At 37.3% G+C, this 70,489-nt stretch overlaps 1 protein-coding gene across 1 annotated transcript; it reads left to right on the forward strand.

Moving 5' to 3' along the window:
* The first annotated feature begins 1,173 nt into the window (after positions 1-1,173).
* Positions 1,174-55,991, forward strand: DHRS7C (dehydrogenase/reductase 7C). The gene is made up of 7 exons (XM_072645099.1): positions 1,174-1,286; positions 1,569-1,728; positions 24,198-24,310; positions 27,350-27,560; positions 32,682-32,774; positions 55,014-55,169; positions 55,725-55,991. The coding sequence occupies exons 2-7, from the start codon at positions 1,575-1,577 to the stop codon at positions 55,931-55,933; spliced, it is 936 nt and encodes a 311-aa protein (XP_072501200.1). The 5' UTR covers positions 1,174-1,286; positions 1,569-1,574; the 3' UTR covers positions 55,934-55,991.
* The last annotated feature ends 14,498 nt before the right edge of the window (positions 55,992-70,489 follow it).

Raw genomic sequence — 70,489 nt, forward strand, 5'->3', positions numbered from 1 at the left:
TGCATATACACACGTATACATCAATGAACTCCATTGGCTCCCTATTACTTACAGGATCAAATGTGAAATCTTTTATTTAGTTTATTCCTATCTTTCAAGTCTTCTTATACCTTGCACCTAATCCAGTGACACTGGTCTCCAATATTCCTCATATTAGATACTTCAATTTCCTAACTGCATTTTTAGATACTGTTACCCCATACCTGGGTAAACTCTCATCCCTGTCAAGTCTAAGGTAAAGTCTTACCTCCTCCAAGGAACCTTTTCCAATCATCTTTAATACTAAAGCCTTCCCTCTGTTAATTATTTCCAGTTTATACTGCATACATCTTGCTTGTATGCAGCTGTTTGCATGGTGTCTCCCCCATTAAATGATAAGCTTCTTGAGAGCAAGTACTGTCTTTGTCCTTTATTTCTATCCCCCTTGCTTAGCACAGTGCCTGGCTTTTATTTGTTGTTTGTTAGATGTTGTTCAGTCATTCAGTCATGAATGACTCTTCATGACCCTTCTATGTTCCACTACCTCTTGAAGTCTGTCCAAGTTCATGTTCATTGTTTCCATGACACTATCTACTCATCTCATCCTCTATTGTCCACTTTTCCTTTTGCCTTCAATCTTTCCCAGCATCAGTCTTTTCCAATGAGTCCCCTCTTCTCTTTATGTGGCCAAAATATAAACCTCAGCTTCAGTATTTGTAGGTGTTTAATAAGTACTAATTGTCTGACTAAATCTATATCCCTGTTACTTTCATCCAATAATCCTTTTACTCTTCTCAAATCCTTTTATTCTTCTCATAACATGTTAACCCTTCAATTATGTGAGGACAGATATCTTTTCATGCTTTCCCTGTCTTCTCCATATAAAATACCTCCATTTCCTTCAACCAGGTCTTGTTTTGTCACTTTCCCTTGAATATACAGTGGTTTATGCATTCTATAGGAAGCAGGATAAAGCACGTTCAGGCACCAAATCCAAAATCCTGATCCTAATTCTTAAATTCAACCTGCACAGGAAACTTGTAATAGCCAGACAGGCAAAGGGAGCTTTAAAAGGACTGGCAAGCTTTCTGAAACCAGATACAGCAGGCATGTGTCCCTGCCTATCAGGGTAGACACTGCAATTACCCTGAAAAGCCTTTTAGTGAAACTGAGAACTATAAATAGCCATAAGAGCCCAGCAAGTGGCTTTAGCCCATAGATTTCCTTCTAAAAATGCAGACCCATTTTAATTAAATTTGGAGAGGGCAGTTCTCCCCTGGACTTCGCTTTGGCTCCTGGAAAACACTGTGAGTAATTTCATTTTTGTCAAGTATTTGGAGATTATCACTCATAGTACTAAAGCTGGGAACATTGGGGTAAGTTCTGCCCCATGCAGAACATAATTACCCTTACTGGGGAATCCTGGGGAGACAAAGAAGGTGTCCAGAAGGACTTGCCTCTAAAACCTCTGGGCAGGCAAGGTCACTACTGAGATGCATTGCTGAATTTGGTCCTACACCATCTTTATAATGTAAATGATGTCTCTTTTTGAAACTAATTGTACTTTCTTCCTATCACCACCCCTGAAGAGCAAGATGGGGATCATGGCTGTGCTCATGCTACCTCTGCTCCTTCTGGCTATCAGTGGGATCCTCTTCATCTACCAAGAAGTTTCCAAGCTGTGGTCAAAGTCGGCTGTCCAGAACAAGGTGGTTGTGATTACTGATGCCATCTCAGGTCTAGGCAAGGGTAAGTGCACTCTTCTCACTCATTCTCCTTTCTGCCCTCTGGGGTTGGGAGGAGGGGAAGGTGAGAGACATGAAAAATGCTCTTAAGGCAGAAGCCAGGTGTGCCTGTTTGTAGCACTCCATAGAGGATTCGGTGCAGCCCTGTGAAAAAAGTGTGGTTGCAGAATAATGTGAAACATACTGTAATAAGCAGATCAGAACATTCACATGCACAGTAGGCCCCTTCAACAGAGTCCCTTCACTGAGGCCACACACTCACTACCATGATGCTGGCATCTCTCAAAACATGTCTAAAATACCTCTTTGGGAACGTGCCTAAACCATTACTACTCCAGAACTTCACCAGGGCACTGGGGGACGGCTTCCACTAAAAGAGATCACACTTTAATGTATAGCTTTTGGAAGTTGCTATGGCTGAAAAAAAATGAATCAATTGATGAGCAGTCTTCTAGCCTAACTAAGCTGATTCTCTGAAGGACCTACTGGTACAGGGTCCATCTCTTCGGCTCTGGTTGGAAGCTTTTCCAGTTTTGTACTGCTTAGTCTGCTAATTAGCCTGTAAGAACCCAGGGCTACCTCCAAGCAAGGGAGAGGTGTGTGTGTGTGTGTGTGTGTGTGTGTGTGTGTGTGTGTGTGTGTAACTCATCAAGTTTACAGATATCACCAAGCTGGGAGGAGGAACAGCTAATACACCAAACGACAGTTAGGATCCAAAAGGACCTGGAAAGGATACAGCATTGGACTATAAGACTAAATCCAATAGGGATAAATGTGAACACTTAAATTTTGGTACAAAAGCTCGACTTCACAAGATATGATGGGAGAGGAATAATTACACAGAAATTGTTCTGGAAAAGATTTTGGTATTAGAGTGGACATTAAGTTCCATATGAGTTAGAAGTATAATGTGGCATCCAAAAAAACTAATGATATGTTAAGCTGTATTAAGAGATTCATAACAAGGCACATTAATTTATCATATTCTGCCTTCACAAATCAATTAATCAGCTAACAAGCATTTATCAATGTACCTATACTAGGTACATTGCTCCAATGGCTATGTACCACATGCTGAGCATACAAAAAAAAACAACAACAAAGCAAAACCAGTTCCTGTTTTAAGGACCTTACATTGTAAAAGGGAATATAACTTATGGAAATCAGCACATATATAATAAATACAGATTTTAATTTATGTTTAATACATTTTAATTTATTTAACTTACCTTCCATCTGTGGAAGATAACCTAAGAAGATTGCACTAGCAATGGGGAATCTAGGAAAGGCCTCCCAAAGGAGACAATACTTGAATATAATCTTAAATAGAGCCAGAGATGCTATGAGTCAGAGGTTAGGAGGAAGAGCACTCTAGGAATGGGAGTACCAGTACAAGGTGATGGAGACCAGAAAGGGAATGTCATGTATGAGGTATAGTAAGTATGTCAATATGGTTGAATCACAGAGGAATAGAATGTAAGTTTGGAAAAGAAGGAAGGGGCCAGGTTGTAAAGAGGACTTTATATTTAATCCTGGAAGTAACAGAGAGCCATTGGAGTTTATTGAGCTTTGGAGAGGCTTCACTTTAGGATCATCACTTGGGGATTCCTAATTGGAGTGGGACTAACTTGGGGTTGGAAAATCAATTAAAAGCTTATTGCAGTAATCCAGGTGAGAAGTGATAAGGGCTTTAACTATGGTGGTGGTTGTGTGAGTGGAAAGAAGGATATACGAAAGATATAGAGAAAGAAATGACACGATTTGATAACTATTTGTCTTTGAGTGGTGAGAAAGAGAGAGACTGTGGTGAGTGTGATAGGGGATCAGTTGGAGGAGTAAGTAGAATTACCGTAATGTGGTAAGGGTCCAATTGAAATTAGCGATTATGCAGTAACTGGGTCAGCATGGTTTTGTCATTTCCTACAGTTCCATTCGATAACACATGAACAGGAGCAAAGGATTATGGGAGTAAAGCAGGGTTGGACAAGAGAGCAAGGGGTTCAAGAGTAGAAGATGGTATAGAGTTGATTTGGTTCACCAAGGGGCTGAAAAAGGAAAAAGAGGAAAGTGTAACCATTTTAAGAAGTAAAGAAAGCTGAAAAATGGAAGGACTGGAGCTCGTAGTGAAGACCTCATGTGGAATTATGTGTTCACTTCTGGGTACAATGGTTAAAAAAAGAAAGGAAGGAAGGGAGGGAGGGAAGGAAGAAAAGAAGGAAGGAAGAAAAGAAGGAAAGAAGGAAGGAAGAAAGGAAGGAAAGAAGGAAGGAAGGAAGAAAAGAAGGAAAGAAGGAAGGAAGAAAGGAAGGAAGGAAGGAAGGAAGGAAGGAAGGAAGGAAGGAAGGAAGGAAGGAAGGGAGGGAGGGAGGAAGGGAGGGAGGAAGAAAGGAATTGCATTGATAATCTGAAGAATGTCCAAATGAAATCAACCAGAATGGTGAAGGACTATAAGTCTATGTCATATGGGGATTGGTGGAGTGCATAGGCATGTTTACTCTGGAGAAAAGAGCTCAGGAAGGACATGATAGCTGTCATGTGGAGGAGAGATTAGATCCTACAGGGCAGAAAGAGGAGAGAGCAAAGTTACAAAGAGGTTTGATGTCAGGAAAAACTTATTAATAATTAGAGCAGGACAAAAATGTAACTGGTTGTCTTAAGAGGTGGTGAGTCCCCCCTTCTTGGGTTCACCTGTAAGTAGAAGCTGGACATCCACTGATTGGGTATATTATAGTGCAGCTTTGTTTATGGATTGGACTAAATGACTTCTGAAGTCCATTCTGAGTCTCAAATTCTGTTATTCTGTGTGCCTGTGTTGGGAAGAACTACGTGGGAGAATGGGGATGGAGGGAGTTGGGAATCCTCCCAGCACTCATTTACTAAGGATGGCAAGATCCCAAGCTATCCCTAGAGGAATGCAGCTGACCATGTTTTGCTGTATATCTCTTACTCCAACCAGCTGTCTTGTAAATATGTACCACTAGTCAAAAAGCAAGCAAGAGTAAAGGATCAGGTGATTATAAATTTAGAGGTGAAAGAGTCCTTAGTGGTCATGGAATACAACCTTATTATTTTACAAATGAGGAGACTGAGGATCAGAGAGATTAAGTGACTTGCCCAAGATCACACAGCTAGTAAGTGTAAAATGAGAAATCTGAACCTAGGTCAAGTCCAACATCATCCACTCTGCCATATTGCCTTTCTCTCACTATATATACATCCCTATTCCTGGAAAGACTACTTGAAGCATTCTCCTTACTGGCAGTGGGTCAATAGCTATAAACTTTGAATATAACACATGGTTATGTTCTTCTGGGGGAAGGGGGTAAGAGCAGTGTGGTATGGTGGAAAGAGCACTGGATTGGGGAGTTCACTGACTTGGTTTCAGGTTTTGACTCTGGGCTTCAAGTGGTTTTATTAGATTATTCTAAAGTTCCTTCCAGTTCTGATTCTAAGATTCCCTACAAGGAAGAACAAATAGGGACCAGCTAGCACTTACTGTCTCTCTGCCTGAACCTGCTCCCTAAAAATTCTACCCTTGACCTTTTTAGAGTTCACAGATCAGTGGTTACATATACATCCCAGGTAGTAACAGTCAGGCTGATTTTATGAATAGAGTCCTGTGTTTGAAGTCAAAAGATCCATGTTCAAGTCCTGATTTTGCCTTTTACTAGCTATGAGACTCTTGAAAAGTACCTTAAATGTACCTGAAATAAAAGTACCTTAAATTAAATTAAAGTACCTTAAATACCTTAAAAGCTTCAGTAAAATGAGGGTAATAATATGTTACCTTCTTGCAGGACTATTGTGAATATCAAAACAGATTAAAATTTTAAAAAGCATTATCTAAATGCTAAGAATAATTCATAAGAGCCAGATTCTTTCCCTGTGTTAGTTTGATAGGGATATAGTACCTCAAGATACTGCCTGCCGCTATTAGCAGATTGGGTCTCCCAAACAAGGTTATCTCAGGTCATCCCTATGATATGACTATACATTCATTCAAAACTATTGGTTATGAGCACCTACTGATGTGTTTGCCTCCATTAGTTAATAAAAAGTTTAGTTCAAATGAGTTCAGAGCAGACATTTCTTGAAATAGCATAGTTTAAAATATGTGTGTGTATATATATATATATATATGTATCTCTTGCTCTTGACTTAATAAATGCACATATCACCAATGTGAAGCATGGATACATGTAGTGCAAACATAGAGGTGCACAGTGTGGTCATGGGACCATATAAGGAGTAACAACTTGTGCTTCCAAAAATGCAAGGCAGTCATATCTTCTACAATGTTCCCTAGATGTTCTACATTGCTCCCTAGAGTCCTGCTCTGTGTTGGTCTCTTCCAGGAGAGTAGTTTACATATATTCTGCATCAAACACCGCTTTCCTGGATGCATTATCTCTACTGAACAGTAGAGATATCTCTGCCAGATTCATTGTCTTTTCTAAGAGCTGTTCTGCCCTACAGATCATCTCCAGCAGGTATGTGGTCCCAACTCATTGTAGGCAGGTACATGATTCTGGAACTTCTCCCTGCTTCTAGCTTCTGGTTATCGCTAAAGTCCTTGGCTATAATTCTATCTGTTTTCTCCTGAAAAGAGAAGTCTCTGCTATGCCCTTTTGGATTCATGCTCTAATACTTTTAATGTTTTAATAGCTGTTTTAGAAAGGTAGCAGCACTTAGCCATTGGCAAACATTGGCAAAAGTATTCCCTAATGTAGAAGAAAATCTCCCTTATTTTCCCTTCTAAAGGAATGGACTGATTTATTTCTTTTGAGGCTTAGCTAAAAGGCTTTGTCCCAATCACAAAGCTCTAGATATAGAGTTGGGTCCTGCCTACTAGTTAGTACATCCAGACTTAATCTTTTCCTTGAATTTAACTTCCTGGTCCTGGGCATGAGTATCTCTGATGGAGGCCTATCTTAGAGTCAACCTTCCCTACATCTAGTCATCCATTTAGGGGTTACTCTCCCATCCAAGTTGCCTAAGGGTCTGGTCTTCACTTTTTCAGTTTCAAAACCCATGCTTGTTTCCCATGCAGAAGGACAGAGGGTGGGGAGGAGAGAGGCACAGAGACAAAGCTAAATTCAGGTGGCAAGTTCATTATCTTCCTAGAAATGTCTAGCCACTAGATAATGTCTAGCTACATCCTGGCCTTTATTTTTTATATATGATGATATAAGATATCGCAAGATAGAACTTAATGTGTGCCTTCCCTTTTCCTTTTTCCCAGCAATTTTCCTTGCCTTTTTCAGAGATCTTTCTGTCTTAGTTATCCTAGTGATTTCATAAGGATGCAGCTGTTGGTGTAATTACTTGATTCAGGTTTCCCTCAGTCAGCAGAACTCTGGCTGGCATGATTCCTGAGGGTGTTTTCACACCAGCCATGCTACTAGGAAGATACAGGGAGAGCGGATGAGCAGATCATTTGCTAGCTGCTGATCTTTGCTGTTTTGGCCTTTTCCATTTAACTGCAGCTCAGCCCCATTATTTCCATTCAACAGGCATTTACTACACAGCCAGCATGTGCAGAACCCTGTACGGGGGACCTGGGAGAGAAAAAAGCAATTTAGTTGGCAGTATCTCATATGGTTTCTATGTGCAGGCTCTTCAGAATTAAGAAGGATTTTTCTGCTAACATCTCTGAGATAAAGAATATAGGCATGATTATTACCATTTTACAGATGAAAAATGGAGGCTTATAAAGATTTAGTGACATGCCACAAGTCACAAATCACAGAATATAAGAGATAAAAAAATTATCAAGACAGAGACACTGAGCTGGAACCCAGAGTGTGTGACTTTGGGCAAGTTGCTTCTCCTTGCTGCACCTCAGTTTCCTGTTCTGTAAAATAAAAGGATAAAACTAGAGGATCTCCAAGATACTTTCTACCTCTAAATTTAATCCCATGATCCAATGCAGTGTTTCACAAAAGGTGTTCTGTGCATGTGCATCACATTATGAGTTCAATACTTAACAATTTTTTCGCTATTAAAATGTTAAACACAAAAGCAACAACAACAACAAAAACTGGTGCTCATGCTTGTAGCCAATGTTGGTGATACGTTTCACCATGTGGGAGTTAGAGGCTCCAGAGGCTTTGCTTATGGGAAGCTGAGTCAGATCATCCTGGTCACCAGAGCAGGAACCAGAATGTCCCAGACACAAAAAGGAGTCAATTAGTGACCAGTGGGCAGAGAAGACTCTGGAATTGCTTGGTTGAGACAGGTATCTTCCAACAACTTCATAGGTGAATGAGAAAGCCAGGAAACTGGTCCACTTTTAGTCCTTTCTTTCAATTTCTCTCCTGTTTTCATTATCTCAGCCAGGCCCCAGAACTTGGACCTGGATCTTAACACTGATATCCATAATCCCCTTCCATAGCCTGCAGATAGATTCAGGAGAAGACTTTTGTATAAGGTCAAATGGTAATCCCATGTAAGAGAGATGAAATCTTTTTTCCCTTGTGTCTTTGTTGCGCTAAATAAAATAACTCCTCTATGGTTAGATTGATTATGTAAAATACATAAACAAGATTTAAAGCGAAAGAAGAAATTTCTCAAATAGAGGTGGAGACTCTAGAGATAAATATTTTCCTGTTTTAATAATTCCAATCGATATTTTATGTTAACTTCAAGCTAGAATTCAGAAGGTGAAAGATTTCTTTCTTGCCCATTCATATGAAGACACAAAGCCAGAAAGGGTAGAAGATCCGCACACACACACTGGAGAAGACCTTTTGTGCACTTGTCAGAAAAACTTGGGGGAGACTACTACTGGACTGGTAGTTTGAATATACTGGCACCTTGTTGGAAAATTATGTACTATACTCCTTCTCTTGTTTATTAATAAAGCTATGTCTTATGGGTAATATCCAAGCTGATGGGCTGCTACTTCTACTGCACACACAACATACATGGAATCCCTTTCAAGTACACAATGCAATAATAACTCCAGGTATAGCTCACATTACAGATGCAATGAGTTTTTTTCTTATGAAATAGGACTTATTTTCTCTGTTTGATACACAAATTCCCTGACCTCTATTACATCATTGGTATTCTATTCCCCCATATCCCTCTCACTCCTAGGATTAATATTTATAGTTACTTTTGCAAGTTCAAGGCCAGAAGTGTCCCACAACCAAATTAGCTTGGAATATATAAGTGTACATGAATCAGCACCAACCTTAGAGTGAGACCTGGATTTAAGTTCATAAAATGATACAATTTTAGAGTTAGAAAGGACCTTAGAGTTCACCGAATTCTCATTTTATGGATGAGGAAATTGAGGCTAAAAACAGTTAGCCTTAGAAAGAAAGTAATAATAGCTAGCATTTATGTATAGTGCTTTAAAGTTTGCAGCACACTTCCCAAATATCTCATTTGACTCTCGCAACCCCAGAAGGTAGTCACCATTATTATCTCCATTTTGCAGTTAAGGAAACTGAGGCAAAGAGAGGTGTAGTGATTTGCCTGGGGTCACACATCTTGTAAAGTGTGTAGAGCTAGATTTGAATTCAGCTCTTCCTGATTTCAGATCTAGCAGTCTATTTACTGTACTAGCTAGCATATGTAGCATGCTTAAGGTCTCCTATTGCATCCTGGGTCATCTCCAGTCATCCTGATGAATATCTGGTCACTGGATCCAGATGGCTCAGGAGGAGAAAGTGAGGCTAGTGTCCTTGCACAGCCCTCCCTCATTCCAAACAAATTCAGGTGCAAGTCATGTCATCATTTCTCTGATGTCACAGTCCTCTTCAGCAATGAAGGACAAATACAATACTACCTAACTAGCACAGATAGAATTCAAATTGAGATTTCCTAACTGCAAATCCAGCAATGTTCTTTCTCTCTATTAGCACCGTAATGAAAGAAACCATACAGCAACAAATATACAAGGTTGAATACTCCGGCAAACTCCTAGCAGAATTTGGAGATAGTGTTAGCTGGGGCATCTAATAGGCAAGGCCATTAGTGGTTGCCAGTGGATTATTTCACTGGCCACAATCTTGGGAACTTTAAGCAGATTTTCTTCACAGCACAGCTCCAGTGAAACCTCCTAAGTAAATCTTTACTGATAAACATTCTCTCCCTCTTGAAATTCCTTTGTTTTTCAATTCCTTACTCATATATATGTTGTATTCCCCAGCTCCACAGAGGGAAGGAATTGTTCTGTTCTTTGCCTTCATATTCCCAGTTGCCTTGACTGATTATTTTTAAAGATTTTTAATTTATGGAATAAAACAAGCATTTTCATTACATAGTATAATAAAAAAAGATGATTGCACATGAAACTGCAAATCTATTACAATTTCCTATTCCTTTTAAATATGTAATAAAGTTTTCATGTAAATTTCTTTTTTTCTTTTTTCTTGCCTCCTCTCCTATAAATGGCTACCATTAGATACAAATATATGTATATATGTAAAATCATTCTATACATACTTTACTTATCAGTTCTTTCTCTGGATGCAGACAGTGTCTTCCTTCATATGCCCTTTGTAGTTAATTTGGGTGTTTATAATAGTCAAAATTATTTATTTGCTCAAGGTTGTTCTTAAAACAATATTGCTGTTACTTATGCAACATTCTCTTGGTTTTGTTCATTTCACTCTTCATTATTTCATGCAAATCTATACATGTTTTTCTAAAATCACTTCTTGTAGCACATTAGTATTTCATCACAATCATGTTTTATTAAATTGATCTGCAAAGTAAGAGTAAAAGCTACTGGAAAAATCTCTGGGACTTAGGAAAGACATAATCACATGATTTTTGTCGATATATGAATGTTTTTAATTGATGCATTGAACTAATGTTTAAGGTGCAGCTTCATGCTATGAGGATTAGTGGGATATGGCAGCTGTCTTTTGTGATAGGAAAATTAGGAAAGACTGTCATGAAATAGGCAATTCCTTTGATGGAGGGAAGCCATCAGATGATAATAAATTATCATTTCAAGGCAGATCTGGGAGCAGGGGTACCCCCATCACAAGCATAATGCAGTTAAAGTTATACTGGGGCTCTGACAGAGAAGATGTTTATGTCCATATCAGTATCATATCATAACCACTAACAAGTGGTTAGGGGGTAAAGAGTAAGTACAAATGGAAGTGTGTCATAAGAACTTACGTATCACTTAAAGGATCACTCACAGGGTATCCTGTTCCTGGGAATTCAACATCCTTGGCTGAAACATCTGTAGAAGTAAACAAATACCTAGAGAACAGGAAGAAGTAGCAGGTTTGATATCAAAAGGAGTATACATAGTCAATGGGGAGGCAAAAACCTCTCCAAATATATAGAGGTGAAAGTCATTTGAAGATTGTAGTTTCCAAATATATTAAAGCACTGTATTGGTTATGACCTACAGATATCAAATGAGTGTTGCCCAAACCAGATTAAAATGTGATGGGAAATAATAAATAAATAAAATACAGCAAAACACATCAAATATTACATTTTAAAACTGTCAACATGCAACCACAGGGATCTTTCTGTATCAATTAGTGGCCCTCATTTTTATTTGAGTTTGATACCATTGATCTAATTCACCAATGCCAGTAGGATCAAGATCAGGAGAACATCCCTGAGACTAGTCAAGAAAAAAGCTACAGAGAGTACTGTTGTTGAAACTGTGAGCAAATCTAACCATTCTGCAGAACAATTAGGAATTATGCTATAAAACTGTGCATAACTTTCAGCCCAACAATATTGCTTCTAGGGCTATTCCCCAAGGATGTCAAAGGAAAAGGAGAAGGACTTATACATACAGAAATACTTATAATATCTATTTTGTGGAGGCAAATAACTGGAAACTGAGGGGGTGCCCATCAATGGGGGCATGTTTGAATAAGTTATTGTATAAGAATGTGGTAGAACACTATCATGCTATAAGAACTGATAATGAGGATAGTTTCAGAAAAATCTAGAAAGACTCATATGAACTGTTGCAAACTAAAGTGAGCAAAACCAGGGGAACAAACTATACTGTAACAACATTGCAGAGAGAATCATTGTGAAAAGCTTACTACCTCAATACAATGATCCACCACAATTCCAAAGAACTCATGACATAAAATGTTCTACCTCCAGACAGAGAACTGATAGACTCAAAATGCAGATCGAAGCATATTATTCCCTTTATTTTTCTCAACTTTTTAAAAAAGGAATGTAGCTAATGTGGAAATATATTTTGTATGACTTCATATGTGTGAGTATCATATTTTTTGCCTTCTCAGTGAGTGGGGGAAGAATGGGAGGGAGGGAGAGAATTTGGAACTGAAAAGAAAAATAATTTTTTTAAAAAGAAAAGGAAAAAATGTAGAAAGAGATCTCTATTCTTCATCAGGGGTTCCTAAACATTTTAGTGTTACATTTTTGTATTTTTAATGAATGGACTCAAAGTTCATTAAAACTCTTCATTTAGAAAATTCTTCAGTGTGTTAGAAAATTTTGTTTCCAAAGTAATTTTAGTCTACAGATACAAATTTGTACAAAGCCACACATTTCCAGCAACAAAAAATGTAGTTTTTTAAAAATATTATAATGAAAAAAATCACATTACTATCTCAAGGCACAGTGCATGCTTAGAGCAAAATTATTGTTAACAATAATGAGTTTAGATAAGTCATTCAAAAATTCTTGATAATTTTGAGTTTTTTTGACCAGGTCCTTCTCAGATCTGATGAGATCATCCTTGACTTCACCTTGTAGTGTTCCAGGTAAAGAGCTTATGCTAGGAATAGGAGAAGTGTTGACCCTGGCATTTTCTTGTTGTTCACTTGTGCTCACATTATTAAATACTATCATCTATCAGTATTTTCTTTGCAGGAACATTTTAAGCCCCTTTTTCATTGTGTGAAGGTTAGTTAAAACTAGATAATATAATATCTCCCATTAGAATGTGAGTTTCTTGAGAGAAGGGACCACCATTCTTTTCTATTTCTACAACCAGCACACAGCAGAGTACTTTGTACAAAACAAGTGCTTAATAAGTGCTTCATTCATTTACATGTCCACTTAACTAGGAATATGTAAACTGAAATATATTGTAATATAATTGTGTTTGTCCTTCATTGCCAAGGAAGACCACGCCATCAGAGAAATGATGACATGACTTGCACTTGACTTTGTTTTGAGGGAGGGAGGGCAGTGTAGGTCACCAACCTCACTTCTCCTCCACAGTCATCTGAATCCAGTGACACATATTCATCAGGATGACTGGAAATGACCCAGGATTCACTGGAAGACCTTGGGCCCTTTAGGCTAAAATCTTTGCAGGTACTCACTTAGGGTGAAGTAACGTCCATTCATTGAAGAGACCTATTTAAGAAGTAGCCAGGGCATAATACAATCAAGAAAGCAAATACAACTTTAGACTACATTAAAAGTGAGACGTAGCTTCCAAAACTAAGACGATAATTCTGCTGTATGATGTACTGTGTATCTGGAGTACTGTGTTCTAGTTCTGGGCATCACTTGTCAGGGAGGACTTTGAAAAGCTGTAAAGTCCCTGGAGGAGGATAGGATAAGCAGGATGGTGAAAATCATGAGTTCATGGCTATGTGAAGATTGGTTAAAGGAAATGGGGCATTTGGCCTGGAGAAGAGAGGATCCAGTTGGCATATGACAGCTGTCTTCAGCTATCTTGCAGGGTTGTCACATGGAAAGGGGAGTTAGATTTATTCTGCTTGGCCCCAGAAGGCAAAACCTGAAGCAATGGATAGAAGTTGCAATATGATATGCTTAAAGCAAATGAATGAGTGAAGACATGACTATTACTCTCTACATGGCAGAACTTCCATTCTTCCCTCTGGCTATCTCATATATCAGACATGATATGTGACTATCTGCTGTATAGATTGAATATTGAGTGGCAGCATCAATCTGCATACTAAATATTAGTAAAGCTTAATTTTTATTTTTAGTAAAAAAGAGAAATATAATTTCTTCCTGTACAAAAATTGATCTTCTTGTACACAATACTTTAGAAACTATTGCTCTAAAATGTCTTTATTGGACTGGATAGAATCATCACTTCCTGCACAGGGAGGGGTTCTGGTCACCAGGCTTACTGATGTTGGCAGAGTCCCACCAAGGAAGGAAATCTTGTCATCACAGGAAAAGGAGTGCCATGGTACTACTTTCCTCACTGAATTATTATGAGAAATATATTATATACATGTTTATAGAAAAACACTTTAAGCATATAAATTGTGTTTGTTGGGAAGAAAATGCCAGGTATGAAATATGGAATTGTATAATATAGATTGTTAGGAAAAATATTCAACGTCAAGGAAGGTGGACTACAAATAGTATGAGTTTAAAAATTTTTAAAAAGGTCCCTTGCCTATATGACCTCAATTATCCTCAGGTTTGCAGATGACCCCCCCAAAAAAAACCTAGGAGGATATCATGACATTGGATATCATGATCCATTAAAAAAAAATCTTGGCAGGCTAAAATGTTGTGTTGAATTCGATGAGATCAAATTCAATAGGGATATATATATAATCTAATCCTCTGATTAAAAAAAAAGGATCCTTACAAGTAAACTTGTGCTAGACAGCTCTAAGATGACAGTTTATCTATAAAATATCTCAATGGCTTAATCAACTGCAAAGCTAATTAACCCCTCTTTAGGCAACCGAGTGGCTCTCTACTTCTGGAGCTTACCATATTTATTCCTGACTAAGTATAGATGCTCATTCAACTTTAGCCCTAGTACACCTCAGAGTTCTTGATATATCAAGTAATACACCAGCTCCTGTAATCCCAATAGTAGGGACTAACAGTGTGTAACACCACATCCAGCTGTGACAATTCTCTATGATCACTGTTTCCTTTCCCAGACATTCACAAATAATGCCATTGACTTTTTCTAGAAATTAACTTTAAACTCATTTGCTTAGAACTTGGTTTGTCTATTTTTTAGAGAATTGGGAATTTTTACATTATCTATTATATTTAAAAATATTAAACATAAAACATCATATTATATAAACTTATGAAACTATCACCACTTTCTTGTAATTTTCCAAAAAAAAAATCTTACATCCTGAAACAATGAGGAAAGGTGAAGTATGATCTCATCCCAAAATCCTTTCTCAATTTATAGACTCTAGACTGTTTTGGGCCAGCATCTGTGTAAATCCATAATTCTGAGCCCTCACTCAATGATTCTAACTGACCATACCAGATGACACATGAAGTTAGAGCAAAGGACATTTAAATAAAACAAAAGGAAAGGTAAATAATGAGGTAGCTAGGTAGCATAATGGATAGAGTGCTGGACCTGGAGTCAGAAAGACTCATCTTTATGAGTTCAGATTTGGCCTCAGACACTTACTAGCTATGTGACCCTGGGCAGGTCACTTAACCCTGTTTACCTCAGTTCCTCATCTGCAAAATAAGCTGGAGAAGGAAATGCAAAGCTCTCCAGCATCTTTGTCAAGAAAATGCCAACAAAGAGTTGGACAACAGAAATGAGTGAACTACAACCATGTAAACAGCAAGACATTAAATCATGTCACGAATATCTCCCAATTCAATCAATAATAATCAATGAACATTTAATAAACATCTACTATATTCCAGGCACTGAACTAAGTGCTAAAGATACCAAAAAAAAGAAGTAAAAGATAGTCCCTCCCCTTGAGGAGCTCACAGTCTGAAGGAATTAGATTGATACCAATTAATTAATCCTGATCTCTCACTGTTATGGTGGAAGAGGGACACATCCATTAAACTCATGACATGTGTCAGAGACCATTGTCTGAATAGTTTCTCTGCTTTGACCCTTTACCTTCTGTCTCCAGTGCAGCTAAAGATTTGCTTCTCACGAACTGGAGCTTCAGGACATTTGAGGCAGGTTCACACCTCTTGAAGTCTCTCTCCATGTCACTTCAATCTCTCTTGTCTCAGCCATCTTCATCTGCACAAGCCTGGCTCTCTCAGATGAAATCTGTAGCCTAAATATGAACTAGGCATTCTCTCTCTTTCTCTGTCTCTCTCTGTCTCTCTGTCTCTCTCTGTGTCTCTGTCTCTGTCTCTCTCTTTTTCCCTTTCTCTCTGTCTGTCTCTCCTCCTGCTTATTTTCATCTACAACTACTGACTGTTACAACTTACATCTTGCCCACTCATGTAAAATTTTCCCACTCTTCTAAACTTCCCGTTCTGGAAGCACTTCTGCCCAGAGCTCTCATTGAGTAAAATCACCATATTTAAGTTACTCACAAACTTCTGAAGTCATAGTCCAGATAATCTACCCCTATAAAGAAAAAGGTTCTCTCTCAGTCCCAAGTATTATAGGAACATGAAATCCATCTCCAAACATATCCCGCTATACTAGCTATGAATACACATATTTAATCTTCAAAGGGTGTTTTGAATATAAGAAATTGAAATATCACTAATGAGTTTTGATGCATGGCTGAAATTACAGTGGAATTTGAACAGTATAATATATTTGGGGAAAAAACAGAATTGGAGCCAATGGACTTGGGCCTGAGCACTGGATCTACTGTGCACCACTTATGGGATTCCAGGCAAGTCACCTAGGCCCATCACAGCTCCAGTCTTCAAATTAGAAACAATAATATTCATGCTACTCATCTCACAGAATTGTTCAAGAAAAGTGCTCTTCAGATCACAAAGTGACATTTACATGTATTTATATTATAATTCCCTTAATTTATTTCATTGGTCTTTGGAATAATAATAATATCCAGCATTTGTATAGTGCTTTAAGACTTGCAAAACCTGGTGTATTTTTACTCTCTTTTTATCCTCCTAACAACACTGGAAGGTAGGTGCTATTTTTACTCCCATTTAGCAGATGAGGAAACTGAAGTCAAGAGGCTAAAAGAGGCTTGTGTAGGGTTACCTAGTTAGTAAATGTCTGAGGTAGGATTTAAACTCAGGTCTTCTTGACTCTAGGTCCAGAAAGAGCACGTGAGAACATTAGAATTGGGATGGCAGAAGGAAAGAGAAAGGAAAAAAGTCAGAGAAGGAAAGAAATGGAGAAGGAGAAGAGTAATGCTCCACAAAGAAGGAGTTGATCCACATTGCCAAAATCTAGAGGACTGAGAACAGGATACTGCATTTGTGTATAAAGAGGCCTCCCTGTTTTGTTACCACAGCACATCCATTCATTGGATTGAGGCTTCTTCAGTTTCTAGTGAAGTTTTTCCAAGTGAGGGTTGCTTTCCTCTTCTTCTTTGTTGTTGTTGTTTTTGTTTTTTGGGTTTTTTTGGATACTTGGTACTTCGTGGCCATTCTGACAGGATAAAAGGGAGCCGGATTTAGTCATGATGACTCACACAATCATCCTTCTGGAATGCCTTAAAGAATATATATTTTACTAAGAGCAGGCAAGGTACCATGTAAGGTGCTAGGAGAGATTCAAAGTTTAGATAAGGCATGGACATTGTAATGGAGCTTGCTATCTAGTAAGCATCACATACTTCCTAATTTAGTCCAGGCACAATCTTAGTTGTAATGTTGGCTGAATGCCAACACATCTACCCCTCTACATGCACAAATGATCCCATTCCATATTATCTCCTCTAGCAGATTGCCCCCTCTATCATTCCCATTCTCCCCCTAATCTTCAGTTTCTCCATACCTTCTGACTGCATACCTAATGCCTACAAACATACTCATATCTCTCTCATCCTCAGAAACCCTCATTTGATCCATCCATCCCTGTTCCTTCTCATCATATATTTCTCTTCTTTTTTGTGGACAGGCTCCTCAAGTTGGCTGTCTATAATCAATTTCTTCATTCTCTTTGCTCTCATACTCTTCTTAACTCCAAGGTTTCTGATCTCCTCATTTAATTGAAACAGCACTCTCCAAAGTTACTAGTACCAACCACCTTCTTAACTTCTCTGAGAGAAATTAGCATTTTTCTCTTATATTAATAATCAATTATTGAATTGACTAGGGTTTCCCCCCATTCTGTTTCCTCATTCCCTGTAGGCTATTCAGTCAGCCTTTGAAGAATAAGGAGATGAAATCTTGGACAGACACATCCCACTGAAAAAACTCAGATTTATTCAAAAGGTAAAGAAATTTTAGTTTAGGTGAACTGATGGATTCTGGACCATTGCATTTTACTCAGTCAGGTCTAGGTAGAAATGAATTCCCCCTCCCCCTTTGTCTAGATTTACCCTAGATAGAGTGATATGAATATAAACAAATCTCTTTGACCAAGACTGGGTAATCAGAGTCATGTCCCCCAACTCTCATTAGAATAAGCCTACCTATCTTTATAATATTCATTCTCTCATTACTTGTTAACCCATCAGAATTGATTGTCACCCTCAGGAACACCTGCTCTTCAAAGGGCATATAAGTGTTGAGTGCATTTCATGTCTTCGACATGGCATTCGAGTACCACTGACCCACCTTATTAAATATCCACTAGCATGACCAAGAAACTATGTCTCTTGAACTTTTTATACATCATATCTCCAAAGGCTTTGACATTGTTTATCACCTCTTTGATACTCTCTTATCTACAGGTTTTCATGACAATGTTCTCTCCTGGTTCTCCTCTTACCTGTCTGCTCCTTTGCTACATTTAAATCCCCCAAGGATGTGTCCTGGACTCTTTTTTCTTACTTCATACAATTTTCCTAGTTATCTTGGATTTAATTATCATCTCTTTGCATATGCTTTACCAGGAGCTCACTGGACACTAGGGTCATGAACTATGGGATACCAGAACAAGATGAAAAAAATTCAGGGTAAAGGAAGGAAGATACCACAATGCAGAAGTAGAGATTTGGGGCACTTTCATCCTGAGGTCATGTGCACATTTGCTGAGTCAAATACCTATTAACAACAAGATTTGGTTTCTCAGAGTTCCCCTTATAAAGACTCCAAAAAAATTGACTATTACTTAGCATAACTGCAGGTACCTAGGTTCACAATGCAAGAATGACTTTGATCAGTAAATGCAGAGCTAAGCTTACCTTTTCTAACCTTAATTCCTTAGTTTTAGGGAGTTGATAGCTACAAGAAAGCCCCAGCATAGCCTCAGTTCCTGTGAGTACAAACAAGGCAATTCCCCTTTCCCATCATGATTTCAACCATTCTATCACTGGTGTTTATTCTTATGTTATATATATATAATATATGAAATGTTGTATGTCATAATAGAAATTAGGAGTCTACAGAATCCACAGTAATGCAGTGGACTCATCAAGCTAGTACTTTGGAGGTAGGTACCAGGCAATGGACTCCCCTGCAACTCCTGAACAAAGTAGTGTGAAGTCGGTGGGAGTGGGAGAAAAGTGAGAGACAGAGATAAAAGAAACAGAGACAACACCTTTTGCTACAGGGCTGGGAGTTCACCAAATGCACTGTCCTGGGTTCTTCCATCTCCTTTCTCAATACTTGAATATTCCTTTAGAGTGGAATTTTGAACTTTTGGATTTAAGTAGAATAACATATAACAGAAAAATTTAGGTAGTGCAGTGGATAGAGGGCCAGGCCTGGAATCAGGAAGACATCTTCATGAGTTCAAATCTGACTTCAGATACTTCCTAGCTGTGTGATCCTAGGCAAGTCACTTAACCTTGTTTGCTTCAATTTCATCGTCTGTAAAATGAGCTGGAGAAGGAAATAACAAGCCACTCCAGTATCTTTGCCAAGAAAACCCCAAATGGAGACATGGAAAGTTAGACAAAATTGAAAATGACTGAACAAAAAAAGGATTTATTTTAGGAAAAGCAGGGAGAAAGAGTGTACTAAGCTAAAACAGTAGGCATAATTGAAAACAAACAGTATAGGTTACATCAACGTAAAAAATCATGAACAATATAAATCTGAAACAACAGGGTCAATATAGCCACTGAAAAGGTATAATAAATGCCCAAACATTTTCATATTGGAATCCAAACTATGAGGATAAAGACTGAACAGTTCTCAATTTGTCATATCCATTCTTGCATTAGTTGCATTTATTTCTTCATGCTTTTCAAAAATATTTCAGTTTCACATGATTGAAATTGGACTTTCCAAATCCAGAAAAGATTTGGAGTACTTTTATCCCTCATTTGGTGAAAAATGGAGCCCCAGTAAATGGCTGTAAAAGGTGAATGATTAGGTTCTCTTCTACAATTTTCATGAAACACATGCATTTGGTGTTTAAAATTGTACATGGTACAAAATATTGGTCTAAACCTAATTTCTGCCAGATTGCTTTCCAGCTTTTCCAACAGTTCTTGCCAAATAGATAATTTTTCCCTAAGTAATTTATATTTTGAGGTTTACCTGATACTGGCTTATTAAATTTAATTACAATTATTTTATTTCTAGCCTGCTCTGTTCTATTGATTGATTTTTTATTCAAAAAAATGCATTAGAATAGTTTTGATGATCACTATCTTGTAATATAATCCAAAATTTGGAAATGCTATTCCCTCTTTATTCCTACTTTTATTTCATTGTCTTTCTTTAGATTCTAGATCTGATGGTGCTCTGAATGAATTTTGTTATTCTTTTGTCTGGCATTGCAAAGCTTTTGCTTGGTAGTTTGATATAATACTAAATCTGATAAGTTTTAGTAATTCCGTCATTTTTTTTATTGGCATGGCTCATTCACAAGCACTGAATTTTCCTCCAGTAATTTAAAATTTTACTGTCCTCATTTTTACAAGTGTTTGTGCCTACCATGTAGTACTTTCTTTCAAAGTATAATACTTCAGATTTTGAAGTTTAATACTTTTTCCTTATAGTTTTTTAAAATAAAAGTGTTCAGAAAAATTAAGATAGATATACATATCTGGATGGCTCTGGAGGAAAAGTGAGGCTGGTGACCTGTACAGCCCTCCCTCACTCAGAAACACAGTCAACTGCAAGTCATGTCATTATTTCTTCAATGGCATGGTCTTCTTCGGCAACAAAGGATGGACACACACATCCCTTCATAAAAGTTAATTGATATTAGATGGAACTTGAGTTACTGGTGACTAGCATGGGGGAAAACAAGCTGGTAGGGGCTTAAGTCAATAGCATTAGAGAAGAAAACTGAAATTTCTGAGGGTACTCCTAGAACTCAGAAGAGAAGATGAACAAAACTATTTGGTACCAGCTAAGAAGTGGAATGGTGGATCAGTGGAACAGATTAGGTACACAAAGACATAGTAGTCAATGACTATAGTAATCTACTGTTTGATAAATCCAAAAACTCTAGCTTCTGGGATAAGAACTCACTACTTGACAAAAATATCTGGGGGAACTGGAAACTAAGCATAGATCAACATCTTACTCCACTTCCCAAGATAAGGTTAAAATGGGTACATGATTTAGACATAAAGAATGATACTATAAGTAAATTAGGAGAGCAAGGAATTGTTTACTTGTCAGATCTACAGAGAAGGGAAAAATTTATGACCAAACAAAAAGAAAAGAACATTATGAAATGCAGTATGAATAATCCTGATTATACTAAATTTAAAAGTTTTAGCACAAGACCAATACAACCACAATATTAGAAGAGAAACAAAAACGTGGGAAATAATTTTTACAGTTAGTGTCTCTGATAAAAGCCTCATTTCTCTTTTTTAAATGCATTTATTTTTAGATTGCAACATTCAGTTCCACAAGCTATTGAGCGTTAAATTTTCTTCCTTTCCTCCCCCCTCCCCAACATAGCAAGAAATCTAATAAAGCTTGTACATATACATTTATATTAAACATGTTTTCACATCAGTCATGTTGTAAAGAAGAATTATAACCAATAAAATGAACCATAAGAAAGAAGAAACAAAACAAAGCAAAAAAGAGAGGGCAAATAGTATGCTTTGAACTAATTTTTTTTCTGGATTTGGATAGCATTTTCTAACACAAGTCTTTTGGAGTTATCTTCGAATCTTACATTGCAGGGAAGAGCCAAGTCTATCAAAGTTAGTCATCACACAATGTGGCTGTAACTGTGTACGATATTTCTTCTGGTTCTGCTCTCCTCACTCAGAACCAGTTCATATAAATCTTTCCAGGTTTTTCTGAGATCCATCTGTTCATCACTTCTTATAGCACAATAGTATTCCATTACATTCATATATCACAACTTGTTCAACCATTCCCCAATTGATGAGCATCCCCTCAATTTCCAATTCTTGGCCACCACAAAAAGAGCTGCTATAAATATTTTTGTACATGTGGGTCTTTTTCCCATTTGTATGATCTTTTGATATACAGTCCTAGAAGTGATATTGCTGGGTTGAAGGGCATGCACAGTATACAGAGCAGCAACACTGTGCAATTACCAACCCTGAGAGGCTTAGCTCTTCTCAACAGGACAATGATCCAAGACTCAAAATGACTCAAAAGACTCAAGATGTAATATACTATCCACATTCAGAGAAAGAACTATGGGGTCTGAATGCAGATTGAAGCACACTATTTTCTCTATTTTTTCTCATGATTTTTCCCTTTTGTTCTGATTCTTCTTTCACAACATGGCCAATGTAGAAATATGTTCAATATGATTGTACACATATAACCTATGTTGAATTGTATGCCATCTTGGGGAAGATGGGAAAAAATTTGGAACTCAAAATTTTATAAAAGTGAATGTTGAAAACAATTTTCGATAAAATTTTCACACCCTCCCCAAAAAACAAAGGGAAGATGTAGTGGCCTGATTTTGGATTAGTGAGATCAAGCATACTTGTTACATTTTTTTTTTAATCCTGGATTTAATGAACACACAAAAGGTCATTTCTAAATGTAGTGGTAAGTTAAATTGGAAGATCTTTCCCATTTATTAATAGGCCCATGTGACCTGCTTAAATCACATGGAAGCCTAAGTCACATGTGGTGAGAGGTGAACTTGCTGAACAGGTGGAATAGGAAGGGTGGACCAGAACTGAGAGGAAGTGAGTGAGAGCAGTTAGGGCAGAGAGAGAGAAGGACACAGGTAAGCAGGCATTAGGGGGAAGTTTGGGAATGGCTTTGTCCCCTACAATGCTAATATATATTGATTTCTTGGCTACTATGATGGATCTGGCTTTCTGATTTTGAGATTTGGCATTCTGGTATCTAAATAAATGTTTTTCTTCTGCTTTCTTTATGGAGGGTCTATTATACTTTGCAACTGGAACTATACCAGCACATTCATAGTCACTACTAGTGCTGTGACTATTGCCTTAGTGATATACACTATGGTAAGCATAACCAAAAAGATTATTTGTGAAACATTGAATCTTTATGATATAAGGTTTACTTTTTTAAAACATACAATAAATTCAACATGTTACTTTTAGAGTTCTTCCTTCACCTAATACTTCCCCCTCATACATATAGAAATAAAGAAAAACAATTCTTATAGTAAATAATTATAGTCAGACAAAAAAAGCCATAAATATTCCATGTCCAAAAAATGCATGTTTCCATTTTGTACCTGTCTTCCAAAAGATTCATATTGTTCTTTCTGTCCTCATTCAATACACAACAAAGATATAGCATATCTAATTTTTCAAAAGTTCATTTTAAATCCTTAATTTCTTTCTTGTTTATCTTTTTGTTATATTTCTCTAGGTATGAGAGGTGGTATATTGAGTTCTTCAACTATAATAAATGCCTATTTCTTCCTGTAAATCAGTTAACTTTTTTTAAGCATTTAGATGCTATGCCATTCAGTGCATATATTAAATATGCATATTGATTCATTGTCTGTGGTGGTTTTACACAGAGCCTTCGTAGTTTCTCTAATTTATCTTTTAATCCAGTCTTTTAATTTTTGTCTTGTCTGAGATCATAATTGCTACCCTTGTAGCTGTTATTTTTTTTGTTTACTTGAAACTCCTAAGACTTTACTCCAGCTCTTTATTTTAACTTTTGTGAAACTTTATATATAAATGGCTTTTTTAAACAACATATTTTTTAATTCTGCTTTCTAATCAGTTACATTCTTCCATTTCACAAGTGAATTTATCCTATTGGTGTTTATAGTTATGACTGACATGAATTTTCCATCTTTTCATTTAATTTTTCCCTACACTGCTCTCTTTACAAGAAATTATTATTGAGAGGGGAGATGTCAACATTAATGTTCTATCTTCAGTTAAATCTACTTTCTTTCCATATTCACTTCTCTTCCACTCAGCCAGTGACCAGTCTCAGATTCTTACCATTTTGTTTTTTTCTTTTATTCTTTCCTTTCAAACTCCATCCATCAAAGATGGATTTTTTTTTTTGCTTGTGACTAATCCTTTCCTGAATTTACCATTCCTTTTCCTTCTACTCTTTTCTCTCTTCACCCCTGCCTGATTCTCTGTTGAAGGAAGATAATATTGTGTTGGATATGATTATAGAGTAGATGTGATTTTTGAGGTTTCCTCAAACTCTAAAAGTCTATGATTCTATTGTTCTTTGACCTAAGAGACTGAAAGAATAGGACTATAACAATACATTTACCTTGTCCTCTTCAATGCTTTGTAACAGAATGTTCTCGACTGTTCCATACTGGTGGTGCAAGGTTGGTACTGTGTGGCAAGAATTGGGAGAAGCTAGAAACCTTGTATGATGCACTTCTGAGTGTAGCAGATCCAAGCAAGGTAAGATTTTTATTTATTTATTCATTGTTGCTTGTCCTTCATTCTCAAAGGCTAATGACATCAGAAGGGTGATGTCTTGACTTGCAAAGGAATTGGATTTAAGTGAGGCAGAGTTGTGCAAAGTCATCAGCCCCTTCAGAGTCATCAAAGCTCAGTGGGCAAGACATAGGTCAGGACAACTGGCAACGGTCCAGGATTCAGTGAGAAACCCTGGCCTTTTTAAGCCAAAGTCTTTCTCAGGTCTCAGTCTGTCCAAGGCAACACCCATTCATTCATTCAACTACCATTTTTCCATGCCTACTCCATGCAAGAGACTGTCCTAGGTGCTAGGAATATAAAGACAAAAATGGGATAAGCTTTGCCTTCTGGTAGCATACATTCTACTGGAGAGAAACACATAAGTCAAGTAAATGCAAAATATCTACAAAGTAAATACCATCTAAGATGGGGTGTTATTAACAATGAGCAGGGTCAGGAAATGGGTTGTGTGAAAGATAGTATTTGAGCTGAAACTTTAGGGAACTTGAGAATTCAGAAAGGAAAATTAAAAGGTAATGCATGCCTATTCAAGGGGACATTTTCTGTAAAGGAATGAGATAGAACATTAAATATCCCACATGAGGAGAAGCAAGTAAAACAGCTTGGGTAAAATATCAAATATATGAAAGGAAACAATATCAGATCAATCTCAGAAAATGCATTGAAGTCAGACTCTGAAAGGCTTTAAAGGCCCGATAAAGAAGTTTATATTTTATCCTGAAAGCAAAAGGAACACACTGGAGCTTCTTGAGCAGTGAAGTAATGTGGTCAGATCTACGCTTTAGAGATTTTAATTTGGCAACTATATGGAGGATGGATTGAAGACGGTGAGACCAGAATCTGGGAAATCAATCAGAAAGCTATTGCAATAGTACAAGTGCTGGGGGCCTGAACTAAGGTGACAGACAATGAGTAAATTCAAATTATAAATCTTAAAGACAAAATTTTGGGAAAAGTTCCCTTTCCCCATATTAACTACAAGATAAATACATTATTATGTAGTGGAATCTACCCTTTTCATAACAGTTACTATAATTTGAAGGCTTTTTGAAATATGTACATTCCTATACCAACAGAGTAAGGGAAGAATAAAGAGCAGAGTTCCTGGTTGTGACTGATATTGACACTCCTAGCTCTGTTTTTAAGAAGGAAGAGTCTAATAATTCCAACAAGATTCAAGACTTGGAGGCTTAAAAAGTGCTGATTCAAAAATACTAGAAATTATCTCTACTTTCCCCTCTAAAGCAAAGATTGGCAGGTGAAAATAAATACAAACTTAAATATCCAAAGTACTGATGTACCCTGAGAAGTCATACCCTGGCAAGGTCATACATACATTTATTCCATCAATGCTGTCTCTAGGAGGCAGAGAGACAAAGCAACCTCGCCAGAGTTAAACAGCTAATAAGTATGAAAGTCAGAAACCCAGGTATTTTACACTCTCTATGATGATAAGTTGCAGAAAAAGTGACAATTTGCTTGGTGGAGAAAACTAGCTTACCTAAAAGTTCCCTGACTTAATGAAATAATAGGTCCCATCCCTCTCTCTATCCCTATTTTGGGTGCTTCATCTTGAGATTTTTAGGCTTAACCTTCAACCATATTATGTCTTCAAAGCCTGACACATAATTTTTTAAAAACTATTACCTTCCACAATGGAAAATCTTAAAATTTGGGGATAGATTTGATTTTTGTTTAAATATCAAAAATTCATTGAGAGCCATGTCTAGTGAATAATATGGATAACTAAGCTAACTGATAGTGATTACAGTAAAAAAACCAAGATATTATGATGAGATTCTTTTATATATTACTGATAAACTATCTCTCATGGCAATTCCCAAAGAAGAGTTCCAAATATATGAGCAAGACATGACTCGTTTAGATGAATGAAATCTAATCTCTCTAGATTCAGTAAGTAGTACAGCATAATCAGAAGAGTACTGTTCTAATTTTTCTTTACAACATGACTAATGGGGAAATATGTTCAATATGATTGTACATTTATAGCCAATATCATATTGCAGACCATCTTGCAGAAGGGGGAGTAGAGGGAAGGGGGAAAACTTAAAAATCAAAATCTTATAGAAGTGAATGTTGAAAACAAAAAAATATAAATTTTTTTTAAAAGAATATTGCTCTTGCATCTCCAAGTTACTATGAGACAGATAAATTTATTGTCACTGGTCACTCAAAGGACAAAACTAGTTGGAAGTTACAAGAAATATCTTAGCTCAATGTAAAGGGAAAAAATTCTAACAATTATCCTAAAGTATAATGCACTACCTTGGAAAGTGAGCTCTCCATCCTAGAAATCAGATGCTGGATGACCATGGACAGAATGTTATAAATAGGATTGCTCCCTCACACACAGGTTGGACAGGTGTATCACTCCAGTCACTTCAACTCTGAGATTCTGTGGTAGAGCATTGGATTTGGAGTCAGGAAGCTTGGGTTCAAGTTTTCATGCCAACATTTACTAGATGTATTAACAGTGGGAAAGTTTTTGATCTCTCACCTTTAGGCAACTCTTTAAGTTATACAATATGGAATTAAATTTTGCAAGACTGCATATGAATAATCTACATCTTACGACTGGTCTTCACAAGGAGAAGGGAGAAAAGAGAGAGAATGTGAAGTTCACATTTAAAAAAAAACAAATTCTAAAAATTGTTTTTATATATAATTTGAAAAACATTAAATAAAAAGACTGTAAATTACTGATCTGCATTGATGGAGAGAGAGAACCCCCTATCCACATTGATGAAATTACAGCTCTGAACCCCATAATAAGAACAAAAACAAAAACAAATCTGTCACATAGAATTGTGAGGCTTAACAAACTATAAAGCATTATAAACAGGTAAGTTGTAAGTATGACTTATGGTGAAGTATTTGTCCAACCAGCTGTCCTGCCATTGTCTGTGAATAAAGACACTTGTTTCTCCTGAATGGGAAACCATTCACATGCTGATCTTATCTTTGTGATTTGTTCTTCAGACATTTACACCAAAGCTGGTCCTCTTGGATCTCTCAGACATCAGCTGTGTCCAGGATGTTGCCAAAGAAATTTTAGATTGCTATGGCTGTGTGGACATTCTTATTAACAATGCAAGCATGAAGGTGAAAGGCCCTGCACAGAATATCTCCCTGGAGCTTGACAAAAAGATCATGGATGTCAACTACTTTGGACCCATCACATTGACCAAAGGTATTGTGACTTAGACTTTTCCCCCAGGAATTCTCAATCTTTGAGTCCCAGAAAATGGCTCTTTCTTATAGATACCCTGGTGCCCATACATTCCCTCCTTCCTTTGGGAACAATCTCAGTTCATTTTAACATAGTATTCAAAAATACTTAGATACAAACAGCCAATGTGATAGAAAGGGCGAGAATTCAGGAGCCCCAGCATCCACTCACAGTTCTGCTACTAGCTGGCTGTCACTTTTCTCCATCTCTAAAATTAAAAGATTGGACTATCTATCTTCAGTCTTCAAATTGTGATTTTTTTTTCATCCATCCATTCATTCAACAAACATTTATTAAATAATTGCTATGGGTAACAATGTAGGTGGAGGGAGATGGAAAGATAATTCAGAAAAGTCCTCTGCCCTCATGGAGCTTACCTTCTAGCAAGGATGATACAATACAAATCATCATTTTATATAATTAGCATGTACATATACATCAAAGATCTATAATTTTGTTGATTGGAAACTCCCATCCAACAAAACAGATCACATCTCATCTATAACTTTGCAGATAAGTCTTAGAGATTTTATGAAGATTCAGAGAGGTTGTGAATTCCTCATAATGATACTGCTAATTAGCATGAGAGATGGAATTTCAACTCATGTCTTCCTGATCCATAAATAAATTAGATCTTAATTTCAGATAGACTCAGAACTGGCTGAATAACCAGCCTCAAAGAATAGTTGTTAATGGTTCTATGTCAAAGTGACTGGAGTTCTTCTTTGGAATATGCCTGGGATCTGTACTTAACATTTTTTAACACTGACTTGGATAAAGGCATAGATAGCATGCTCATCAAATTTGCAGGTGACACAGAGGAATAGTTACATAGGGAAAGACAAGGTCAAGATTCAAAAGGATCCTGATAGCCTAAATGATTGAGAAGAAACTAATAAAATGAACTTTGGTAGGGAAAATTGTAAAATCTTACCCTTTAGATCAACTTTACAAATACAAAATGAAGGTGGCATTGTTAGGTAGCCATTTATCTTTAAAAGCTCTAGGTTTTAATGGACTGCTGGCTCAATATGAGTCAGAAATGTGATGAGGCAGCCAAAAAAAGACAGCTCTATTTGAGGCTACATTGAGACGCATAGCTTCCAGGAATAGGGAGGTGGCAATTCCACTGTACTCTGTCCTTGAAAGACTTCATCTGCAGAACTCTGTTCAGTTCTGATCATCAAGGGCTTAAGAAGAATATTGACGAATGGGATTTTCCAGAAGAGTGAAAGGCCTTGAGTCTATCCATCAGAGGACTGTTGTGGGAACTGGGGATATTTATCCTGAAGGAGAAAACCTCAGGAGGAACACAAGAACTATCTCCAAATCTTTTAAATGCTATTATATGGAGGAGGGATTATATTTGTTCTGCTTGACCCCATGGGGGAAGAACTAGGAGCAATAAGTTGGACTTGATGTCTACAAATATTTTTTAACAATTAGAACTATCAGAGAGTGGAAGGAGCTACCTTGAGAGGTGGTAGTTTTTCCTTTCTTGAAGATCTTCAAGTAGTGGTTGAACTACTATATGTTAGGTATATAATAGTGAGAATTCTTTTCATGTATAGGTTAAGCAAGAATGCCCCTGAGGTTCCTTCCAACTCTAAAACTATGATTATTTAATTATTACATATTACTCCCATCTGTGTACTTGATGATCCAGACATACTACCCAACACTCTTTGCCTTTGTGCTGGCTGCCCTGCTCTTTTCTCCTTTCCTTTTCCCCACCCTAATTCCCTGTGCCTAGAATGCTCTGCTTCCTTCTCCCTGCTTTTTGAAATCTATTTTCCTTCAAGACTCCACTCAGCAGCTTATGCAAATGGTCTTTCCTGGTTCCCCAGAACAACTAGTGTCCAAGGATACCTTGTATTTGATTTATATGTTTTGAATGCATTTATGTACATGCATACTGCCTCCCCTGCCCCCTCCCATTCAAACATAAATTCCTTGAGTTAGATATTGTTTTGCTTTTGCCTTTATATCCCTAGCACCTAATACTAGCACCTAGGAGGATCAGGAAAGATGTGTAGGGGGTGGTGCTTGATTGAGCGACCTCCTGCCAAAAGACATGGAAGTGGAAACTAGAATAATGTATACTGGAAAGAGAATACCATGCATGAAGAAGAGCAGTTTAAAATATATCTGCTAAGGTAAGCTGGAGATAGGTTGTAAAGAGCTTTTAAAACCAAGGTGAGGCACATGCATGTAATCCTAAGGGTAATAAGGACCACTAGACTTTTCCAAACAGGTAAATGGCATAGAGCAGTGGATACCTTAGCAATCAATGAATTAATAAATCAATCAACCAGCATTCATTAAGGGCTAACTATATACCTAAGCAGCCTCATGCATTGCATCCTGGAAGGTTGGGATTTTTAAGGGATTCATGAACTTGTTCGTTTTGGGTGAAGTTTTTTTCTGTAACTGTATTTCAGTATGATTGGCCCCTTTGTGATCTTAAGCATTTTATTCATGCATTTAAAATATTATTCTGAGAAGGGGTCTATAGGCTTCACCAGATTGTCAAAAGAATATATGACACAAAGAAAATTAAGAATTTTTGCTTTAAAGATAAGACATCTGGACCTGGAGGGAAGGCATGAACTTGAGTCATGCTTTGACACTCATCTCCTTCATTATATCATCTTGCAACATTTCAGATGTCATACTTTAAGATGAATACCATTGGCTCCATCTAAAGGCCATGCAGTTATCGACTCATGTAACTTTCAATAATACTTACTAATAGTGTAACCCTAGGCAATTCACTTCACTTCTCTTAGTCTCAGTGTCCTTATCTGTAAAATGAAGATAAGAGCACTGCATAGAGTTATTTTAAGGCCCAAATGAGATAATACATGTCAAACACTGTGCAAACCTTAATGCAAAATATAAATGCTAGCTATTGCATGTGATGGAAAAATGCACTGGGCTTGAAGTCAAGAATATGCTCTACTATTTATTATATGACTTTGACAAAGTCATTTAATTTTTATGAGGCTTAATTTTCTTATTGTGACATATGAAAAGTTCAAGAGACATAATTTCTAGGGAATTATCAATCATTTTATTAATTATAGCTAGCCAACAGTTAATGAGGATGGTCATTTGGCTTTCTCTTATAAATCAAAGATGAATCATGGAGATCAATCAATGCTTATATGCCCTTGGAAGAGTGAGTGGTCCCCAGAGACAGACATAAACTCTGATTGGTTAACAGTGAATGAGAGAATTAATATTCTAATGAGGGGTTAGGGACACGATTTTGGTTGTATCACTCATGGACAAAGAGAAACTCATCTCAAGCCAAAGTGCTCCCACCTTGGGTAACCTATACAAAAGAATCTATCCTCCATCCAGTCAATGAACAATGAACAGTGGTGGAGTAAGAATTCCACCTAGATAAGATGGTGGAGTAAATTTTTGGGCAAGGTCAGAGATGTCCTTGAGAGACTGGGCTTTGAATGAAAAAATGGAAAGGGAAAAAAGAGAAACAGCAACCAGAAACTCTGAGGGTCTTCCCCTCTGAGTTTGATTTTTTTTATTGTTAAAGAAGCCATCCCTTGACTCACTTCTTAAAGAGGTCTATTCACTGAATGGGCATTGCCTCACTCAAAGTGAGAACCTGAAAAGACCTTAGCTTAAAAGGGCCAAGGTCTCCTGCTGCATCCTGGGTCATCTCCAGTTGTCCTAACCAATATCTGGTCACTAGATCCAGATGACTCTGGAGAAGAAATTGAGATTGGTGGCTCTGCACAACTCTCCCCCACTCAAATCAAAGTTAATTGCAAGTCATATCATCATCTCCCTGATATCCTAGTCCTCTTTGAGGACAAAGGACAAACCACAACCAAAGAAAGGGAAAACTTTAATCTTAATTTAATAATTTCAGAGAGTTCATGAACTTGTAAGGGGGGAAAAATTGCATCTTCATTTTCACTAAGCTTTAAATGAAATTTATTATTCCCTTCAATTCTTTAAAAACATTGTTTTGAGAAGGGATCCATAAGCTTTACCAGACTACCAAAGGATCCATGATCAAAAAAAAAGTTAAGAACCACTGCCTTAAGGTATTACCTCTCTTAAAATAACATTTAATAGGAGAGTCCCAGAGACCACAAAGCCAAGGAAATCCAAAAGGGAATACCTATAATGGCACAATTTCAGGTACTGGAAAAACTGGATGAAAGAATTGGTAAGCAAGAAGTCATTCAACCATCCATCAAATTACATCACATAACTGACCATTTAATCCACTAACCCATAAAGTCAAAGGCTAAAATCTATAATCACAGTTTATCTGTGTTTCACAAAGAAAACCATTTTTCCATTATCTAATGGACTACTGGGCCTTCTCATAATGATTTCTAAGAGGCTATTGGGTTTTTTTGATGTAGAGGAGAAACACCTAACTTCCTGAGGTTTATACTTTATAAAAGAAGAAAAAAGCTTTTATTAAGTGCCTACTATGTACCAGGTGGACAGCTAGGTGGCACATTGGATAGAGTGCTAGGCCTGAAGTAGGGAAGATAAGTCTTCCAGAGTTCAAATCTGGCCTCAGACAGTAATCAGGTAACCCTGGGCAAGTAATTTAGCCCTGTTGGCCTCAGTTTCCTCATCTGTAAAATGAACTGGAGGCAGAAATGGCAAATCATTCCGCTGTCTCTGCCAAGAAAACCCCCAAAGGCATTATGAAGAGTTGTACACAATTGAAACAGCTGAACAACAAAAATATACCAGGCACTGTGCTAAATGCTTTACCAGTATTGCTTCATTTTATCCTCACAACAATCCTAAAAGCTAAGTGTTGTTATTATCCCTATTATACAGATAATGAAATGGAGGCTCAGAGAGATTAAGTGACTTCACCAGGATCACACAGCTAATAAGTGTCTGAGGCTGGATTGCTTTCCTGACTCTAAGTCCCAGGGCTCTATTTATTGCACCATCTAGCTTCCTTCTGTCTTAGTCTTATTCATATCTTCTTCTTAGCCAGGAAGGAAGCTTACAGGTAACATTTGGTAACTATAATGAGGACATTTATTTCATTGCTAATGATGTTTCTGTACTTTGCAGCCCTGCTTCCCAACATGATCTCGCGGAGAACAGGCCAGATTGTATTGGTCAGTAACATTCAGGGGAAATTTGGAATTCCACTTCGAACTGCATGTAAGTTGCTAAACCAAAATGCCAGACTCCATGTGACTGCAGACTGAGATTTGCAGACCTAGGATGTCTTTTAATCCACTAGTCTCCTAACATTTTTGAACATGTACCCAAAATAATTTTCATTTGTACCCCTAATAGACATGTATTACTAAACTAACATATTATATACAGCATAAAATATTGAAAATAGAGTAATTTAAAAGGATGAAATGAATATTTTTAAATAATTTAAAGACTTTTAGAAGTATAAAAAATCCTTTTTATAAAATTATAAAGATTAAAAAGAATATTTTAGTTAAACCAACGTGATTGAATAGGCTTTTAAAAAAATCTTAACACTTTATGATACAATGACTCCAAGGTCTTGTTCTAAATTCATTTTACTTTGACACGGTTTTAATGTCTGTAACAACTTAAAAAAGATTTCACAAAGACACATAGATCCAAATGGAAAAAGTTTATTTATCATTGGTTTTGTTTACTAAATCATGATATACTTTTTTCAATCCCATTCACTAATTATGTGAAAAATAATTTGATTAAATTAATCTAGCAAATTTCCATCTTCCTTGATTTCAGGGCCAGGGGTAGGAATGGGGATAGCATATGGTGTCAGAAGATCAAATGACAGGTATAAAGGTTTACCTGTTCCAAATTAGGGAGGAAGGCCTGAAACAGGGCAGATGGCAAGATACCCAGGGAGGCTCTGGTTTCTTATGGATGACATTTATTTGCTTCTAAGCCATTCAGTAGGTTTAAGGGACAGAGTTCTCTTGCAGATGTGATAGAGTTCTGTTCTTGGCTGCTAGAACCTCACAGCCCAGCACTGATAGGGAATAACTGCCTGCCTGCTTGCATGTCTGCCTGGGGAGGAACATTCCTGGCCAAGTCCCCCAGAACTCACACTGAGCATGGACAGGAGGAAAGAGAAGAGCAAAAGCAGGCAGCAGCTGCCAGGGGCTGGAACAGCTGTGCTGCCTTCCTCTGATATTTCAGATTCTGGTATTTTAGATTCTGATATTTTAGATTCCAGTAGACTGTATTGTGCATGAAGATTTGTGTACATTCTACCTTGGAGATTACTGTTTTGGTCATTCAGGCTTTCATTTCACAAATATTTGTTGAGAATTTATTATGCATAAGGCTCTGTGTTGGGCCTTTTGCAGTTTTCAAAGACTGATGAAACAATCCTTGCCTCTTAAACAGTTTACAATCTAGTGGGTGAAAAATAATGAGAATTATCTTTAACCTCAATCTCTGATACAGCTCTTCTAGAGACCTCCATCACTACCCACCTGGTCCTATGAAGCACTTCTGACATGCCTTCCTACTTCCAGTCTCTTCTATCTCTAATCTAGCCTTCACAGAGCAAACAGAATAATCTCTTTTTTTATACAAATCTAGTCACATCTCTTTTCTCAGAAATTTTCTGTGGCTCCTTACTATCTATTGAATAAAGTTCAAATTATATAGTATAACGTAGTATAGCGTAGCATGGCATAGCATGGCATAGCAATATAGTATGGTATGGTATAGTATAGTATAGTATAGTATAGCGTAGTATAGTGCTTAGTAGCCTGGTACTACCCAGCCTTGCTGACCTTATGTGACTTCATGGTATTCTACATGCTTGTCAAAAAGGAATCATCTACATCCACCGCCCCCCAAAACCATACTTTCCTGCCTTTGTATATTTTTCCCTCAGTCTGTCTCATATGTCTGTCATGTCATATCTTCCCCCTTGTTACCTGCTGAATTCTTGTCCATACTTTATTTTTAATTTTTTATTGATATCTTTTATTTTACATCACCTTATTTTCATTTTTTATGATTATCTTACATCACTCTCATTTCTTTACTCAATTTTTCCTCTACTTCTCTTACTTGATTTTCAGAATCCTTTTTGAGCTCTTCTATGGTCTGCAACCAATTCATATTTTTCTTGGAGGTTTTTGATGTAGGAGCTTTGACTTTGTTGTCTTCTTCTGGTTGTATGCTTTGATCTTCCTTGCCACCAAAGTAAGATTCTATGGTCTGATTTTTTTTTCTGCTGATGGCTCGTTTTCCCAGTGAATTAGCTGAATTTTTAGCTCTTTGTTAAGGTAAGAGTGGAGAGTGTACTGTCCTAAACTTCAGGGGGTTTGTGCAGTTTTTTCAGAGATATTTCTAGAGACCTGTAAATTTTTAGTTTTTCCAAGGCTGTTTGATCAAAGGAGGAGTGTTTACTTCTCTTCTGACCTGTGCTCTAGTTTGTGAGAAGCACTTTTTTTTCTGCCTTGGAACTGTGAGGAGGATTCCCTCTTCACCACCACCACAAGCTCCACCAGGCCAGCACTTTTTCTCACCCCAGGACCTCCACCCAGATCCAAGCAAGGGCAAAGCAAGAGAATTCTGCCTCACAGCCATTAAAGAAATCCCTGCAGTCCCCCTCTGATCACCACTGGATCCCCTCACTATCTGTGGGCCAAGAGCTCCAGAAGCAGCTGTTGTTGCTGCCTGGAGGCTGGGGTTGGGGCCAGCCACATTCTTCTTTCACCCTGGTCCCACATACCTTTCCTACTAATCTTCTAAGATGTCTCTGGCATTTGTGGGTTGAGAAGTCTGGAAACCACCACATCTGCCAGTGATTCAGTCCTCTGAGACTTACTCTGAATGTTACTGGGGCTGATCTATGCAGTGCTAGACTGTCCTCCTCTCCCAAACCAGTGCAACAGACCTTTCCTGTGAACCTGCCAAGTTGTCTTGGGCTAGAAATTTGTCTCACTATGTCATTTTATGGGTTCTGATCTTCTAAAATTTCTTTAGTCATTTTTTACAGATATTTGGAGGAGTTTGGGAGAGAACTCAAGGAAGTCCTTGCTTTCACTCCACCATCTTGGCTCTGCCCCCCTCCATCACCTTATTTCCTAAAGATATCTCTTCCTTCACCATCCCTTAGAGGGCTATCCCACATAATAAAGAACTTAAATGAAGATACTACCAACACATCTACTAAGTATGATGATATATATAACGTTTCACACTAATAAGGAGGGAGGAGCATTTTTCTTATTTTGAACTTAACAAATACCAAACAGAACAAACATTTCCATCTATAGGATAGAACAGAAAAAAAAATTTTCACATGAAATAGCAAATCTTAAATATATACAGCTTACTTTTATTAAAAATAGAATAATTATTTCAACTTTTTAACTTTCAAAGCTTGCTTGCTTGTTTATTCTTCCATGTAGCCTTCCTTCTGTTCTCTTTTGTGCTTTAAAAAAACTGTTGCGTTAGCATTTTTAATTCCTTTCTTTCTCTTTCGTGTGTGTGTGTGTGTGTGTGTGTGTTTGTGTGTATGTATGTATAAACCAGGGGTGGGGAATTTGTGTCTTCAAGACCACAAGTGAGGCTCTTTGACTGAATCCCCTTATTCTGTGAAGTTTGGATTCAGAGCGCCACAAATAAGAACCCAGAGGGCTACATGTGGTCTTGAGGTCACAGGTTCCCTACCCCTGGTGTGATCCTATCCTATACTAGACCTCTTTTCCCTCACACCCATTATTAACTGGGGAAAAAGAGAAGAAAAAATACAGAATTTTCATAACAAATATGCAAAACAAATGGCCACTTTGACTGTGTCAGACAAGATATGCATCATCCTGCACATTAAGTCCATCATCCCCCTATCAGTAGATAGTCAGCATGCTTCCTCACCAGTCCTCCAGAATCATGGTTGGTCATTACACAGAGTAGAGTTATTAAGTCTCAAAGTTATTTCTCTTTACAATGTTGCTGCAATTACAGAAATAGTTCCTTTTGGATCTATTTACTTAACCCTGCATAAGTTCATGCCATTCTTCCCAGGTGCCTCTGAAATCACTCCTTTCACCAGTTATGGGTTTCAGTAATACTCCATTAATTCATAAAATATGATTTGTTTAGTTAGTTCCCAATTAATAGGTATCCCAGTTTACAGTTCCTTGCTACCATTAGTGGGGGGAAGCCACTATAATTATTTTTGTATATATGGGTCCTTTTCTTCCACCTTCAATCTTTTTGGCTATGGCATATCTTACTCCCCATATTGTCTAGTGACACTGGCCTCCTGGCTGTTCCACAAGCAAGATACACCATGCCTTGACTCTGGGCATTTACTCTGGCTGTGTTCTGTGGTAAAAACATTCTCCTCTCTTGCCCCTCTGCCTTGTTTCCACCAAGAATGTCAGTAGACCTCCCTGGATTCCTTTAAGTTTCAACTAAAACCCTTTCATTTATTCTAAGTCTCTCCCAATCTTATTATACATATATATGTATTTGTGTGTATGCATAACGAGTGTATGTGTATATGTGTATGTATGTATGTGTGTATATTGTATATGGGTGTGTATGTATGCTTGTGTATATTTGTTTACATGTCTCCCTCATTAGACTGTAAGTTTCTTGAGGGCAGGGACTGTATTTTGCCTCTTTTTGTATCCCTAGCACTTATCATGGTGCCTGATACACAGTAGGTGCTTAATAAATGTTTATTGATTGATTTATATATCAAATCAAATCAAAGGGTGTTCACAGTTTAGTGACTTTGGGGACATATTTCCAAATGACTTCTCAAATTCATAGCATCACCAAACAATGCACTAATTAGTGTTCCTGTTTTCCTTAAATCCCTCCAAAACTGTTATTTTCCTTTTCTGTCATCTTTGACAATCTGGTGGGCATAAGGTAGAAATTTTAGAGTTTCTTCAATTTGTATTCTTCCAATGTAGCTAATATTAGAAGGGAAATATTTAACAGGTGAAAAAAAATATTTGCACCAGGCTTCCCTTCCACCAGGTCTTATTTTCATGAGATAAAAGAAACTGGTTCAAATTTACAAGAATAAGAGCCATTCCCCCAATTAAAATGGAAGCAGCTATTTGTAACATATTTTAAAAGGCTCTAAATTACTAGTAACTGTATAAATGCAAATTAAAGCAACTCTAAGGTTCCATCCACCTCCTGGTAGATAAAATAATGGACTAAATAACCAGTGAGACATTTAATTTTGGAAATGGTGAACATGGGAATTCATTTTGCTTGCCTTTAGATATTTGTTACAAAGATCTTATTTTCCTTTTTTTTAAATAGGAAGGTGAAGAAGAAAAATGTTTATTAATTGAAAAAAATAATTTAAAAACAATTTGTATTTCTTCAGTTATTAGTAATTTTGAATATTTTTAATGTGATTGTTGATAACTTGGATTTCTTCTTTTGAAAAGTAACTTTATGTCCTAATATCTGGCTATTGGAAAATAGCTCTTGTTCTTATAAACTTGAATCAGTAACTCATATGTCTTAGATATGAGATCTTCATCAGAAGAAAAACCTTTGCAAAGATTTTTTCCCTAGTTAAATATTTCCCTTCTAAGTTTAACTTCATCAGTTTTATTCGTGCAAAACTTTTTTACCATTATATGATCAATATTGTCCATTTTATCTTCTATGATCTCCTCTGTCTTTTATGTGGTCATGAAATCTTCACCTCTTCATAGCTGTGAGAGGATGCATTTACTCCTCTCTTTCTGGAAGCCAACCTTAGTCATTATAATTATGTGGCATTTAGTTGTGTTGGGGAGAGGTAGCAATATTCTTTCTATTAATGTTGTTGTGGTCATTGTACATGTTGTTGTCTTAGTATGGGCTACTTCATTTTGAGTCAGTTTAAATATTCACCTTTTCTTACAGCAGCACAGAAATTCCATTCATTACCACATATTGCTTAGTCGTCCTTCACTTGATGGGTACCTACAGAGATGCTTTATTCTTATTTTACTTCTATTTTCTCTGCCTAGAAAAACCACTATTGCACTGGAAAATTATATAAATAAAGATTAATAAGCAGCCAATAACCAAGATAAGTATGACCTGGAAGCTCTGTATTTTGGTTATAATATTCCTCATTTTATAGAAAATTTATAGAAATAGAATTTTTCATTTTGGATTTCTTTCAGAAGGTGATTAATAGATTCTTTCCATTTCTACTTTGCCCTCTGGTTCTAAGATGCCAGGGAGGTTTTCTTTTTATGATTTCTTCCATAATTTCCTCTTTAACAAGATTATTAAATTAGTTGATGAAGAGGGTATGCTTGATGGAGTTTTGTTTTGTCCAGTCCTTTTTCATTCATGTTCAATGGAGTTTTCTTGGCAAAGATACTGGAGTGGTTTGCCATTTCCTTCTCCAGGTCATTTTACAGATGAGGAAACTGAAGCAAACAGGGTTACATGATTCACCTAGGCTCACACAGTTGGTAAGTGTCTTAAGCCAGATTTGATTCCACACTCAACATTCTATCCACTGCCACCTAGATGGCCTAAGACAGAGTTTACCTGGATTTTTAGGAAAGCCTTTGATGGAATATCTCATATTCCATCTTCTAAGGAAGATGGAAAAATATGAATTAGACAATCATGAAATTCAATGGATTCAAAACTGCTTGCAAGACCAGTCTCCGAGAGTAGTTGTATATGGTTCAGTGTCAATGTGGAAGAAGTCTCCATTTTTCCAATGAGGGTCAGATACAAACTGTGATTAAATCTCTGGTGAAAAACGATTTTCAGATTTACAGATGACACAAAGCTAGAGGGAATAATTAATATTAAACATGACAGTATCAGAATCCAAAAAGATATTGATAGGGGAGATCATTGAGTTGAAATTGATAAGATAAACTTCAATGGGGATAAATGCTAAGTCTTACACTGAATGTTTAAAAATTAGCTTCATAAAAACAAAATAAATGTGGCAATATTAGCAATTTGTCTGAAAAATATCTGGGTGTTCAAAGTCAATATGAGACAGTAGTGTGATAGAAAAGCAAAAAAAAAAAAAAATCATGATCCATTAGGAAAGGCATGGCTTCCAGGAATAGGCTGGTCCACTGTACTCCACCCTTGTTGGACTTTATTTAGAGAAATATGTTCAGTTCTCAATAAGATAGGACAGTGAAGATGGAAGATTACACTTTCAAGGATGGTGACAAGCTTTGAATCCTTCTCAAATGAGGATCAGTTGTAGGAACTAGCGATATTTAGCCTAGAGAACAAAAGACTAAAAGCTGGGGGGTGGGAGACAGGACACAATAACTATCTTCAAATGTGTGAAGCATTGTCATGTGAGAGGTACTAGACTTTTCTGTGACCCCAAAGAGCAGAACCAGGAGCACAGAACATGTAGGTTTGATGTCAGGAAAACTTTCCTACTCAAGAGTTATCCAGCAGTAGAATGTGTTGCCTCTGGAGGTGACGGGTTTTCTTTCCTCATAGGTCTTCAACTTGAAGGTGGATGACAACTCATCAGGTATGTTATGACAGGGATGTTGTCATTGTTGTTGCTGTTCAGTTGTGTCAGAAGAGTTCTTCATGACCCCAGTGGAGGTTTTCTTGGCAAAGATACTGAAGTGGTTTGCCATTTCCTTCTCCAGCTCATGGTGAAACTGAGGCAAACAGGGTTAAGTAATATACCCAGGGTAACATAGATAATAAGTATCTGAGGTCAGATTTGAACTCACAAAGATGAGTCTTCCTGACTCCAGGTCTGGTGCTCTATCCACTGCACCACTTGGCTGCTCTTATGGCAGGGGTACCTTTCATGTATGAGTTGGTCAAGATGGACACTGAGACCTCCTTCCATCTCTAAGTATCTTTCATTCTGTGATACTTAATTTTGAATTCTTTGCATTTACAAAAAAAAACCTTCTGTGAATGTTTTGGTATACATTGGACCTTTCTGTCTGACTTCTTGGAGGTACATGGCTAGCAGCAAGATATCTGGGTCTAGAGTATGAACACTTTAGACATCTTCCTTATCCATCCTTTAATTTAAATTTAAATGCAACCTTCTCCACAAACCTTTCCCCCTTTTCCCTCCCAAACTTCACCTAGTGCTTTGTTTTTCTCTAGAGCATTTATCCTGTATCATTATATATTTTAGTTACTTATATAGATGTTTTAAATCCCTTCCAGAATGTAAATTGTGAAAGTGCTTAGTTAAAATCCTTTGTGTCTCCCCCAATACCTAGCTATGCACATAGTAGGTGCTTAATATATATTTCACAAATTGTTAAATTTGTTGAATCTACACAAGCTACAGTTCTAGGCAAAAGACACTAAGTGATAGCTAAATAGTAACACTTACTCTTAGATTTAGAAAAAACTTGGTAGCCACCTAGTACAATCTGCATCTAAATGATAATTCTCTTTACATCTTATGCAAGTGAACATGTGGTCTAACTTTTGCTTGAAGACCTCCAGTGAGGGAAAAAATACAGATCATTCTACTTTTAAATTCTCAGGTGATTTTTACTTGTAATACAATACTGCTTTATTGGAGGAGAAGATTTCATGTGTCATAGTCATGGAAAGTTTCACTTTAGATGATCTTAAAAGATGGGTAGGGGATGAAATATGGTATATAAGGGGAATAGAGAATAGAGGATATGAAAAAATGTTGGGATGTGGGCAAGTATAGTGGGGGAAACAATGAATTTAGCCATATTTTTCCAGAGATTTCAGTTTTTTCACTTTTTTAGAGACTTGGAAGCCACCTCTCTCCCAAACTTGTAAATTTTTATCCAGTGAAAAACCTCTGGCTCTAGTCTAGTGTTTTTATTAAGTACCAAGTCCCTTCCCGTGTCCAAAAATGATGTTTATTTTATGGATTATATGTCGAAATCAGTTCTTGTTGAGCTGTCTGCAAGGTGTAATAGAAGGACAAAGACTGAACCTGTGATGACACTAGTGTAGGAAACTCCCTTAAAGGAAAGCTGTTACACCAGTGTCTCTGATAAAGACCTCATTTCTAAAATATACAGAAAACTGAGTCAAATTTACAAAGATACAAGTCATTCCTCAATTAAATTGGTCAAAGGATATGAAGAGGAAGTTTTCAGATGAAGAAATTAAAACCTCTATAGTCATTTGAAAAAATGCTCTAAGTCATTATTAATTAGAGAAATGCAAATCAAAATAGCTCTTAGGAACCAAATCACACCTATCAGATTGGCTAACATGACAAAAGAGGAAAATGATAAATGCTGGAGAAGGTATGGGAAAATTGAAACGCTAATGTATTGTGGGTGGAGTTGTGAACTGATCCAACCATTTCAGAGAACAATTTAGAACTATGCTCAAATGGCTATAAAAATACACTTTGACCCAGCAATATCACTTCTAAGGCTATATCCCAAAGAGATCATACAAATGGGAAAAGGACACATGTACAAAAATATTTATAGGAGCTACTTTTGTGGTGGCCAAGAATTGGAAATTAAGAGGATGCCCATAAATTGGGGAATGGCTGAACAAGTTATGGTATATGAATACTATAGTGCTATAAGAAATAATGAGCAGATGGACTTCAGAAAAACTTGGAAAGATACGTATAAACTGAGGCTGAGTGAAGTGAGCAGAACCTGGAGAACATTGTACAGAGTAAAAGCGACGTTGCCTGATAACTGACTTTGATAGACTTAGTTCCTCTCAGCAATGCAAGGAACTAAAACAATTCCAAGACTTATGATGGAAAATGCCATCCACATCCAGAGAAAGAACTATGGAGTCTGAATGCAGATTGAAGCATACAATTTGCTCTCTCTTTTTTGTTTTGTTTTTTCTTTCTTGTGGTTCCTACCACTTGTTCTAATTCTTCTTTACAACATGATCAATGTGGAAATATGTTTAATAAGAATGAATTGGTATAGCTTATATCAGATTGCATGCTGTCTTGAGGCATGAGGGGAGGGAGGCAGGGAAATTTAAAGCTCAAAAGCTTATGGAAGTGAATGTTGAAAACTAAAAATTAATTTTTTTTTAAAGAGAAAGCTGTTACTACCAAAGCAACTTTTTTCTACTTTTAATTGAGAGGACAAGTCACTTGTTCATGGTCATATAGCTAGTATGTGTCAGAAGTCGAACTTAAACTTGGGCTCTGTGAGCATTTACCTTATCTTTTGTTGAACCAGGCCACCAATGGCCTCTCTGGCCATTTCTATACTATGACCTTATACCGTCTTCCTTTTTATGTGTTGTCTCATTAGAATGTAAACTCCTTAAGGGCAGAAACTGTCTTGCTCATCAGCTCCCAGTGTTTCAACAATCTCTTCTGTATAGAAATAACCCAGTTCTATACATAGAGCTTCAGTCTGTTTTTTGATTTATAGGCTTACATTACCAACTTCCCATTGAACATCTTCAATTACAATTCCCATAATCATTTCAAGCCAAGCATGACCAAAATATATCTTATTATCTTCTCCCCTTCCTCTCTTTCTAATATCTATTTCTATTCAGGGCACCACACTTCTTTCCAGTTACCCAAGTCTACAACCTCCAAGTCATCAACTCTTCCCTCTCCCTCTCCATTAACATCTAATCAATAGCCAAGTCTTGTCCATCCTACTTCTATAAGTTTCTCACATGGCTAAATGAAATACTTTCTTTCTACTCTTTTAATCACCCACCTAGTTCAGGCCCTCATGATCTCTTGCTTGACTACTGTAGGGGTTTCCTAATTGACCACTTTCCTCAAGTCTCTCCCCTCCTCAGTCTATCTTTCACAAAGCAGCCAAAGTGATATTCCTAAAGCACAAATTTGAATGTCACTTACTTACTTAAGAAACTCCAGTAGGACCCTCTCCTTTTAGAATTTAAAAGATCCTCACAGTATTGCTCCCTTTTCAAAGCTTATTGTATATTTCTCTATTTTCACCCTATATTCTAGCTGAATTGTCCTGCTTTCCATTTCCCATGCACAACATTCCATGTCTTATCTTTATACCATTGTTCCCATCCACAACATTGCATGTCCTATCTTCATGCCATTACAAAGACTATCCCTCACTCCTGAAATCCATTCCTTCTTCACTCCTATCTATTAAAATTCCTATCTTAGATGTCTGGTAAAGCCTATGGACACATTATCAAAATAATGTTTTTATATGTATAAACTAAAATACATAGGATTGCAAAGGAAACCAAAGGTTAATGAAAATAAGGATACAATTTTTGCTATCTAAGTTCACAGAACCCTGAAATTTATCCATAGGCCTCTTGAGGAGCCCCTTCTGGCTAAAGATCAGAATGTAGACCATGGAGACCAGTGACCATACCTCTCCCAGGATCACACCACCTTGGAAACGCTAAAAATCTGCAGATCCCCAGAATTAGCTCTGAAAACAGCAACGTGAAAAAGTCTGAAGCTTAGGACAAGCCTCTTGTAATGTCAATGTGATTACCCATAGCAGCTGCTAAGAATACGCAGGTGTATTTCCAGGGTAAATTTGCAAAATATAAATAACTCTCTTCCTCAAAGATGAAACCAAGATATTTATTCAAATACCAGAAAGTCAAATCCACCATGATAACAAAGAAATTTATATTTATTACCAATCCAGAGAGCACTGACATCCCCAAGCCTTCCCTCCCCACAAACAAGCTCCCCTAGGCAAAATTCCTCCCTCTCTCACTCACACTAGCTGCTGTGCCTCACTCTCCCATCTCTGCCTCATCCTCACTTCCTGCTTCACTCTTCCTGCTCCACACATTCAGAAAGCTTCTCCCACCATAGGCTCCATGTGATTCAAACTCCATGTGACTCAGGCTCCGTGTGACTCAGGCTCCATCACAGCAGTCAACTGGGCCCAAGCTCAAAGCAGGTCACATAAGCCTATTAATGGGTGGGAAAGATCTTCCCATTCCATTAACATTACATTTGGCACCATGTGCATTATATGTGCATTATATGTGGCCAGTGGGAGTTTAGGAGTAACAAGTATCAGCATAACTTCGTAACAACATAATAGCGATAACACAAAATAAACACATAAAACAATATCTTAAGGTGGGGACTTGAACACAAGCACCCCATCATTTCCCCCTCAAATGAATGGGACCCAAAATCCCTTAGAGAAAGGAGTGAAGGTCTCTTCTTCTATAAGTATTTTCTGCTTAGATTGGACATAGAGCTGTCCTTGCCTCAAGAGGTCCATTTGAGGGGTTAGTTGTTTAGCTGGTATCCAGAGCCTGGTCAATGCTAGGTCCAGGGCTGGTGCATTACAGTCTTGGACAGAGAGTGATATCAAATTTAATCAGTCAGTCATACCTACAAGTGGAGGGCACTAAACCTGCAGGAGACAAATCTAGCAAATGGGTTAAACAAAAAAAAGAATAAGGAGACAATAACCAGAAACAGGGTAAATGGAGCATCAACCATTATTCTGGTGCCCATGAACCCACTAGAACTTCATTAATTCTTACCTTCCTTACTGCAAATTGGAATCTCCCCTCAGATAAATTTAAAATCATACCTGTCAGTACATCTATCTCAATGATGTATTCAGGAATAGGTACAATTATCTACAATTCTTAGGTAATTGTCCAATTTTCATCAATAGTTTAACCTGTCTGGCTGATATGTCAGCCCATTCCAGGCCCGTGATGGTAATAGGATTCCATGCTTAAATTTATCAGGGTTTCCATATATAAGGGAGGCCTCTGCCCTAGTATCTATTAATGCCCTAGTTACAGTGGTTGATCCATTTTTACAGTATATAGTTTAACTCATATGGGGTCTGTAATCCTGTCTGCATATTTCTTCAATGTGGGCTGGATCTTAGCCAATTTCCTATTCTCCCTGCAGGTGTGATGAACTTTGATACAATGATTCAGGAGGATCTTTAGGGGCAGTTCTTTCTTCCTTATTCCATCTGATATTAAGTCCCTTTCTCAGTGCATCTTATATAGTTCATTAGTTGGAATATCATCCAAATCTATTTTGGAATACCTTCCAAAATCTATACATGTCTTAATCAAGCAGTAAACAATTCTTGCCTTGTTAATCTATTCTGACTTTGAATCTGCTGGCTATTTTCTCTTCTCTTTTGAGGAAATTTATCTTTTCCCCATTCCCCTAAGTCACCTAACTATGAAATCTTACCCAGCACACCCAAAAGAGGGTGTTCTATTTCCCCAATTAGTAGAGTCAGAATTAGGTGCTTATAAGCAAGAGGAGCAGACTTCACTATTATATTTCTATGAGAAACTGTTAAGGGGGTACTATGAGAAGCATCAGCATCTCTGACCATTTTTGCAGATTTCATTACCTCTTTAACTTTCTCATACAGTCTCTAAGCAAATACCAGAGTCTATATCCACTAGGCCACATAGAGTCAGTGGAATACGGTTTATTGCATTCCTTGACAGCTAAAGCTAACAAATTAGTTCCATTGTTATCTCCTTGAATATGATTATCCCTAAAAACTTATTGTACAAAAGGATTCTAATTAATACCTGTAAACTTCAAACAATCTATGTTATCTACCCAAACTCCTCCAGTTTCATCACTGATTCTCACCATCCAAGATACTAACGATTCTCCTAATATTGAGGTGAATTGACTTAAAATATCTGTGACCTCCTGTGGAGTACAATCCTCAGTTACTTCCTTAAACACTGTGGCTCCCCTGGTTCTCCTGCTTCCTTTGTAATACTGGACATGTGCCCACATTCCTAAAAGCCTCCTCATCTAAATTTGTTTCATTTTCCTTCCACACATCTTTTTCCCTGGTGTCTGGGTCCCAAAGAGTCTCCACACATGAACCTTGCTGTTTTTAACTTTTCTTTTTCTGAGCTAAACTCAAGGCTGTCTTTTCTGTTACTACATGATACTTTATAGATTGCTTTTCTAAATGAAAGTTGGGATGCTGTAGCATAAAAAGTTTCTCATGAAAACCAGCTAATTCCTTTTTAGCTGATTTTTTTCCTCCAGAAATTTGTCTCTAGTTTTATTTGTTATGATATGATAACCTGTTAACAATCCCATCTGCCTCTACATGCCCATACCATTTCTTTCCCTGGTTCTATTAGTATTCCTTGCAAACACCTTTATTTATTTATTTATCTGTTCATTTATTTATTTATTTTTAGTTTATAACATTCATTTCAGCAAGATTTTGAGTTCCAAATTTTTGCCCCATTTCTCCCCTCCCCACAACCCAAGACATTGTGCATTATGATTGTCTCTTCCCTCAATCTGCCCTCCCTTCTATCACATCCCTCCCTTTATCCCCATCTTCTCTATTTTCTTGTAGGACAAGATAGATTTCTATACCCCATCGTCTGTATTTCTTATTTTCCAGTTGTATGTAAAAATTTTTAACATTCATTTTTAAAACTTTGAGTTTCCAATTTCTCTCCCTTCCTCCCTCCCCACCCATTCCCACTGAGAAGGCAAGCAGTTCAATATAGGTTATACATGTCCAGTTATGCAAAAGACTTCTGTAAAAGTCATGTTGTGAAAGACTAACTATAGTTCCCTCCATTCTATCCTGCCACCCCCATTTATTCTATTCTCTCTTTTGACCCTGTAGCTCCCCAAAAGTGTTTACTTCTACTTACCCCCTCCTCTCATTTGCCCTCCCTTTTATCATCCCCCCCACACCCCACTTATTCCCTTCTCCCCTACTTTCCTGTAGTGTAAGATAGATTTCTGTACCAAAAAGAGTGTGCATGTTATTCCCTCCTTAAGCCAAATGTGATGAGAGTAAGCTTCACTTTTTCCCTCTCACTTCCCCCTTTTCCCCCTCCATTGAAAAAGCTTTTTCTTGCCTCTTTTATGAGAGATAATTTGTGCTATTCCATTTATCCCTTTCTCCTCCCAATATATTCCTCTCTCACCCCTAAATTTTATTTTTTTAGATATTATCACTTCCTATTTAACTCACCCTGTGCCCTCTGTCTATATGTATATAATCCCTCCAACTACTCAAATATTGAGAAAAGTCTCAAGAGTTGCAAATATTATCTTTCCATGTAGGAATATAAGCAGTTAAACTTTAGTAAGTCCCTTATGATTACCCTTTCCTGTTTACTTTTTCATGCTTCTCTTGATTCATGTGTTTGAAAGTCAGATTTTCTATTCAGCTCTGGTCTTTTCATCAAGAATACTTGAAAGTTCTCTATTTCATTAATTGACCGTTTTTTCCCCTGAAGTATTATACTCAGTTTTACTGGGTAGGTGATTCTTGGTTTTAATCCAAATTCTTTTGACTCCTGGAACATCATATTCCAAGCCCTTCAATCCCTTAATGTAGAAGCTGCTAGATCTTGTGTTATCCTGATTGTATTTCCACAATACTTGAATTGTTTCTTTCTGGCTGTTTGTAACATTTTCTCCTTGACCTGGGAACTCTGGAATTTGGCTACAATATTCCTAGGAGTTTCTCTTTTTGGATCTCTTTCAGCAGGTGATCAGTGGATTCTTTCAATATTTATTTTACCCTTGATTCTAAAATGTCAGGGCAGTTTTCCTAGACAATTTCATGAAAGATGATATCTGGGATCTTTTTTGATCATGGCTTGCAGGTAGTCCTATAATTTTTAAATTGTCACTCTTGGATCTATTTTTCAAGTCAGCTGTTTTTTCCAATGAGATATTTCACATTGTCTGCTATTTTTTCATTCCTTTGGTTTTGTTTTATAATTTCCTGATTTTTCATCAAGTCTTTAGCTTCCATCTGCTCCATTCTAATCCTTAAGGAATTAATTTCTTCAGTGAGCTTTTGGATATCCTTTTCCATCTGGCCAATTCTTCTTTTTAGGGCATTCTTCTCCTCAGTTTTTTAGTTCTCTTTTGTCATTTGGGTTAGTATATTTTTTAAAGTGTCATTTTTTTTCAGCATTTTTTTGGGTCTCTGTTACGAAGCAGTTCACACGTTTTTCAAGATTTTCTTGCATCACTCTCATTTCTCTTCCCAATTTTTGCTCTGCTTCTCTTACCTGATTTTCAAAATCCATTTTGAGTTCTTCCATGACCTGATAACAATTCATATTTTTCTTGGAGGCTTTGGATGGAGGAGCTTTGACTTAGTTTTCTTCTGTTTGCATGCTTTGGTCTTCCTTGTCACCAAAGTAAGATTCTATAGTCTGATTCTTTTTCCAGTTTTTGCTCATTTCCCCAGCCATTTATTTGACTTTTGAGCTCTTTGTCAAGGTAGTTCTCTGCTTCTAGTGAGGGTGGGAGGTGTACTGTCAGCAGCCTGTTCCCCCCACAGTCTGTGGCCCTAGAGCTCCAGAAACAGTGGCTGTAGCTGCCCCTGCTGCTGCTGTGGCTGGGGTGAGTTCTTTCACCCCTTCCCCCCTCTGCCACCCTGGGGCTGGGGCCAGACCAGTCCACTCTCCTGCACTGGTACCACAGGCTTTTCCCACTGACCTTCCAATGTGTCCTCAGTGTTTTGGGGTCATGAAGTCTCATAGGTGTGAGAGATTCAGTTTCCCCCAGGCCTTCCCAGGTCCCTTCTGTATACTTGTGGCTCACATTGGACTGCGCTCTGCTCCCAGCATGGTGCAATAGACATTTCCTGGTGACCTTCCAGGCTATCTTGGGCTGGAGATTTGCTTCACCCTGTCATTCTGTGGATTCTGCAGCTCTAGAATTTGTTTAGAGCCATTTTTTTATAGGTATTTGGCTGGCCTTGGCAGGAGTGCTCTAGACAGTCTGTGCTGTTACTCCATCATCATGTCTCTGCCCCCTGCAAACATCTTTCTAAATCTCTGGTTTCTCCCTTCTGTACCCTTGGTTCTCAGTTTTCACAGGGTCCTGTACTTTTAAGCCATTCTCTTGCCAGGGAGGGATAAGGTAAATCCTCCCATCCAGGGTACCTATTTCCTTCCCTAAAGTCTTCCTGTCTCCAAGTAAAGGTTTTATATTTTGTGATCTCATCCTCATTGCCATTTGCAACACCAAGGTAATACCCATAGCAGTTGCTGTGAGTATGCATGCCTATTTCCAGAGTAAATTTGCAAAATATAAATAACATTTTTCCTCAAAGACAAAACCAGGATATTTATTCAGATACAAGAAAGCCAAATCTACCATTGTAACAAAGAAGTTTATACACATTACCAATCCAGGAAACGCTGACATCCCCAAGCCTCCCCATAAACAAGCTCTGCTGGGCAAAATTCCTCCCTCTCTCACTTATGCTAGCTGCTCTGCCTCATTATCTCCCAGCTCTACCTCATTCTCACTTCCTGCTCCACCCATTCAGCAAGCTCCCTCCCACCACAGATTCCATGTGACACAAACTCCATATAGCTCAAGTCAGTCTGCCTGACTCAGCCTCCATCACAGCAGTCAGCTGAGCCCAAGCACAAAGCAGGTCACATAGGCCCATTTATGGGTAGGAAAGATCTTCCCATTCCATTAACATTAAACTTCCGCATCCCCAGGGTAACAGAACCCAACTGTAACAAAGTTCAAAGGCAAGAAATGGGCTGAAAAATGAGCAAACAATAAAAAATATTTTTACCATAAAAACTTCTATAGTAGCAAAAAAAAAAAAAAAAGAACAAGATATAAAGTCAGAAGAAGAGAACTACCAAAAATAATCCTCAAAAAATGTCATTTGAATCCAAACCCAACAAGAATTCTTAGAAAAAGTTTTTTATAAAGTGATGAGTGGTAGAGGAGAAATTAGTAAAAAGAAATGAGAGTATTGCAAGAAAATTATAAAAAGAATTAAAGCTTGGTAAAATAGTCACCAAACATACTGAAGAAAATAACATTTTGAAAAGTAGTATTGGCCAAATGGAAAAAGAGGTACAAAAGCTCACTGAAGAAAATAATTCTTTAAAAATTAGAATTCAGCAAGTGGAAGCGAATGATTCCATGAGATATTAAGAAATAATGAAACAGGGGGGTGGAGCCAAGACATCAGAGTAGAAGCAGAGATGTATTAGAACTCTCACCCCCAAAACCCTCAAAAAAAACCCCTGTAAAAATTGACGCTAACAAATTCTAGAGCAGCAGAAGCCACAAAATGACTGACTGAAGCAATTTTCCAGCCCAAGACAATCTGGAAGATCAGCAGGAGGGGCCTATTGCAACCAGACTGGGAGCAGAGTGCAGTTTGGTGTGGGCCGCACCAGCACAGATGGAGCTGAAGCAGGTTTTAGGGGACTGAATCATTGGCAGCTACTGCAGTTTGCAGACTTTTCCACCCACAAATGCTAAAGACAGCTTTGAAGGTCAGTGGGAAGGCCCTTTCACTTGACTGAGAGGGGAGTATGGTCTGGCCCTGGGCCCAGCCCTAGGCTTACTGCCAGTCCCAGTCCCAGCCCTAGGGTGGTGGTAGCCAATGCTGAAGCAGAAGCTGCTTCTGGAGCCCTACACTTAGTAAAGAGCTCAGAAGCCAAATAATCAACTGATAAAATGAGGAAACAGGAAAAAGGAACAGTCTATAGATTCTTACTTTCTCAGGGAAGAGTTATTTTCTTACATCATTAGAGATGAGGAAGAACAAAACATAAACCCAGAAGACAACAAAGCCAAAACTCCCATACCCAAAGTTGTCAAGAAAAATATGAATTGGACTTAGGCCATGTAAGAGCTCAGAAAGGATTTTGAAAATCAAGTAAGAGAAGTAGAGGAAAAAATGGAAAGAGAAATGAGAGTGATGGAAGAAAATCATGAAAAATGAGTCAACAGCTTGCTAAAGAAAACCCCTCAAAAATGTAGAAGAAAATAACAGCTTTAAAATTAAACTAACCCAAAAGGCAAAAGAGATCCAAAAATCCAATGAAGAGAAGAATGCCTTAAAAAGAAGAGTGGGCCAAATGGAAAAAGAGGTCCAAAAGCTCACCGAAGAAAATAATACCTTAAAAATTAGAATGGAGCAAATAGAAGGTAATGACTTTATGAGAAATCAAGAAATTATAAAACAAAACCAAAAGCATGAAAAAACAGAAGACAATGTGAAGTATCACATTAGAAAAACAACTAACCTGGAAAATGAATCCAGGAGAGATAATTTTAAAATTATTGGACTAACTGAAAGCCATGATAAAAAAAAAAAAAAGAGCCAGGACATCATTTTTCAAGAAATTATCAAGGAAAACTGCCCTGATATTCTAGAATTAGAGGGTAAAAGAGAAATGGAAAGAATCCACCAATCCTCCTGAAAGAGATCTCAAAGGAAAACTCCTAGGAATATTGTAGCCAAATTCCAGAGTTCCCAGGTCAAGGAGAAAATATTACAACCAGCCAGAAAGAAACAATTCAAGTATTGGGAAAACACAATCAGGATAACACAGGATTTAGCAGCTTCTACACTAAGGGATCAAAGGACTGGAAATATGATATTTCAGAGGTCAAAGGAGATAGGGTTAAAACCAAAAATCACATACCCAGAAAAATTTCATATAATACTTCAGGGAGAAAAAATGGAACTTCAATGAAATAGAGGACTTTCAAGCATTCTTGTTGAAAATACCAGAGGTGAATAGAAATTTTGACTTTCAAATACATGAATCAAGAGAAACATGAAAAGGTAAACAGAAAAGAGAAACCATTAGGAACTTATTAAAGTTGAACTGTTTACATCCCTGCATGGAAAGATGATATTTGTAACTCATGATTGATACCTTTCTCAGTGTTAGGATAGTTGGAGGGAATATATGTGTGTGTGTATTATATATATATATATATATATATATATATATATATATATATATATATATATATATATATATATATATATATATATATATATATGTTTGTATAATATATATGTCTATATATAATATATACACATGTGTATGTACGCATACATATATAGAGAGAGAGAGAGAGGAGAGAGAGGCAGAGGGCACAGGATGAGCTGAATATGAAGGGATGATATCTAAAAAAGAAAGTTAAGTATTGAGAGGAGTGTACTAGGAGAAAGAGAAAAGGAGAGTTAGAATGTAGTAAATTGTGTCCCATAAAAGAGGCAAGAAAGAGCTTTTCCTATGGAGGGGAAGAAGGAGAATTTGAGAGGGAATAAGTGAGCCTTGCTTTCATCAGATTTGGCTTCATACATACACTCAGTTGGGTATGGAAGTTTATCTTACCCTACAGGAAAGTAGGGGCAAGGGGATAAGAGAGGGGAGATAATAGAAGCAATGACAGATTGAAGGAAGAGGTAATTAGAAGCAAACACTTTGGTAGAGGGACAGGTCAAAGGAGAGAATAGAATAAATGGAGGGTGGAACAGGATAGAGGGAAATAGAGTTAGTCTTTCACAACATCACTACTATGGAAGTATTTTGCATAACTACATATGTATAATCTATATCAAATTATTTGCCTTCACAATTCATGGGGTTGGATGGGGAGGGGGGAAGGGAGAGAATGTGGAACTCAAAGCTTTAAAAATGAATGTTAAAAATTGTTTTTACTTGCCACTAGGAAATAAGATATATCGGCAATGGGGTATATAAATCTATCTTACCCTACAGGAAAATAGAAGGCAAGAGGATAAGAGGGGTGGTGATAGAAAGGAGGAAGGACTGGAGTAAAGGGTAATCATAATACATGCTGTCTTGGGGGAGGGGAAGGGGAAAGATAGGGAGAAAATTTGAAATTAAAAATTTTGTGGAAGTGAATGTTGAAAATTGAAAATAAATTAAATTTTAAAAACAAACAATAAAACAAAGTCAAAAGAATGAAAAACACAAGAAAATGTTAAATATTTCATCAGAAAAACAACAGACTTGGAAAATATGTCAAGGAGAGATAATTTAATAATTATTAGTCTACCTAAAAGCCATGATAGAAAAAAAAGCCTAGATATCATATTTAAAGAATTTGTCAAGGAAAACTGGGATAGAGGGAAATATAAAGTAATCATAACTGTGAATGTGAATGGGATGAGCTCACTCATAAAACAAGCAAATAGCAGAATGGATTAGAAACCAGAATCCAACAATATATTGTGAAAGATGCACTTGAAACAGAAAGACACACACAGAGTTAAAGTAAAGGATTGTATCAGAATCAAATATGCTTCAGCTGAAGTAAAAAAAAAAAAGAAAGGCAGGGTAACAATCATGATCTCATACAAAGCAAAAGCAATAAACAGATCTAGTTAAAAGAGATAATCAGGGAAACTACATAATGGGCTATTGCTAAAAAGTACTATAGATAATATCAGAAAATTTTACTGCCAGTTTTTCTAATAAAAGTCTCATTTCTCAAATACACTGAGTATAAAACTGGGTCAAATTTATAAAAATAAGAGCCATTCATCAATTGATAGATGGTCAAATGATATAAACAGACAGTTTTCAGAAGAAGAAATTGAAGCTTAACTTGTAGTCACATGAAAAAATGCTCTAAGTCACTATTGATTAGACAAAGGCAATTTAAAATAACTCTGAAGTACTGCCTCACACCTAACAGAAAAGACAAATGTTGAAGAAGATGAGGGAAAAAAACAGTATACTAATGAAATGCTGGTGGAATAGTGAATTGGTCCAACAATTCTGGAGAACAGTTTGGAATTATGCCCAGAGGGCTATAAAACTGTACATACCCTTTGTTCCAGCAATGCTTCTACTAGATTTGTACTCCCCAGAGATCAAAGGAAAAGGATCTGTATGTACAAAAATATTTATAGCAGCTTTTTTGTGGTGGCAGAGAATCAAGGGGATACTCATGAATTGGGGAGTGACTGAAAGCTGTGGCACATGATTGTGATGGAGTATTATTGTGCTATAAAACATGATAAGGGAGATAGTTTCAGAAAAATGTGACAGGAGCCATGTGACCTAATGCAAAATGAAGCTAGAAGTGAGAGATCATCGTGCACAATAAGATCAATAGTGATCCAAAATGGTGAGCCATGATGAAAAATGCTACCTCCAGAGAGAGAACCAATGAACTCTGAGTGCAAATTGAAGTATAATTTTCTTACTTTCTTAATTTTTCTTGCTTTTTTATGATATGCCTAATATGGAGATGTATTTTGCATGATTTCACATGTATAATTGCTGATCACTTGTCTTCTCAGTGGGTGTGGGAAGGGATAGGAAGAAAAGAGAGAATTTAGAACTCAAAATTTAAGAAGAAAAGAATGTTTGAAATAAATAAATTATATTTTTTTAAAACAGAAAAAATAAAAATGAGGAAACACCTCCCCCCAAAAAATAACTGCTAAACCTTTAGAATATGATGTCATTCCCTTTGCTAACCTATGAATAGATGTGTAGAGACATGCTTCAATGGGACAAAGTTCCATTAGACATCTCTTCTACCCCATCTCATCAAGACCTAGTCCTAGAAATGGGACACCATTTTCTCCAGGTATCTGCCCTTGAAAAACTCTGCGGTAACACAGAAAAAAAGAGAAAAGAAGAAATGTGGCCTTTCATGTGTTCATCTCTGCTTTGTTTGTCTTGTAGATGCTGCCTCAAAACATGCTGCCCAGGGGTTTTTTGATTGTCTCCGAGCAGAAGTGGAAGAATTTGAAGTGGTTGTCAGCACCGTGAGCCCAACTTTCATCAGATCCTACCATATGTATGCAGAGACAGGGAACTGGGAAGCTTCCATCTGGAAATGTGAGATTTCTGACTTTCACAGGGAATGGGTCAGAAGAAAAAGACAGTAGGGACAGATCCTGTAAAAGATCTCTTGGCACTGCTTCAATAACCCTTTTCGGCTGAACCCACTATTTGAGGTTGCAAATTCTCTACCATTCACCATTATTTTTTCTGTAACAGTTCTTTTATCACAATACCAACATCAAAGCTGTATTTTCATTGGGAAGGTATCATGACTTATAGCCCAGAATATTTGGGCTATAATATCCATATAATCATCCCTCTCTTTAGCGTATATGAAACTCTTCTTTCTGTCTTTGGTCTCCTTGGGTCAAAATCTCTGGGTCAAGAGACACAGTCATTTTAGTCATTTTTTATACAATCTCAAATTGTTTTAAGAAAGGTCGGACCAAATCAAATTCTACCCACAGTATCCCATAGCCTCTCCAACTTTGACTGTTTCCATTTTTTTGTCATTTGTGCCATTTGCTGAGTGTGAAGTAAAAGCTTAGGGTTGTTTTAATTTGCATTTTCTTATTATTAATTATTTCTTTTCTCTCCTTGGTCTCCCAGTCTTTTTTAGGAAGTTCACCTATGGAGTCCATCCTGTGGAAGTAGCTGAAGAAGTCATGAAGACAATAAGGCGGAAGAAACAGGAGGTTTTCATAGCCAACCCCATCCCCAAGGCCGCCATCTTTATTCGCACATTCTTTCCAGAATTCTTTTTTGCTGTGGTGGCCTGTGGGGTCAAGGAGAAATTAAGTGTCCCAGAGGACAGGTAACATGATGATGATCAGATAAGTCTTTTTGCCAAGATGGAAATAAATTGTTTTCCTATAAGGTTTGAGTGGTCAATTGTGACTCAGCACAGGTGTTGCCCTAAGCACAAATGTAACTTTATGTTTCTCAGCCAAAATCTAATAGGAAGCACTGACCACTGCTGGTAGGGATAGATCCAACACCAGCTAAGAGACTGTGGTTCTACTTGGTTTAATTCCATAGGATGTTGAACACAGTACCTCCCCACCAAGACCAGAACCCCCTCCCCTACACCCCCAGCTCTGATGGCTGACAACTAAACAAATAAAAAGGTACCTTTGGTGTACCCACTTCACAGGAAAACAGGCAACTCAATCCAACTCAAGCAAGAAAATATACTAAATTTACACTAAGGAAAACTTAAAAAAAAAAAAAAAAACCAAATAGGCTATCAAATTCAACAGCCTAAGATAATCATTCCTGACTCAAATTTGCCAACATTCCATGGTGCCTCCAACTAGCTCAAGACTTTTTAATAAAGTTCTCAAAAGAAAATATAATCTATTTCACCTCAATTCAGAAAACCTACATTAAGGTTCCCATGTAGTGCTTCATCCTAGCCATGGAAGTGACTCTGAGTTCTTGAAAACTATGCCATGAAGCTTTGGCAGGTTCTTCCAAGCTGGAAAAGCTCTGAGTACAGACCCAGTAATGAATTGTGTTTTTGTCATCCAAAGACCAGAGAACCTAAATACAAAGAGCTAAATGACTGACCAAAGGGGGTTAATGAACAAATCAAAGCAATAAGTATTTATTAAGCACCTACTATTCACTAGGCACTGTATATAAATATAAACAAAAAAAAAATCCTTGCCCACAAAGAACTTTCTTTTTTATCCAATATTATTTTTATTATTTTATTTTAATTTTCACCTCCAAATTCTCTCCCTTTCACCTCCACCCCTTTCCCCGCCACTAGTGAGAAAGCAAGAAAAACAAAACCCATTACAAACATGTAAAATCAAGCAAAAGAAATTTCTGCATTGACCCTGCTCTCCCAACCCATCCACCTCACCTCCCAATTAAAAAAAAACTCATAAGTTTTATTCTGCACTCTTAAGTCCATCATCTCTATTGGGAAGTGGCTAGCATGTTTCATTTTGAGTTCTCTTGAACTGTCATTGGTTCCATTCTATTGATCAGAGTTCATAAGTCATTTAAGAAGCTTACATTCTAATTGGGAAAAAGAACACCTAAGAGTGAACTGAGAACCTGTAATGCAGGGGTTGAGGGAGAAGTACCTATGTGGGTCCATGGAGGAGAAAGGTCCATGGTGGGGAGAGATCTTCCAAGGTGAATAGACTATTGGTACATGGAAAAGTTTGAAGAGTCAAGAACAAAGCTGAGAGGGGAGTGAAGGAATGAGCAGAGGGGCTAGCCTGAGCACTTTCTCAAAAAAGAAGTTCCAGCAGGAACTCACAAATCAGAATCACCACCAGATGATGAATTTTGTCAGTTACAGAAACTAAAAACTATCAGTTACAACATAGAGGGAACAAAGGAATTGGAGATAAAAGGAATGAAAATAATGTAGTCCAACCATTTTATCTTCATTTTATAAGGAAATTCACATTCTGGATGTAAAATGATTTGCCTAAGGTCACAGAGCTAGAAAATAACACAAGCTTGATTTAAATCCAGGTCTGATACCAAATTAATTGTTCTTTCTATGCAGCTCTGATCACAGAGGCATGCCATATCATAGACAGGTTTTGCTGCAAGGATGTAGGAACAGAGGTTCTTCTGCATATGGCTGATACCACAAGTCTAGTTAGGTTAAAATCTGGAGACTAAGAGGAGAAAGTCAACAAGAATTATGATAGTGAACAGGCTTGGTGAGCTCTATTCTAGTGCAAAGAGTATTTGTTCTCTGCTTTCTTTGATAATGCCTACTATGTGGGAGGTGGTTCTGGACTCAAAAGAGGTCAGAAACTTGCAATGGAACCTTGTTCCTACTGGAACAGAACCAGAGGTTCCAGAATCTCTATAATGTTCTCATACAAGGTAAACAAGCAGAGCTTTGCACCTTCATAAAGGGTGGATTATGGACGTTGCAAGCCTAACCCAAAGAGTTCCAAAGATTGGGTGTTTCCATGGTAGTACTCACTTTTATTCACTTCCTCTCCTAGGCTTGAATTGTTTCCTCTCTCTGACAACACATCTAGTTATCTAACTGCTTACTCCCTGAAACCTCAGTAGACAGGCATCTCTCTCTCTCTCTTACAGCTAAATCCTTGAGAATTAAGCTACCCATACCTTGTAATTTCTTGACTGGCTCAGAATCAGAGAATCAAAAGGACTTCAAAGGTCATCTTGTCAAACCCCTGCTCTACAACACATCTGACAAATGATCGCCCAAGTTTCACTTGATTACCTCTAGTGAGTGAGAACCCACTCCCTCCTGAAACAGCTCATTCTACTTTGAAATAGCTCTAATTGTTAGAAAGCTTTTTCCTACATCAAGTCAAAATGTACCTCTCCTGTCACTTTCCCATATTGTTCCTGGAAGCAAAGGAGATTTGGAGTGTTTAAGACTTAAGAATGGGACTAAGTATGTATCCCAAAGAGATCATAAAAAAGGGGAAAGGATCTACATGTGCAAAAATATTTATAGCAGTTATTTTTGTAGTGGCCAAGAACTGGAAATTGAGAGAATGCCCATCAATGGGAGAATGTTGAACGAGTTGTAATATATGAATATAATGGAATACTATTGTGCTATAAGAAATGATAAGCAGGCATATTTCAGAAAAACCTGGAAAGGCTTACATGAACTGATATGGAGTGAAATAAGCAGAATCAGGAAAACATTGTACACAGTAATTGCAACGTTGTGCAATGATCAACTGTGATAGACTTAGCTCTTCTCAGCACTTCAATAATCCAAGACAATTTCAAAAGACTCATGATGGAAAATGCTATCCACAGAAAGAACTATAGAGTCTGAATGCAGATTGAAGCATACTATTTTCACCTGATTTTGTTTTTGTTTTTTCTTTGTGATTTGTTTCTTCTTTCCCAGCATGACTAATATGGAAATATGTTTAACATGATTGCACATGTATAACCTACATCAGATTTCTTGCCATCTTGGGGAGAAGGAAGATGGGAGGAGAGAAAAATTTGAAACTCAGAATCTTATAAAAAATGAATGTTGAAAACTATCTTTACATGTAACTGAAAAAAAATAAAAGTATATTGTAAAAAAGAATTAAGAGTGGGGAGAAGAGTAGGGCACAAGAATAGGACAATGCCCAACAAATTAGGAGAGGAGAGAAAAAGAGAAAGAAATGAAGAAGTAGAAAGAATCCAGGAGGAGGATTCAAAAAGTGGGAGGGAAATGAGGAAAAGGAGAACCCAAGCAGAAATCAGAGGAAAGGTAGAAAGATACGAGCTTGAAGAGGACTTCAAAGAGGAGAAATCAAGGAGGATGGAGGAAATGAGAAGGAGATGGAGGAAAAGACGAGGATCCAGCTAAAGTCAGGGGGAAAAGGAGGTGAAGACAGAAGAGGAAGCCCCCCAAAAAAAGAAATTGAAGAGGAACAAGAACTCTAGAAGTAAGAGGAATGTAACAGGGGGCTAGTCACTAAGCCCAGTTCTTATTAGCAGAACTCTCTGTGAAGACTCAAAAGCCCCTCCCCGCCCCTTACAAGAATGAAGAGACTTAAGGACAAATCAGAGGATTTAAGGAATTAAGCAGGAACACAGAATCTCAGAGATGACGGGACCACCATTTAATCCAACTCAAAAATCCATCTATAACATACCCAATAAATGGTCATAAAATCTTTGCTGAAGAAACGCCTTTGCTTAGGGAATTCTATTCAACTTTTACATAACCGTGTTTAGAAATTTTGCCATATGTTGAGCCTATATTTTCCTCTTTATGATTTGAATTTAATTCAACATTCATTAAGCACATATTCTGTTCAAGGCACTGAGTCAGACGGTGGAGATACAAACAACAATAACCCCCAAAATGATCTCTGATGGTCTCTGATCTCAAGGATTTTACATGAACTTTCCTAGTTCTGTCTTTTGAGGCCATAAAATCAAATTTCTATTTCAGATGAAAACTGTTCAAATACTAGAAGACAGATAAACATGTTCCCTTAAAGTCTTTCTTCTCCAGAATATACTTTACCAGTTCTCAAAGCACTTTACAATCCTACTTGCTCTTCCCTGTATGTTTTCCAACTTTAAATCCCTTCTAAAATGTGATGCCTGCACAATGTTCCAGATGTGATCTGACCGGAGCAGACTACACACTGTCAACTCAAAGACTGTAAACAATGTGATATAAAATCACATTTGCTTTTTTCAACACCTAATCACGTTGTTTACTCTTATTGACTTTGTAGTTCGCTAAAACCAGGTCTCTTTTTCAACAAATCATTAACTGTACCTTGCTCCGTCTTGTAATTGTGAAGCTGATGGTTTAAACCCAAGTGTAGGATTTTTTGTTGAGTTTTATTAAATTCCATCTTTATAGATACAAGCCAAATATTATAGCCTCGGGAGAATTTTTTTTCTGATTCTGTCTCTAACACCCATTATATTACCTACCTTTTAAGCTTTGAGTCATCTGCAAATTTAAATTGCATGTTCTGTAAGCCTTTATCAAAGTCACTGATGAGAGTTAAATAGTGCAGTATCAAGGATACAACACTATGTCCCTCGACTAGAACTCTCCTTCCCTGTTAACATCAAGCTATTGGGCCCAGCCATTCATGCAAGTCTGAATCTACATAGTTGTATCCCATCAAACCCATAGCACCCCATTTTATCCATAAGCATACCAAAAGAAATGTTATTTTTGTTTTGCTAAAGTCCTAGATACAAAATTCTTCTAACAATCTACTAATCCTATTTAAAGGGAAATGAGGTAATGCTGTCATGACTTATTCTTCAGGAAACTATGTTTCTCTTTTGGCTTCTGTCCATACTGACACAAATGTTTCCACCTAGTTTCATCTCTTAAATTTGTTTCCTCCAAAGTTTTTAATATGTTATGTTCTTGCATTCTCCTTTAATCTAATCTGTTGATCTTGAATAGGTAAATCCCTGGTCAAAGAGACAGAAATAGCAGAGCTAACAAGAAGGATGATGTGACCCCAGGACAGACGCTGCTCACTTAATCTGGGGTAGTTCAAAGGTGTAAGTTAACACCAGAAGGAAGCCAGGCACCTGAAAGTGAATACTGTTCCTGGTTGATGCTCAAACCAGATAGATATTTTTTTTTGTGCCCTCTGTGAAATGAGTAGAAGTTACTAAGAAATACAGCTGGACTTTTTGCTGGACTTCCTCCTTCACAGTAGTGAACAACTTTGGCAAACATATATTTCCCTATTTTATGCCTTCCCTGATATTAATGATCAAAAGGTCACTACTGTTATGTGTTTGGTTACATATTTCATTGTATAATTTTGACATATGTAAGGGAGACATTTTTTGGAGAAGAGCTTTAACGTGGCATGTGGCTCCATATAAAATATTGCTGTCGGCCACAAGTTCCTTCAAAGAAGAAACTGAAACAATCTAATCATAGTTCTTTCTTAGTGGACCTTTCTCCAATCACTGAAACTCTTCTTGGACTCATTCCACAATGGTTAGCCTACTTCTGCCCTTTATACACTGTTACAGTGATTCTGAACCTTATTCCCTATCCCAACTACCTTCTCTATTACTCCCATCTACCTCAAGCCAAGACCCACAACATTCCATTCCAAATCTTCCTGTCCCTTCTGTCATGTGCTCTAGAATGATTAATCCATAATTGAATAACTTCTTTTAATCTAAATCTCTTCCTTTCTCATTCCTTTTGTGTTTAATCACTTGTTGAGAATTGTCTCTTTCTTGATGTCTCCCTGCTTCCTTGGTCATCCTTTCCAGTATTCATTGTACTTTCACTCAGACTCCTAGATTCACTGGTCATGGGGGGAGGGGTGAATGGAGGAAAGGGTTCAGGATATTCTTTAGTTCCAAGCATCACTTCCAGACTCTCTCTCTATCACTGTCACTCAGCAACTTTTCTTTTGAGGTTCATGCTAGCCAAATCCATCACTCAATCCAGATCCTAGTCATTATTCATCACCCTTCCTCAACGAGTTCAATGCATGGCTCAGAGTCTATCCATCCCAATTCCTGCCCTCATACTAAGGGAACTCAATATATATATTAACTTAGATGGAAACTTCAGACCAACATTGCCTCCAGCTTCTAATCACACGTCAGGACAGCTATTTTAAGTCAGAGTTGTGGAAGAAGGCTGGGCCTGACTTCAGGAAACCTCATAATCAAAAGGAAGCAGAGCTAAATATATATATCTATATTTATATGTAAATAGATACTCCCTCATTCCCATACTATTTGTGTCTGGATGTTTTAAATGTATACAACAAACTGTCAAAAATCATTCAGATGTAGGACTATAATTAGGATTATAATTAATATTTGGTGATATACTACAGTGACAAAAGTATTTGTCCCCTGAAGTCAGAAGACTTAGGTTAAAATTCCACCTCTGACACCACCTGTGATCTTGGGCAAAGTCACTTAATCTCCTTTGGCCTCAGTTTCTTCATTTATAAAATGAGGAGATTGGACTGCGTGGATTTTCTTGTCCCTTCTACTTATAAATACTATGATCCTGTGATCAGAGAGATTAAAGTAATGTCATACAGAAGCTTATCAGATGTAAATTGGTAACCATAAAAAGGAGATTAAAAGAGTCTTAGCAAAAATTTTACTTAATAAATGGAGAAAGATGATAGCCAAAGGAAACACTGATTTAGAATATAAACTCATACATAAAATATTTCAAAGAATAATGTAAGATTATTGGCAGCACTGTCTCATAAAATAGAGGGGTAGAGAGTAAAACTAGACTGAAGAAAGTTTAACAAGAGACCTAAGTAAGCAAAGTCAACTTGAGAGCATATAAGTACAAAAATGGGAAGAAATACACACACACACACACACACACACACACACACACACATACACAAACATACACACACGGAAAGATTTGCAAAGATTTTTATAAAAAAAACTTTTTAACCTTCAATAAAAGTAGGGCCACCACACTTGGACTCTAGGATCACAGTCCTGGATATGCTTATAGAGAAGAGATAAAAAATAGCACTAAAGTAAACAAAGATGAGAAAATCAGACCAATGAGAATTATTCCAGTTTTAGGGGTGAGATAACTGTGTGGACATTGAGAAATAAATTCATAAATATTCGAAGGAAGAGTGGTATGAAGGAAGGAAGGAAGGAAGGAAGGAAGGAAGGAAGGAAGGAAGAAAATAATGAAGGAAAAAAGAAAATAATGAAAGAAAGACGGAAAGAAGGAAGAAAGGAAGAAGGAAGATGAAGACACTAAAGAAAGGAGGAAATGTCATGGACTTTTAATACCAAAAAATAAAGACAACTGAGAAAATTGCTACTTTCCCATCTATATGAAATTTTAATGATAGTCATCTAAATACAATTCAAGGCATCCTTGATGAGTGTATTAGAGAAAACATGCAGACTTTCAAAACTGGTATTCTACAGTGTACCATATCTTAATATTATATAATTGACTGAAAGATATAGAAAATAAAGATTCCATTGTGTCTATCATTGGTTGATTTTTTTAAAATGTGGGACTTTCTGGAGCCAAGATGGCAGAATAAGCAGTAAATTGCTCTCACTCTCCTTTACAGACTATGAAAAACTCAGGGAAAAATACTGAAACAGCAGAAAGACAGGGTGCAGCAGGTTTTTAGCTCAAGAGATTAGGGGGATTAACAGGAAAGGTCCCCCTTGCTATGACTGAAGAGAACCAGCACAGGACAGGAGGTGAACAGGCAAGTCAGAAGCAAGCCCCACCTCAGCAAACCAGCAGATCCTGAGCCCCAGCTGGCAAGTACCAACACCAGAACCCCACTCCCCAACCCTCCAATCCACCTGCCTTAGCACAACCAAGGGAATAAGCAGACACCAGCACAGAGAACCACCACTTGCACAACTGTCTGCTGGCCACCAATGGCTGAACCCACCTGTGCTCTAGAGCAGCTCTCAGGGAGCAGAAGACCTACAGTGGCCAGATCACCCATCCCTCACACCTCACATGACTAGCTACAGTGTAACCCAGGGAAACATAGAAAGATGTCACCTGGCCTTGGCACACACTAGCCAGCTCCAGGTCAACACCAGGTAAGCTATAGCATTATACAGTTTCCAGCTGCCAGAACTGGAGGCCCCAGCACACAATCAGTAACCAGGACTATAGTCATCAGCACAAGAAATGTGGGACAGAGTCCCCTGTGCCCTAGAACCAAAGATCCACTTTAAAAGCCAGGAAAAAAGGCAAACATAATGAGCAAAAAGTAACTTGGAAAAGCAAAGACCATAGATTCCTACTATGTGGACAGGGAAGAACAAAATACAAATTCAGAAGAGGATGATGTTGTCACTATACCTACACTGGAAACCCCAAAGAATATGAAATGGTCTCAAGTTCAAAAAACCTTCTTGGAAGAACTCAAGAAGGATTTTAAAAGTCAAATTGGAGAGGGAGAAGAAAAATTGAACAATTCCTTTAAAAATAAAATTGACAAAATGGTAAAAAAAAAATTCACTAAAGAAAATAACTCCTTAAAAAGTAAAATTGACTAAATGGAAAAAGAGATACAAAAGCTAACTGAAGAAAACAATTCATTAAAAATTAGAATTGAGCACCTGGAAGCTAATGAGTCTATGAGGTATCAAGAATCAGTCAAACAAAATCAAAAGAATGACAAATAGGAGAAAATGTGAAACACTTCTTTGGAAAAGCAACTGACTTGGAAAACAAATGCAGGAGAGGAAATTTAAGAATTATTCATCTACTGAAAATAAATGATGAAAAAAGAAGCTGGACTGTATTTTCAAAGAAATCATCCAGGGAAACTGCCCCAATGTCCTAGAACCAGAAGGTAAAATAGTCATTGAAAGAATCCACCAATCACCTCCTAAAAGAGATCCCAAACTGAAAGGAATATTGTAGCCAAATTCCAGAATTGTCAGGTCAAGAGGAAAATACTGCAAGCAGCCAGAAAGAAATAATTCAAATATCATGGAACTACAGTCAGGATCACACAGGACCTTGCAGCTTCTATATTAAATGATTTGAGGGCTTAGAATATGATATTCCATAAGACAAAAGAACTTGGATTACAACCAAGGATCAACTACCCAGCAAAACAGAGCATAATTTTTCAGACAAGGAGATAGATATTCAGTGAAATAGGGGGTTTCCAGATCTTCCTGATAAAAAGACCAGAGATCACTGGAAAATTTGATCTTCAAATATAAGACTCAAGAGAGACATTAAAAAGTAAGCAGTAAAGAAAGAAAAAAAATGTGTTATTCAACAAGGTCAAATTGTTTACATCCCTACATGGGAAGATGATACTTGTAAATCATGAGAACTGTATCTTTATTACAACATTTAAAGGGATATACATATAAAATGGTGTGGGTATAGATTAACTGATGTGATGATAAAAGGCCTAATTAAGGGGTGCAACAGGATTGTAATAGGAGAAGAGGAAAGGAGGAGTCAGAAAAGGGTAAATTACATCACATGAAGAGGCACAAAAAATGGTACAGGGAAAGAAGAGAGGGAGATGAGTATTGTTTGGATTTTACTCTCATGACATTTGGTTCAAGGAGGGAATCACACACTCACTTAGGTACAGAAATCTAGTAGGAGGGGAAAGGGGAATTAAAAGGGAGGAGATGATTAGAAGGGAGGGAAGAAGTAGTCAGGAAAAAGGGAAAGAAAAGCGGGAGCTGATTGAAAGAGGAAGAAGGAGGGGCAAGATTGAGGGAGGCAGTGGTCAAAAACAAACTATTTTGAGGAAGGAAAGGGAGAAGGAAAACATAAAAACATAAATGGGAGAGAAATAGGATGGAGAGAAAGACCCAGATCATAATCATAACTGTGAATGTGAATGGGATGAACTCTCCCCAAAAATGCAAACAGATAGTAGAATTGATTAAAAACCATAATCCTAAACTGGGGGCAGAGACAAGATGGCAGCATAGAAGCAGGAACCTGCTAGAGCTCTCCTCCCAAACACCTCAAAAAAACTGTAAAAAATGACCCTAAACAAATTTTAGAGCCACAGAAGCCACAAATGGACAGACTGAAGCAAATTTCCAGCCCAAGACACTCTGGAAGATCAACAGGAAGTGTCTGTTACTCTGAGCTAGGAGTGGAGTGTAGTTCCAGCATGGACTAAGATAGAGCAGGCCATAGGGGACTAAATTTCTGGTGGCTGTTGCAGTTTCCAGACTTCCCAACCCACAAACACCAAAGACAGCTTCAAAAGTCAGTGGGAAGGGTCTCTCACCTGGATGAGAAGGGAATATGGTCTGGCCCCAGCCCTAGCCTCAGCCCTGGTCCCAGACCCAACCTCAGCCCCAAGTGGTGGCAGCCACTGCTAAAGCAGAGGCACTTTACAAAGAGCTCAAAAGTCAAGTAATTGTCAGGAAAAATGAGTAAACAAGGGGAAAAGAAACAGACTATCGATTCTTACTTTCTTGGTGAAGAGGTATTTTTTTATGTCATTGGTTACAAGAAAGAACAAAATATACAACCAGAAGAAGATAACAAAGCCAAAGCTCTTACATCCAAAGCCTTCAAGAAAAATATGATTTGGTCTCAGGCCATGTAAGAGTTCAAAAAGGATTTTGAAAATCAAGTAAGGGAAGGAGAGGAAAAATTGGGAACAGAAATGAGAATGATGCAAGGAAATCATGAAAAATGAGTCAATAGTCTACCAAAGGAAATTTTAAAAATGTTGTAGAAAATAACACCTTTAGAATTAGACTATCCCAAATGGCAAAAGAAATCCAAGAAGCCAATGAGGAGCCAATGCCTTAAAAGCAGAATGAGCCAAATGGAAAAAGAGGTCCAAAAGCTCATGGAAGAAAATAATTCCTTAACAATTAGAATGGAACAAATGCAAGCTAATGACTTTATGAGAAATCAAGAAATTACAAAACAAAACCAAAAAAAATGAAAAATAGAAGACAATATGAAATATCTCACTGGAAAAACAAGTAACCTGGAAAATAGTTCCAGGAGAGAGAATTTAAAAATTATTGGACTCCCTAAAAGCCATGATCAAAAAACAAGCCTAGACAACACCTTTCAAGAAATTACCAAGGAAAACTGTTCTGATATTCTAGAATCAGAGAGTAAAATAGAAATGGAAAGAATCCACCAATCACCTCCTGAAAGAAATCCCAAAAGAAAAACTCCTAAGAATATGGTAGCCAAATTCCAGAGTTTCCAGGTCAACAAGAAAATATTACAAGCAGCCAGAAAGAAATAATTCAAGTACTGGGGAAACACAATCAGGATAATGCAGGATTTAGCGGCTTCTATACAAAGGGATTGAAGGTCTGGGAATATGATATTCCAGAGGTCAAAGGAGAGAGGATTAAAACCAAAACCCACATACCCAGCAAAACAGAGTATAATACTTCAGGGGGAAAAATGGAACTTCAATGTAATACAGGACTTTCAAGCATTCTTGTTGAAAAGACCAGAGCTGAATAGAAAATTTGATTTTCAAATACAAGAATCAAGAGAAGCATGAAAAGGTAAATGGGAACGAAGAGAAACCATAAAGGACCTATTAAAGTTGGATTGGTTATATTCCTACATGGAAAGATGATATTTGTAACTCATAATTGATACCTTTCTCAGTACTAGGATAGTTGGAGGTTATAATATATGTTTTGTGTGTGTGCATGTGTTAAAAATTATTTTTACGTTCAACTAGGAAATAATATATATAAGCAATGGATAGAGTATAGAAATCTATCTTGTCCTATAGGAAAATAGAAGGGAAGGGGATGAGGAGGGGTTCATAGAAAGGAGGGCAGATTGGAGGAAAGGGTAATCAAAATACATGCTGTCCTGGGATGGGGGGAGGTGGGAGACTGAAAGAAAATTTGAAATTCAAAATTTTTGGAAGTGAATGTTAAAAACCGAAAATAATTTTTTTGGATATTCTATTTAAAAAAAACAATGATGAAGCTGTATTTTTGAGTTGTAAATGCACTTGGTGCTTCTCCCATAAGGGCCAGTCAGAGTGGGGTAGAAGGATCCCTATGAAAGGTAAACTCTGCCATCTACTGGATGCTCAGGAAAATGACAATGGTGCAGAGGAATGGAGTGGGCCTTGGGAGAAAAACAAAACAAAAACAGAAAGTACTTGTTGGGCAGGAGGACAGTATAATGGAAAGAGCACCCCCTTTTGGGGAGCTAAGCAAAACTTCAGGAATGAAGGAAAGTTCTGGAAGTTAACAGCAAGTCACAGACGCCTGCTTGAGAACAGTGGGATACAAGAACTTCAGGGGGAAAAAAACAGCAATAAAACAGTGGTTATGCAAACAAAGAAAGGCAGCTGAGGAAGAGGCACAAATCCTTACTATACTACTCAGTCACTATACAGGTTTTTGTAGGGAATATTGTTCATTGTAAATGAACTTCTTATAAGCCTAGATGTGAGCACTATTTGTTTCTATTAACTCATGTAACAAAAGTGTCATGTTTTGAACCTTGTAAACCAGTATGTTTAAAAGGGGAAATAGTGACTATTGTTAAGGGATGAAAATTCCAAATAATCTAGATGGGGCCAATAGGTGGAAATGGTGAGAGGTTATCAAAGTACCCTTGGTCCCTTTGTGTCAAAAAGGACCCCTGAAAATGCAACCAAGATTAGGAGGGAAGCAGAAAACTGGGGAAGAATTTTTACAACTAGTATCTCAGATAAAGGCCTCCTTTCTAAAATATATGAAGAACTGAGTCAAATTTACAAGAATACAAGCCCTTCCCCTATTGATAAACAGTCAAAGGATATGAACAAGCAATTTTTAGTGGAAGAAATTAAAACTATCTATAGTCATATGAAACAATTCTCTAAATCACTATTGATTAAAGAGATGCAAATCAAAACAACTCTGAAGTACCACATCACCCCTATCAGATTGGCTAACATGACAAAACAGGAAAATGATAAATGTTGGAGAAAACATGGGAAAGTTGGAACTTTTTCATTGTTGGTGGACCTGTGAGCTGATCAATCATTCTGGAGAGCAATTTGGAATGATGCTCAAAGGGCTATAAAAATGTACACACCCTTTGACCCAGCAATATTGTTTCTAGGGCTCTATCCCAAAGAGATTATAAAGATGGAAAAAGGACCCACATGCACAAAAAAAGTTTATAGCAGCTCTTTTTGTGGTGGCAAAGAACTGAAAATCGATGAGTTCCTGATCAATTGGGCAACACCTGAACAAGCTGTGGTATATGAAAATAATGAAATAGTATTGTGCTATAAGAAATGATGAGCAGGTAGACTTCAGGAAAATCTGGAAAGATTTATATGAACTGATGCTGTGTAAAGTGAGCAGAACCAGGAGAATATTATACACAGTAACAACCACAGTGTGTGAGGGCTAATTTTGATGGACTTAGCCTTCTCAGCAATGCAAGGACCTAAAACATTTCCAAAGGACTCATGATGTAAAAAGCCATACACATTCAGAGAAAGAACTATGGAGTTGAAATGAAGAATGAAACAGACTATTTTCTTTTTTTGTTATGTTTCGTTGTGTTTTGTTTTGTTTTCTCATGGTTTCTCCCATTCATTATAATTCTTCTAAGCAACATGACTGGTGTGTAAATATATTTAATAGGAATGTATGTGTAGAGACCATATCAGATTCATGCTTTCTTGGGGAGAGGGGAGGGAGGGGAAAAAATTTAAAACTTATAGAAGTGAGTGTTGAAAACTGAAAACAAATAAATTAAAAAACATGGAAAAATAAAAATCATAATCCTGCAATATGTTGTTTACAAGAAACGCATTTGAAACAGGGGGATACACACAGGATAAAGGTGAAAGCCTGGAGTAAAATATATTATATTTCAGATGAAGTTAAAAAAAAAAAAGCAGGGGTAGCAATCCTAATCTCAGACCAAGGAAAAGCAAAAATAGATCTAATCAAAAGGGATAAGGAAGGAAACTATATCCTGCTAAAAGGTACCATAGACAATGAAGTAATATCATCACTAAACATATATGCACCAAGTGGTTTAGCATTCAAATTCTTAAGAGAAGTTAAGGGAGTTATAGGAAGAAATAGACAACAAAACTATACTAGTGCAGGACCTCAACTTCCCCCTCTCTGTACTTGATAAATCTAACCTCAAAATAAACAAGAAAGAAGTTAAGAAAATGAATAGAATTTTAGAAAAGGTAGCTATGGTAGACCTCTGGAGAAAACTGAATGGAAATAGAAAGGAATATGTCTTTTTTTCAGGCTTACATGTCACATGCACAAAAATTGACCATGTTCTAGGGCATAAAAAACTCACAAATGCAGAAATAGAGAAATATTAAATGCATCTTTTTTGAGATAATGATGCAATAAAAACTATATGTAATAAAGGACCATAGAAAGATAGA

Source organism: Notamacropus eugenii, chromosome 2 (assembly GCF_028372415.1).
Source record: "Notamacropus eugenii isolate mMacEug1 chromosome 2, mMacEug1.pri_v2, whole genome shotgun sequence".
Taxonomy (NCBI): domain Eukaryota; kingdom Metazoa; phylum Chordata; class Mammalia; order Diprotodontia; family Macropodidae; genus Notamacropus; species Notamacropus eugenii.

Coding starts and splice junctions, on each gene's coding strand:
- DHRS7C (XM_072645099.1), top strand. CDS start 1,575: ATGGGGATCATGGCTGTGCTCATGCTACCTCTGCTCCTTCTGGCTATC. Junction 27,561..32,681: donor ACCCATCACATTGACCAAAG/GTATTGTGACTT, acceptor TGTACTTTGCAG/CCCTGCTTCCCAACATGATC. Junction 55,170..55,724: donor GGAAGCTTCCATCTGGAAAT/GTGAGATTTCTG, acceptor TTGGTCTCCCAG/TCTTTTTTAGGAAGTTCACC.